This window comes from Dermacentor variabilis, chromosome 3, assembly GCF_050947875.1.
Source record: "Dermacentor variabilis isolate Ectoservices chromosome 3, ASM5094787v1, whole genome shotgun sequence".
Classification (NCBI taxonomy): domain Eukaryota; kingdom Metazoa; phylum Arthropoda; class Arachnida; order Ixodida; family Ixodidae; genus Dermacentor; species Dermacentor variabilis.
The window spans coordinates 163,424,473-163,496,118 of record NC_134570.1 but is presented as its reverse complement, the minus strand read 5'-3'; the positions used below and the strand labels follow the sequence as shown (position 1 = coordinate 163,496,118).

Here is a 71,646-nt window from a genome sequence, read left to right as displayed (position 1 = left end):
AACACGCTGCATTCGGGCAGGGGACTGTCAATGCGTTCGTTTCCTCGAATGGCAAACTGAAGCGTAACGTCCCACTTTTCTGCACGCACGGCAGGTAACATGCTCGGCTGGACAGCCTAGATTGGATGCGATGTCGTGAGGTGAACCACATCGATAGCATTGGACCGCTACATCTCGACTGGCTTCGCTGAGTTCGGGCCGGGCGCCATGTTGGCCGGCCTCACCAGGTCGCGACTTTCTGCCATGCCGTTGAGTGCCATCTTTAACCCGCCGGGTCGAGGAATCCGTATCTCAGAGGCATGAAACCGTTGCCTGTGCTGCAGAAGTGTTCGAAACTGACGAGCTAATCAGGTAATGCCGTCTCCGGCCCACGCAAATGTCCTACGGCTTCGCAGTATGCTTGGACGACAAGTCAAAGCGGCGGACTGCTTCAAGTATCAGACACTTGCACGTGTCGCAAGTCTTGCTCGAGGCACTAACCACAGCACATGGTAAGGCATTCCACCTCAGGTCAAATTTGATCAAACTGTTTGCTAGCGCAAGCAGTTCTGAAGAGCAAACAAATTTTAACAATCTCGCAGAATATCAGGAATGCCTTCGGATGGCTTAAACCCCGCTTCAGATTTGCAATGAAGTGGATGGAATGTGGCATTAGCAATGTGCCGATTACTATAAGGGCATGCTGTGTCCTTAATAATATTTGTCAGCACTTTGATCATGTTATATTTCAGCAATTGATCAGTGAGGCAAACCTGTACGACACAATATTTCATCAACAAGTTCATAACATGGATGCACACATTGCAACTGGAAAAACCATTTGAGCTTTCAGTTGCCATCTGCTTTCACCAACAGGTATACGACTAGTGAAGCCACAAAGTCAAAGAGTGCCATAGTTTGGCCTTTATTTATTGAGATACTGGGACACGATGACCACCATCTTGTGCATTAACCTGACGCACATGCAAAGCTTGATCAACTTTGGTGGCATCTTGCAGGGCAGCTAAATGTTTGCATTGTTGCTCTAGCAAGTTGTTCTGAAATGTTTGTGTGGCATTCACTCTCTTCCTTTACTGCTGCTGCTGAGGTCTGCTGGATCCTGGCTCTTCTTGGCTTTCATTTTGTGTTTCCACTGCATTTATCAGTTCATCCGCAGATGGGCTGCTACGTTACTACATGCTGGAAATTACCTGGTAAATAAAGAATGCATATTTGTTCTTCATACTATCTACGCATCAACAAGCTCTTTTTAGTCATAAATGATGTTCATATTTTTACACACATGAGAGCAAAGCCACAATGATAATCTGCCCAACAAACAGCCTTTATGTGAATATGACGAGCAGCTTCTAGAACAGTACGCTCTTAAAACGGTTGCACCCTTTGGGGTGCCCATTTGTCCCACAACAATAATCGTCATCTACCTTGTTTGCGTTTCCTTTCTTGAAAACTCGGCACTCGCTACTTTCCTGTTGAGATCTGTGTCATGCTGATACATAATGCACAAGCCATTGGTGGCTTCAAAGTACCAGGCTCACAGCTTTAAAGAAAGGAAATGCGGGCAAGACAGATGACAATTATTGTTGTGGGACAAGATAAGCCCCAAATGGTGTAAATTTTTTTAAGAGTAGTCCTCAAACATTGAGTCATTGTGGATCCTTTGACTAACTGTGCAGTTGTCGACTGCACTTTAGTGTGAGGATGTGAAAGGTTAGGGTACAAAATACCTTGACGGCTCCATTTCTCTGTCCTTCAGCAATAGTTTACTATTTTAACTAAATAAGGAAAGGATAAATTTTACGCAAAGTTCAAGGATACCAGAGTAAATGGCTTAGCTTTAACTGCTCTCTACTGGCTTTAACAAATGTGGGTCGTACTTTGTGGTCTTTGATACAGGAGTTCTCTATGCAGAAAAATGGATGATAAATTCAAAAGCAGCTACCAGTTCGAATACTGATAACAGCTTGAAAGACTATAGGCTCCTTTTATCAGAAGCAGTCATCTTTGTGTGCACCTCTTAAGAGAAAGTGCTTGCCTTTTGCTGCAGCTGGTTGGCTGTACACACATGCCTTATTATTTCATGTATTAAGTGACAGTTGTTCAGTTTTTTTAGTTTTTTGGCTAACTATTTTCTTTAGGGAGAGCAATTTCGGCACTCAGGAAAAAAGCATGGCAAATCTACATTTCAGGGCATATTTCCCATGAGCGGGTTAAAGCATCACGGACCTTTACACCATTTATCTCAACAGTTTCATTCAGAGAGCAAGGGCTTTTCTGAATGATGGACCAATCATTCGCTGGCAGTGCTTCCAAGATTCAATAGATTTCGGAAAACGACCGAGACAGTGAGGACTCTGTCATCCTTGCCTGCGACTCTTTTGTTGAAGCACACAATGCGTCGATTACAATTGGGAAAGGTGTAAAAAGCAGGCAAATGGTAGAAGCTAAACTACTTTGCAAGTGCTTGTTGTGTACCATGACGTCGATGACATCGACCCTATATGCGACACCTGCTTGCCCATTTGATACATTTGTTTGCATTTACTTTGCAATAATTTGTTTTTTTTTAATTGGGAGCTTAGGATTTGGGTACCCAAACAACATTGAGTTAGTTGCTCATTGAGTCGGCGACATCGGTTGCACAGCTTGTCGGAAGAGCCAGTGTGATGGCATATCGGGTGGCATAGACTGTTGCTACAGCAATCCACTTGTTTCCTGAAGCAGACGTAGGAAAAGGGCCTACAAGATCAACACTTACACGGAAGAATGGTTCTGATGGTCTGTCAAGTGGTTGAAGGCGACCAGCAGAGAGTGTGGTCGGCTTTTTGCGTCATTGACAGAGACAGAGCAACATAACAGCAGACGTCACGGTATAGACTAGGCCAAAAGAAGTGCCGACGAACGCGGTCTTAAGTCTGTGACACGCCAAGGTGACCTGCAGTCGGTACATCATGAAGCTGGGTGAGAACAGTCTGACGCAGATGCTCAGGCACAACGAAGAGTCGGGCAGGGCCGTCCGGGCACATGTTAGAGCGGTACAATACACCACCTTGAAGTTCAAACATGCGGAGGGAAGGATCGGGCGTCGTTGAAGTGAGCCGTTGAATAAGGTGTTGCAAGGAGGCGTCCCGATGTTCGGCTCCAATGTCGCGAAACGCAGCCAGGGAGAGAACGGTGACAGGTATGCCGGCCGCAGAAATGTCAGGAGGGTCGACAGGATGGCGCGACACGCAGTCCGCATCTTGATGTAACCGGCCGGTCTTGTATACAACTGAACAGTTGTATTCTTGAACGTGCAGCGCCCAGCGGCCAAGGCGGCCTGAAGGATCTTTGAGGGACGAAAGCCAACACACAGCGTGGTGATCAGTGATGACTGTGAATTGGTGGCCGTACAAATAGGGGCGGAATTTACCCACTGCCCAAACGAGAGCCAAACACTCGCGTTCGGTGATAGAATAATTGCTCTCCGCAGAGGAAAGAAGGTGGCTGCTGTAGGCAATAACACGTTCCCGCCCTTGTTGTTTCTGTGCCAAGGTAGCTCCAATACCGTGGCCACTGACATCGGTACGGACTTCTGTTGGAGCTGATGCATCAAAGTGAGCGAGAATGGGTGGGGACGTAAGCAGCCCAATCAGCTCGGTGAAACCACCAGCTTGCTCAGGGCCCCAAAGGAATGCAGCGTCTTTCTTGAGGAGCTGATTGAGAGGGTGCGCAACGTTCGCAAAATTTCGGACAAACCGACGGAAGTAGGAGCAAAGGCCCAAGAAGCTGCGAACATCCTTGGCACATGTTGGCACGGGAAAGTCTTTGACTGCCCGTATTTTGTCGTGATCAGGGCGTACACCAGAAGAATCGACGAGATGCCCGGCGCAGAAATTTCACAATGATCGAAGTGGCACTTGGATAAATTTAGTTGTAGCCTTGCCTGATGGAAAACAGATAGGATCGTCGACAGATGCTCGAGGTGTGTCGCAAAAGTCGGAGAAAAAACGATCACATAGTCCAGGTAACAAAGGCAGATGGACCACTTGAAACCGTGTAGGAGGGCTTCCATCATTTGTTCAAATGTGGCCGGGGCATTCCGAAAGGCATCACTTTGAACTGATACAGGCCATCGGGAGTAATAAAAGCTATCGTCTCGCGGTCCATGCCATTGACGGCAATTTGCCAGTAGCCGGAGCGAAGGTCAATGGAAAAAAAATATTGTGCTCCATGCAGGCAATCCAGGGCGTCGTCAATGCGTGGTAGCGGATAGATGTATTTCTTTGTTACCTTGTTGAGGTACCGATAATCGACGCAAAATCACCAACTGTTGTCCTTCTTTTTAACTAGTACAACAGGGGATGCCCATGGACTGCAAGAAGGTTCGATGATGTCTCGAGAAAGTATCTTGTCAACTTCTTCTTGGCTGATATGTCGCTCAGTAGGCGAGACGCCGTAGGGTCGCAATGGATCGGGCTCGCATCACCGGTGTTTATTCGACATTTTGCGACAGATGTTTGTCCTAGAGGGCGTTCTCCAAGGTCGAATATGTCCCAGTATGAGGCAAGGAGGCAATATAGTTCTTGAGCACGCTGGGGAGGAAGGTCGGGAGCAATCATTTTTGTTATGGCATTGAGGTCTGAAGGGATAGGGGGCGAAGCAGGAGTTGAACAAGAGGAGCTGTCACAAGTTAAAGCCGAAATGTGGTAGTCTCTGGCTGGCGTTATTTGCGCCAGGGATATTCCGTGTGGGAGTACTTGTGTACAGAGTCCAAAGTTCACAAGCGGAAGGCATGAAGTGTTGTCCGAAATGGTAACAACGATGTGAGGGAAAGCGACGTTATGCGAAAGCAGGACATCCGGATTAGGAGATACGATGTAGTCACCGTCTGGTACAGGTGGAACGGGGGAGACACCTATGTAGGTAACGGCACGGTGAGGGAGGCGAATATGCTCTGTGGAACATAGCCGTATCGGAGCACTATCTGGAGGGTCAATAGCAGCAGGTAGAGCGAGTTGCACAACACCAGCAGAACAGTCTATCAAAGCGGAATGTGTAGACAGAAAGTCAAGGCCCAAGATGAGGTTGTGAGGGCAGTGCTCTAATACATAAAACAAAACAGAAGTATGATGGCCGGCGACACTCACACGAGCCGGACACATGCCAATAACGGCTGGTGTTTCACCATCGGCGTCTTAAACCACAAGCGAAGCGGCAGGAGTGAGGACTTTCTTGAGACGATTCCGAAGCTGAGCATTCACCACAGATACGTGCGCACCACTGTCAATCAGAGCTGTAGCAGGTACACCATCTACGCACACTGAATTAATCCACATACAAGGTTCTAACACATGCAGTTTACAGAAGTGCAATATCTGCTTTCTGAAAAGAACCGGTCGTGGTTGCTCAGTGGCTATGGTGTTAGGCTGCTGAGCACGAGGTCGCGGGATCGAATCACGTCCACGGCGGCCGCATTTTGATAGGGGCGAAATGCGAAAACACCCGTGTACTTAGATTTAGGTGCATGTTAAAGAACCCCAGGTGGTCGAAATTTCCAGAGTCCCCCACTACGGATGCTCGCCGTAGTGGGGGACACCGGAAGCTTCCTCTTAAAAGGAAGCTTCAGCTCGGGTGCTCCTATCTCAATACATGTAAAATGAGACTTTGTTTTTCTTGGCAACCACTGCACCAAATTTCACAAGGCTTGTTCCATTTAAAATAAAAACTTAAAATCTAGTGACTGTTGGTTTCGAATTTTTGAGTTAAGTCGTCAATTTGTTATTTAAAATTGGCAAGGTTCGAAAATCTTCAAGAACCGAAACTATCAAGTTTACAACTCTCTAACTCAACAACAAAAAATGACAATACAATTCTGTGAATTGAATCTAACAGTACATCTAAAGCGGACAAAATTGATATGTTACACATGAAAATTTTTAAAAATTAGTAATACGGAAACAAAGCTCTTGCAGAACCCTTGTAACCAACGTAACAAATTCATGTAAAATGTAAAATGACATATCAAATTTGTCCGCTTTGAATGATCTAATGGATGCCATTTACAGAACCACAATATCTATTCTTGATGCAGAGCTATGAATTTGTAAACTTCATGCTTTTATTTTTTTCAAACGGTCAAATATTTGAAAATACTTTTAAGAAAAATCAGGACATAAATCGAAATTCCGCTTCGAACAGTCACTGGAATTTAACTTTCTCTCTGAAATGCAACAAATTTCATTAAAATCGGCCCAAGGGTTATCTCAGAAAAACGTTTTTGCATTTTACATGTATTTGAATAGGCCGCGTCAGAGTTGGGCCCCAGCTAAAGCTTCCTCTTAAGAAGGTGGTCCACCTGCTGGGGCTTGTGGTGGCATCCCCATGGCCTGCTGAATGCAAAGCAGCAGTGCTGGCGCCATCCGTGTCAGGCTCCGCAGCTCCTGCAGCAGCTGAGTGTTTTGCTGAACTTGTTGCCCAGCAGCAGAAGCAAGACGCTCGGTGACTACTGCTTGGCGCAACGTCGCCGCGCCTTGATTTTCGACTGCCGTTCTCAGCTGCTGCACCGACTGGAGGAGGTCCTGTATTTGCTGTATAGGCACAAGTTACAACCATACAATTATTAAGAACGTCTTAACCCTTTATTGTGCAGTGTACCTTCTATGCAATAGTGAGGTTCAATCTTCAACACACTCACTTATGATTTGAACTCAACCACAATGAACAAGATGGCACAAGTCCTTAAGAAATTTCCTCTGAAGAAGCACTTTATGTGGCATATGCATGCACTTTTAGACGCAGTGCACAAGAAGAATCCACACTTTGAACAGTGAAGACTGGCAAGCAAAACATTCTCTCTAGATTGCGCGAACTTTTACAGGGACCTTACAGTTGCCCTTTTTGTCTGCTTCAAGTACTGCACCGAAAAACTTCGTCAATGGTAATAACCCCCCCCATATACGGCATCTTACAAAGCCACAAGCAGATGGTGCGAGAGGCACCCCAATTTTTTTGCAATGTTGCGTAACGCCATTATACAATACAATGGCCAAATCGGCAGGTATGCAGAGGTTTATGCAGAGGTTCTACAATGTATGTCGTCTGCTAATATCACGTGAGCATAGGTAATCTAACGAGTAATATTTATGGAAAAGTACTATCAGAAGTAGTGCAGTAACATAAATCAGCTAAGTGCTGTAAGAAATACTAAGCATTTTCATTCACTCAGGAATGCCTTTTGTGTATAGAGTGAAATCATGAGAATGATAACCTAGTTGGAATGCTTACATTGTTCTGCTGTTGCGCGAGTGCAACAGACTCGGCATATTTCCCAACGACAGAGGACAGCAGGTCGTCCGCTCTCTGCTCTGGCCTTCTGCCCCTCCCTGCCTGTCGTGGCTCTAAATGTAGGGCAAAAGGGGCACCATTACTAATTTCCTCACATGCAATGCAAAACTTGTTTTTGTGCGTTATTGCGAGTTGTTTACCACCACTCAATGCAACTACTGTTTGTATCAGAGATCACATATACCAAGATGTTTTCTTTAAGGAAAATCAAGAAAATGCAGTGTTAATGAGTGAGGCATTTCACATGGGGCCACTATTCTTTAAAGCAATCCCAGGCATTATTGTGCCTTTTGGCACCAAACAATACTACACTGCTTGCGGTATTGCATAATTTCCTTTTTTAAATAGCACCACAAATGTAGTACCATTTGTTGCCTAGCCATTCTGTTCGTTCTCACAACCCTTCTTGCGTAATGATGAGAAATATTTTTTCCCTCTGTGCAACTTCTTTATTACCAAAGTTACTTGAAGTACGTAACATATGACGGTGAGCCCATTCACTAATCATACAGCAAATACATACACATACACATTCATCGTTCCCCTTGTACAATTACGTCCTCGTGTTGTCCATCAGCAAGCATGATCCAAATTAAGTCCTTGTAGTGAATGCGTAATACAGCTCATTTACATGTTCAACACGACTTGTGTTTGTGCTCCTAAATCTCTCCTTCTTTATTGTTCTGGGGAATTCTGACTGTGTTTGCGTGTTTGTTCTCTGGTTTTGTGAATTTAGTACGCTACTTATGGCTATGATTTTACAATGCACGTTCTGTAATGACAACGTTTCTGAAAAGTATGTGTTCACAATAAGTAAGTAAAAAATTGTGAAGACGTCTGTTGTACACTTACGTGTCTGACTGCTAGGGCCACCTGCATCATCCCGACGCCTCTCCGCTGCTGCGGGCTGGAGTGGTCTCGCTAAGAATGAATACGATGCATGAGGAAAATAAGTACATGTCATACGTTTGGAAAAAGACTGTAGAGATGTGTACAACAAATGAACGAAAGAAATGCCTTCCAACTTACCTCTTAAGCCGCTTGTCCCAGGCGCTGTGCCGACAGACACATGGGACTCGGCACTTGCCGCGTCACCAGCACCGCAGTCAGCAGTGCTTTCCTCCTGCATATAGGCGATTGGCATCATTAATGATAACAGTTTTGTTGTTGTGATACCTGTCATGTACAGGAAATATTGTAGTCATATTTCAATGGCATTCCAAACCGTTGCATTTCGAAATGGCTACACTAATAAAAGCCTGTGCTATGTCCTTTTATATGACCATCAATGACGAATGGTTGGTGCACGTCTGCTCAATAAATGAAGCTCTTTTGTTCCTGTTGCAAACCACTCTAAGTGTTTGCTTACCTATTGAGTAAAAAGGTGGCATGCTACTGGTGTTTCTACACTAAGAAGTTATCTATTATGTCACTTTTATAAATCTGCATCGGCTCAACCCCAATTATTTACAAAACAGAACAGCATATCACTGCATGCGGACATGCATAAGCTAACTATAGAATGATTAAACGGACTACACCAACTTGGCTTATATGCCTCATTAAAAAGGAGAGAACATTGCCTTTACATAAAAACACAGGCACTGAGCAAGCATTTGTGTGCATGTTTCAGAGAAAGACGCAAGCGATAGTAAATAGCTTGACGATTTCCGCTCAAGCTCGGGTCATCTTCTGAGCGGCAACACTAGCGCACGACCACACATCAGCCATAACGGCGGTGACTGAGCGAATCGCGACAGCGCATCAACTTGGCGCTGACCTTTTGAAACCCATGCGCCTGTTCACCTCTTCGTCGGGCTCGAAGAACGACGGGCAAACGCCGATGGCGCTCGCCCTTCCAACTAAAGAGAGGATGCGCCCTCGCGGTCCGGGCAGGCTGCCTCCACGGTTCCTCTGTGATTAACACGTTTGTTAGAATATGGTGCGCAAAAGCTCCGTCAACGAGTGTGCCTACCTGCTTTCGGCGTGCAAGGCGGCTGCATCGCGGCAGGCATTGTACATGTCCTTTTTCCATACGCCACGCCATTGTTCTGCAGTTTTCACTGACCGACCCTCAGCATTCAGCAAAGCAGTCACTTGCTCGTTGCCGTCAGCTGCTGGCCCAACACACACGACGCCTTTGCAAGGTAGGGGCGCTCCTCGACAAATGAAACGAGTATTTCGCGCTGCCTTGCTGAAACATGAGGACCCAGCAGCCTGTCCTTGTGCGATGACATCGTTTCGGTTTCTGCGTGTGAATAAGTCCAAAACGTAAACAAAGCGAGGCAAGTTGTTTGCATAACGCATGGCACACCACCTAGCGACTAAATAAGAAAACAACACAAATAAAATTACAACTCCCAGTACCCATCTGTGCCGCAAGCTCACATTTATTACTGAAAATTATATTTGCAAGTGTTCAATACAAACAAATGTTTTTTTGTCAAACCAGCAACATCCTTCAATTGCTATACCGTCCCCCAAGTGCAAACAAAAATGATGACGTGATCTTCCGGCAGACCGCCGCTCGTTGATTGGTTCTCCTCACGCCGCCCCGTTCCACTCTTTCTGTGAGTGATGTAATCCAGACATAACAGCCAGACCGAACTGGTTTCAAAGCGAACCGCTACAAAATACGGCCCCAGTACTCAATTGATGAATGAGTCGGAGCTGAGCTGGAATTAGATGATTTACTGATAGGCAGTGCAGAGTGAAAGCTCCAATAGGCGACTTATTTTTCGATTAACATATACTTGATGCGCAGCTCCATGGTAAAGTGACTTAGCTTGTTATCGCTCACAGCATGGACACTTGGAAATTGAGTACATCTGAACCATGTGGCTTTGAAATATAAAGCCACGTTGTCTTCATTCTATGAGGTTGAAGGGCACCCTTGCCTTGCATTGTCTTCTGCCAATGTTCTCCCAGTGATGAACCTCTTAAGCCACTTAAAACACTTGCAACCACAATAATGCCTCACATCCATGCGCATCAAGAAAAAGTTCCTATGTCTGTGTGGTTCTTCTGCCTAGTTTCATGCAGAATGGATGTTCAAGATAAACATCCACCTCTCCACAGTCACTCACAGTAGAATGCGCCAAAGACTAGTGACTTCCGCTACCAACAGAGTTTTGTGGGATCACTTCTAGAGAAGAAAGTAAGTTGGTCTTGTAACTTTAGGGACAAAGATTGTATTGAAAGCCTAAATTCTTTCACTGCTCTCTACTAGGGGTGTTACGTGACTTCAATACCAAACTTATCATTCAGTGTGCACAAATATGTGTTGTCATTACAAACTACAGCAATGAGTCTTTGTACAGTAGTCATTCGTATTGTAATGTGTTCGTCAGTGCATATGGCCAGAACTGACATTAACTGTTCCCCAAGAAAGTTCTCTACAGTTTGCCACACACCCTAAACATTTTAATGCAGAAAATGATGCGTCTCAGACACGTGCATTTCACATGCATCTCAGAACAAACTGCTATGATGTCACTGAGACGGCCAAAGTGCTCGTCCATGTAATTAAACCAATTCACTCCTCGATTTGTCAAGTTCAGCAGTGCAAAATGTCAAGGAGCTTATTGCCATCATTAGTGCCATCAGTCCTGTGACCTGCTTTGCCATAAAACATGACCGCACAATTTTGTACGTACTTCTTTCCCAGCTTATAGCCCCATTACAAACATTCAGAAAATGTAAACGTCAGTGCTTCTTTTCGTTACATGGCACCATAACAATGGCAGAGTCTGCATAAAGCAAAACTTTTCAACAATCTGCCTTTTAGTGCACCTAGTGCACTTAACCATTTTTATGAGCTTACTATTCAGATACAAATGGGAACATAGAGTAAACCCCTAGAGGTCCCCATTCCTTCACTTTGTCAGCCAGGCGCAGAAGCAAATGAAAATTAAAGTAGTGTTACTGAGACCAAGGAGCTCCTCATATTGTTATAGAAACATTTAACATGAGAACCTCTATAGCAAATAAATTCTCAAGTCAGATCTGGTGATTCGACTTGCAATGCATCATATCCAAAAAAGATAGCCAGTTCTTAAATTCCTTAAAGGGATATAGCCATAGAGCACAACAGTTGAATGTAACAATCACCAGTTCCACCAGTTAGCAGATTTTCAATATTTGATCTCTTTCAGTGACGTTGACATCCTGCACATATCCCAGACAAGACATATGCTGAACAAGTTTACATGCAGCTGTTCAGGGCGATCATGGGGATGAAAGTCCCTGGGTGGTTTTGAATTCAGCCACATTAGTGTTGTAGCTTTTAGAAAAGCAGAGCACACTGCATGCATTTAATTGACCACAAAGACAGAACAAGAAGTGAAGTCAGAAATGCAAGCACGCTTGTGCCTTTCACTCAACAACTTGATCTCATGCCTTGTGCTCTGGCATTGTGGGGTTGCTCTATGAACAAGTCATTTGTGCGCAGCTTGCGCACAGATGTTGGTGCAGGGTAAACACGGCAGTAGCCTCTGGCCTTGAACAATCACTTGTCCCAGGGCCTCATACCAACTGTAGCCATGCTTCCCATTAGATTGGGTCAGGCTTCACACACACAAACACTATCAACCGTGCACCCAATCAAGGCCAACAACATTATATTTTCGTTGGCCTATCACAGCCTTTAGAGTCTTGCCACTTTACATCACTAGAGGACAGTTCATTCGTCTTCAGCACAAAGGGCAAAAGAAATCTGTTCATGGGAGATTCCTGATTTCCTATCCGCAAACCAGCAAGAATAAGACTTTTAGCACTTTACATAAATTGCAACTCATTTACATGGGCAAGAAGTGGTCAAATCTCATAGCTACTGCTCTCAACAAGTGGGACACCATCTGTAATTAATGTTAAGATAACATTTGTAGAAGGGGAACTTCTTAGAAAGAACTCTGTCTGTAATGTAAGTGATGTCAAAAGAAGCTGAGTGGAATGATGTGTCGTTCATCGTCTAATACCGCCAAACCCTGCAATGAGGAAACTGCTGGAGAAGGAATTTTTGTTTTCATCTCTGGATAACGGAAAAATAAGCACAACCATTATTTTCCAGAATGAAAAGTTAATGGAAAAAAATTGCTTATTTTGCTTTGCTTCACCTTGCTATGCAGAAGTTTTATGACTCTGGCCTCAGCTTGATAAGCTATGCATAGCTTTGTCATCGTTGTAGACGCCGAGTGAAGCCCAGATAACATTGAAAACATCAAGCACATCATGCGAGCTTGCATGCCTTTCTTGTGCTTGGTTTTCGCCATCCTCGTCATCGCTTTCCTTATGTCCTTCGTGCACACTCTGGAAACACAGTGCACATGTCGTTGCTTAACTTTTTGTGCACAATCAAGTTGGCATCCGCACAAAAAGTCATCCAGCCCAACAGCGTCTGGCATGGTTGTTTTATTGCGAAAGCAATACTGCTCGCACTTTAGGCCCATCGGTGGTCGTGGCGCCTCCTTACACAGCTGCGCGTCACGTGACCGTGTGACGTCACGCCAGACCGAGAGACGGGGCCCCAGCTCGCTGCATCGATGGTGGAGGCGAAGCCTTGCGCTCCGCTGCTGCGGCGCTACCGAGAGAGGGGGCTCGCTGGTGTGACGTCACGCCAGACCAAGAGACGGGGCCCCAGCTCGTGGCATCGATGGTGGAGGCGAAGCCTTGTGCAGCGCTACCGAGAGAGGGCGCTCGCTGGTGTGATGTCACGTTATGAGGATAAATGGGGCTACAGCTCGGCTCCTCGCAGTGGTCGGTGCGCTGCCTTGCACTATGTTAGATGATGTATAGCCATAAGTTTAACAAAGGGCAACCATGTCCACACCATCAGCCGAACCAAGGGTATTGCTTTCGCAATCTTCCAGGCTTATTCAAGCTAACCCTTCAGCCAATTTTTTTCATCCACTTTCGTTTCCGTTAATTTATCGTTTCTTTATTTCATTTATTAAGCACAAGTAATTTCCCCTATGTAGTCCTTGGTGTCAGTGTTTGTTGGCTTCTTATGATATGACTAATAAAAATCGGGCCCCTAGTTTAACCCCCTTTCTTCTCGTTTGGTTCTAATAATGTTGCGCGAGGAAAAGAATGAGCTTGAAATTTGTACGTTACTGGTGTGCGAAGTAGCGACTATTCCCATCTTCAGCATCTTCTCAAGTCCAGAAACAGTGCTTCTGATGTTCAGCATGTCATTGCACTTAGCACTGCACCGAAGGGTCCCAAAGAGCGATTCTTTGGGGTCGCTCGAAAATTTACGTGTCAGTACAAACTTGAATCCTCTCTCCAATAAAAACCTAATGCACTGAACGTTAGACACAATTGTGAATACCAGGGCGTGGTACGTCAGAAAGTTCTGCTGTTTGCTTGCCAATTTCAAGTCTTCAACATATTTTAAGAAAACAAGCTCGCGCCAGTGAAGTCTCGAGCCCACCGGATCGGAGAACTGCTTGGAGTCCGGGTGATTTTGGCGATTATGTTGGCAATTGCTGACCTCCATAAGGACAAACCATTTGCATATGTTCTTGTAAGTTAAAGAAATTTCGCCATTATTTCTGAATTCTTTTGCCAGAAAATGTGATCGGATGTTTTTTATAATGTGGCTCTAATCGAATGCCAGGAACAAACTTCGGCTTGGATTGGCAGGATGAGATACTCAAGTTTGCAGTTGCCCACGCGATAATACTTAAATGGCTGCGACATTTATTTTATGGTCATTCGTAACCCGATTGTTTTAAAATTTCATCTCTTCAGTATTTCTGATGAAATGCTTTGTGGTTTCTGCAAGTAGCTCACCAGTTCAGGCTTTCGTGAAGAAGTATCCTACTGGGACCCTGAACCTCACATGCAAGCCACAGAGTAAAAGCACAAGAGCCAGTTCGCAGTTCCTTCCTTTCAGACGCCGACAAAACGTTGGTCAGAGCTCGGATGTCAACATCTCCCAGGAAAACATCTCTTTGCTTGTTGTACTTGAGGCTCTGCTTGATCCGCATTTCATCTATGACGCGGCTGCACATTCTGGCTTGTTCTGTCATGAAGCATTCCATCTCAGTGCTCAGTGTTTTTTTTTCAGGAGATCACTGAAATCTACTTCGCCTGCAGTACTTTTTAGGTGCTTTTGAAGCGTTGTTTGTTGACAAAGTGTCCTCGGGTATTCATATGACTTCGTAGAAAGGTTGCGCAAAATTACGCACTGCTGTTTAGTGGTTTCGGACCACATTGTTTTTTTTTTCCTTGTACTTCCAGCACCTGATCCATAATTAATCTGGCTTTCGTACTGCCCTTGTTTGAGTCTGCGGCGACTTGAAGAAACTGGTTGACATTGCACTCTTCCTTTGGGCGTTGTAGCTCCTTTTTGTAAGCGCCGACAGTTGCCTGCAGCCTCTGATTCCGTGTCTTCCAAGTCCTTTCTTTTTCACGCCACTTCTTTCATCCTAGGAAGGCTGATGCGGACCTTTTCCATTCAGCTTGAGCGCCAACTGATCTTAAGGCACGGGCGCCTGTCCCGTTTACTGACTGCGCATCGGTTGGAAAAATGAAGTTCGTGCATTTGCCACTTGTTTATGCTAGAGGAGCAGTATCAGGCAGGTCATCGTTGCAGACTGGAGATACTTTCTGATGTGATCTGATCACTGGGCTGTCTGGGCTCCGGCGCTTGAGCAGGCCCATTCACGCAAACTTCGAGTGTGTCTGATGACGATGCAGCACGCGAATGCACTTCCTCAGCAGGTGCAGGCAAGCCGGCATAGCCGTAGAGGAATCACGCTTTTTTTTCTGTGCAACACTAGAACTCCTCACCTTAGGCTGCTCCTTCTTCATGTTGGATGGATAGTAAGGAAAAATACTGGGCACTGCAGCTTGCTTGAGCATGCGTCTCTTTGTGTTGTGGCGGAAGTCACTTTCCAAAAAATGAAGGCTGCATACGGCCGAATAATTTAAATTCGAACTTGGCTCCCAGTTCTTTCTTGCAATAACTTGCAGCCATCATTCCTGTACCTCATTGTTTGCTGGTTTTTCGTGAAAGGACGCTCCAGGGTCTTTCTTTCACTGTCTAGACGTACAAAACGGTACACAACAGCCGCGCATACTGACGTGTTAAACGTCACAGGAACATCACCGTTGCAGCAAACAGGCGGGTCTTCATCTACCGCTGCCAGAAACCTACAGGTTAAAACTGTCGTCTGCAGCTTGGCAGAGGCGGTAATTGTGGCCCCGGTAAGACTCATAATAACAATTTATTTCAACATTACTTTTTATTTCTTGCAGAGATTACTTGTTTTATTGTCATTGCGAAAACTTCTAATAACCTTTGTAGTTCTTGCTCACAGTCGATGCAAGCGGGTGATATGGTGGAGCCGCCAAGTGGCATCTTGGGACAAAATCGAGAGGGTAACGGGAGAGGGCACAGCAGACGCCACAGCGTTCATGTGGTAGGCGGATAAAAAAAAATAAAGGAGGCACTGGTGGAAACATTTCTAACTTGAGTTCCCTTTTTTTTTTTTTGCTACCTATGTTTATTTGTGATGTTTTGAATGAAAAGCACTGAACCCAACAAAGGCTCTTGACTGAAAAACAAGAATGAAACAAGAAGGATATGTTGCCATTGCACTGAATTGAACCACTCACACGTTCAAGGCATAAAAAAAATAAATGCAATATAACACTGCAGTAGACAAAGCAAACTTGAGCCACCCATAGAATGCAGTAGGGGTAAAAGAGTGAAGCAAAAACTTAGTAATGCCGTATTTACTAGAATATAGGTCGACCCCCATGTATTGAACTCAGCAGCACATAAATATAACTTTAATTTGATCAACCCATGCCTTTCCAGAAAAACGCAAAACTTAGAAGACCCTTCTTTATTTACCATAAGCTCGGCTACTTGCTCTCGCTAGTAAGCACCATAAGCTGTATCCTCATCAGAACTGCCGGGAAACCAACCTCGAATGCTTCGCAGGCATCCTAACACCCTCATCATTTGTGCCGTGAAGTATGTCAGACATGGAGCACTTCTTCCTAAAGTCAGTCTGGATAATCTCCGGACTGACCTTATGTCATACACGACAAAGGGACTTCATTAGCTCAGTACTATTGCTAGCATTCTTTACGAATATAGGTTGAGGTTCTTTGGTTGAGAATATAGATTGATAGTTCATTTTACGTAACATTTCTGGGGAGAAGAAATGTCGACCTGTATTCAAATACGATAATCTGAATTGAAACTGTGGTAGGAAGAGAACTAGCCAGTGCACGCAATCCATGCAGGCAGGCTTAGGTATATGACATTAGGTCAGGCAGGTTTCAACTAAAACAGAATTAAAACTTGCTACTGTACATGCAAGTGTGGCAGTTGGTAAGAATTCTTCCTCCCTTGTGCGTCTGTGACGCTTGCTATTTGATAACTTTCTGGTTCTTTCTGTAGTCAAAGAAGGTAAATTGGGAAACAATTTAGCCAAATTTCCATTCAACTGTCTGTTGCACATGGCTCATTGCATAATTGAAAGCCTGCTGTGAAGTTGTGAGGTAGGCACTACTATAAGGTTTCATCAGAGTGGCCTCAAAGGGTATGCAGTGTCACCGTACACCACGAAAGCATCCCTGCCGACGAACCTCTCAAGCTCTCTGTATGCCTGACTGTCGTGAAATATGCCTGTAAGAAAGAGTAGCTATACTGTAAATATGAAACAACTGAACTTCAATGCATACTTGTAGTTTCATCTGTGCATCATCAATGGTAATGGAAAACAAAATGTGAAGAAAGCAGCTGTTAAGTTCTTTAGCCATGCCCAAGAGACTGCACAAAATCAACATAAATACCACTCAAGAACAAAGGCTTGTGTTGTCTTTTTCAATCCCCCTTGTATCTGTGCATGCACACCTGCCATTTAGTAAGGAGAAAGGACAACGCTAGCAGCAGCTGCTCTTGCCACTCTGCAGCTCGCCATTGTGGCTAAAGTGAAAGTCCCCTATACTCGTAAGAATATGCAAAATGCTTTCTAATTGATGCGTAATCATGTCAGTTTCTTTGCATTCCGTGTTGGATGCTGTTTTCTCTGGACAGTTGGCCACAATTCTCTATGAAGTGTATATCCACGGTGATGCTTTCAGGCACATCTAAGCAAGAGGAATTGTGAAGTGAAGGAGGAACAAAGTGTGTTCAATATGGCTGTGCAGAAGCACCATCTTGCACTGATGTCAATTTGCATTAACTTGAGCAGACCCTAAATTGTTTAGCATTTACTGAGCCAGAATAAGAATGCACAAACACATAGCAGCATCCAAGGAGGCAGCTTACCTGCATCATGTCACCTACCAGGGTATGGCCATCGAGGTGGCATATAATTCTATTAGTGCACAAAAACGACGGATCAATTAAGCAGGGCGCCCTTTTGTGCTCCCAAAAGTATGCTTGCTTGTTTCTTTTTGAGCGGCATATGGGCCGAGCAGTCCTGTCTACGAACACCCAACAATTAGGGAGTCGTGCCTCTTTACCTCCGTTGACTTGCAGCTAGGGAAAAAATATGAGCAAACTGCCCTACTGAATGTATGTATATATCATTCTTAAATTACGGCTGCTCCTGTTTCATCACAAACTACGAATGATCATCAATACAAAAATGCTATCCATACCACATGCCGTTATCTTTAGTTGACTCTTCGTTGGTATAATAGCATTATGTTTTCAGTTTCTTTGTTGGTGATTGAATAGAATAAAATTTGTTGCCTGGTCAGCTTGTGACATTTCTTTAGTGCTTCACAGGAGCATGTAAACATTCATGCGATCACTTTAAATCTGTTTTCAGAGTCCTTAAGGAGAAATGCTACTCTAAAAATACTTTTTTTTTTTATATCTTGACCTCGAACTTTAAAATTTTAGGTATTAGTAGAGTTTGCAATGCCGATTTCAAAACTGTAATTGGTTTTCTTGTAACAAGAGCTACAATAGTTCCAGAGTTCCAACAACTTTGATAACAGTATAGTTTTTTGTGCACACTTTCTAGCTTATTAAAAATTTAACACAGAATCCCGCTCGTTTTGCTGCACATGAGCAGTATATTGCTTAAAAGAACCCCAAATGTGGGAATAACATGCTAACTCTGTTTTAACAAATCGAGAGTACCAAATTTATATTTTAAATCTCCCCCATGAGTATTCCAAATTACGAAAAAAAAATCTGTAATGTATATTGCAACTTTATATAGATATCAGCACTCTAGAGTGTTTGAAGACGCTCTGTGCGAAATTTCGTTAAGATAGGACAACTTTAAGTGCATGAAAGTTTGTGCACATGTCAAAATCGCCTCAAAATGAAAATTGAGGAAAATGCATTTGACAGTTGTAAACATGTTTATTCTTCAATATACAGTGCGATTTGCATGAAACTTTGTGACAGAATAAAACAATGCACCCTTTCTACAGTCAGTGCCTTTAAAGCATCCAGCACCATAGGTTCGTACTTCTCGGCGCTGGAGAATGGAGTCATCAGGGCACGCTCTCTTTGCCACGTGGTGACAACGAGCCCTTGCCTCAGCTGTCTCGCATGCAGACATTCTTTGGATTCTTCTGTGTTAATGGGATTGGCCCAAGGTGATCGGTTCATCAGATGGCAGTACACCAAGCTCTTGAAGGACATGTTCAAAGCTTGAATGTCCCTTGTTAAACCATAACACAGCCATTGCGGCTGCAGTTTCCACTGCTGTCCGAGATGCAAACTTAGTCTTCGGACAGAGAAGCCAGATTTTGCTGTTCAATGATTCTGCAGCATTTTGTCTTTCCTTGTAGACAGCGAACCAACAGTTTTTCATCCGTGAGGCGCTTATATATAGGAAGCACAGCCAACCCCTGAGTCTTCGTGAGGATTGGGATGTGGTCTGGTGTAGGCTCCCCAAGAACTTCATCTCGCCTGTGTTTGCACCAGGCAGTCGCCCCTTCTGGACAGTATCTGTGGCTTCCTGCGGTGTTGCTGGATGATGAGTGAAAGTATGAGGCCCAGAGAGCACGATACATCTTCAGGAGATAACCCCTGTTTGTGTTTATAGCAATGCGATAATAGTTCTGCAGCTTCTGAATTATGCCATTTTTCAACTTCTCTCCACGTGGAAGCCATGTTGGAAGCTTCCTATGCCCAGTGCCTAGACGCTTGGCTGCGTGATTTGTGCATTCCTCCTTGTCCACAACTAGTTTACCATACACCTTGGCCTCAGCAACAGCGGTGTATGCTTTGCTATCCCCATCACTGGGGAACATGGTGAGGCGCAATGGTGTCTCATATGATGGCATCCTCCATATACGCAAAGCTGCCTCAGTCTCCATAGCATGAGAGGAGCACTCTGTGTTTCTTTCACAAATGGGACTGTGAAATGCCTGCCATATTTCCTCCTCAGTACTCAAGTCTTGGTGTCGGCTACAGGAAAGAAAAATGATTGCAGTATCAAGCACACAGCCCCGTTCATTCCTTGTGCCACGGGAGTTGTCTACAAGTTGCTGTTATCCTGTGGCGCATTATACATTGGCCAAACCAGACGATGCATAAATGGAAGATTAGGAGAACGCCGACAATTACTTGGTGGAGGTTCCCTTAATAACCTCCCTAAACATTGCCGCACCTGTAGCACAAATGATAAGAAAAAGATCCAATGCAAACCACTCTTTGACAAAACAAAAATTCCATGCAGACATAGAGATAAACTCGTGCGTGAGCTCATTGAAGCCTTTCATAAGCGTATCAGTGCCGATACTTAAGTGTGTCAGTCAGACTTTCGTCCGGTTCTCTAACAGGGAATTTTGCTTTTTGGCCAACTCACACGAGCTAACACATGATGCTCATGATGACAGCCTTGTTTTGTTTCGGTTTTCCTATTTGTTCATGCATGTGATTGAATAAACATCAGTTGTGAGTTAGCACTTGTCCCTGTTTTCCTTGGCTTGCCCTCGTGTCCCTGCACAATCTTTTGCATTTCAACCAACTAGACAAACTCACTGTTCCGGAGCACAAAAATTGTGTTTTGGAGCATGTTTCTAGAGTAAAGTACTTGTAATAATTGCAACTTCACACTGACATACAAAAAAACGCAAAGAAAACCATTTTATTCAGCATTCAATTTGCTTGTTAGAATTACTTGTTAGATTCCAGCATGGAATCTATCATTCTAATGCGCTCAAGCACCGCCGGCAATTTGGAATTCACATCAATGAGCAAAACGTTTCCAGTTTCCACTTTGTCCATGTCCTTCGATTTTACTCCTGTGCTGATGAGTTCCTCGGCACTGGTAAGTAATGCCTTCAGGGTGGATAGACGGCACTGCAGGGTGGCCTTTTCCTCTTTCAGCTTTTTTTCTTCGCTGCTTTCTGTCAGTGGCTCGTCACATTTCCGTTTGTGTGATTTTGATTCTTCTTCCATTTCAACGCGTTTGCGATAACCACTGTACGACTTTCCAACACACTTCAGGAGATCTCTAGTGATTGGCACCTTTGTGACGTCACCCCCATAACGCTTCAAGTATGCTTTCGTTTGACGAAGGCTTGACACACTTGTTATTGACAAAGAGGCTCGATGGTGAAGCGCCTGCTTGTTTTCGCTGAATCCTCTCTCGCAGTCTGCGTTGCCATGCGGCAAGGAAAGAACAGCCCTTACGAGCCTTCCCAGTCTTGGGTATTTGGGTTCGCCAGTGGGCATTTTTAGTGCAAACACATTAACCCAGTGTTCAACAACATTTGTTGAAACATCCCAGTCAGAAATTTCGCAGCAAAGGCACAACCACTCATCAGTTAGAGATGATACTTCGCTGGGTGGCATGACTTGTGGCAGGGCATTCGCGATGTAGTGCAGTGACGTTGTGTAGTGGTCTCCTACTACACCAGGCTTCAAAAATCTACTGTGGAACAGCACTTTGTTGTCCAAAGGTAACCTTGAGACGAGGTACTTTGTGCAGGATATATAGAAAGCTCTGGTCTTGACATAGAAAGCCTTTTTCTGAGTTGGTGTCCAAAGCTCCATTTCTTTCTCAGTATCTAGGCCAAGCTCAGGTTTCACTTTCCAGTTAGCTTGCGATTCAACTTGAACATTCTTCAAATGGAAACCAGTTACATCTACAAACGACTCCTGCCGCAAAAATCTGCCCATCAGCTGTTTGACCACAGCAACTATTTCATCATAAAATAAATGAAGAAGAGGCTCTTTGCTCTGAAACAAGGTTTGAAACTTGTCAAAGAGCTGGGCGGCATTCTGAACAAAAAGGAGTCATGCTCGGAGCGTGTTGTCAGAAAATGCAGATGCGAGGCGATTGTGCCTTATAGATGAGGATTTTCTTGGTTCTGCAGCCTTGGAAAAGAAAGACTTCAAAGCATCATACAGCTTAAGCACACGCTGTATACTTGGTAATAGTGTCAGCCACCTGCTGCTTACGTGCCGCAGGAACTCCAGCTGTGGCAATCCAAGTTTCTGTTGGAGATCCTTGATGTCCGCATGTCTTGTGGCATATCTGAAGTACTGATGGATATCAGTGACAATACATTCAATCTCAGAGCAGAAAGTGTTGAGACCAGTGGCAAATGCGTTATGCATTTTATGAAGACTGCACTCCCCAATGTCAATCATGTTGGGGCTAAGTTCTGCTTTTATTTTACCCTTCAAGCTCTTCATAACATTTGGCCCATCAGAGAAGAAGCAGAGCATGTTATTTTTTGGAAGTTCGTTAAGTGCATCTTCAACACAGGAGAAGAGCTCATCTGCAGTGGCATGCCCCATGTGAAATGACTGAAGGTGCTCTACAACGACATCTTGTGCATTAACAGAGAAATACCGGATGAGCACATCCAGCTGCTGCACCTTCATCTCGGGCACTGGGGTCTCGTCGATCATTACGGTATAGAATACCTCAGGCTTTGCAAGTTCTTCAAGCACTTTGGCTTTAAAGTATGGTCCTAAGCCATCAGATATGATGTAAGATACTTTCTTGCGGCCACATTGGAAGGCTTTTGCTATCTGTGAATCAGGGAACATATTGGGGTATGTTGCTGTTGCCACACCTCCCAAAGTGTATGGGAGTGAGTTGGATACCACAGAAAGAGCAAAAACTGTTTCAGCTCTTGTAACATTTCCTTGCAGGGACAGTGACACTGCATTCTTCGTGAAATCTAGGGTGCTTTGGATGGTTAGGACCCCGTCTTTGTTCTGATGTTTTTTTGCATTTTCGATGTGCTTAAGAGACGTTGCATGGCGCATTATTGCTGAGCTTCCATGTTGCGCGCAGTGCACTGTAACATTACAAAGCACACAAAAGCCATCACTGTCTTTTGCACTTGGCCGACACCAGAGGGATATGAGGTCCCCATTGCCATCCTTTTTGGTCAGGACGTCTGCGTTGAATTTGGTGCATCGTTCTGAAAAAGAGTAAAAAAAAGTTGCTCCTGGAACTGTGGTCTACGAAAGAATTTTCAGGCACTTGAGTTCCACAACTATACTAGGATCATGAATAAATATTTATGTCTAAAATGTGTTTGTAGAATACTTTGCAGCGGTTTTTTTTTTCTCGAAAGTTTAGACTGCACACGAGACAGCTAAATACTGCCCAGGGGCGTATTCTCAACATTCCATTTTCTATGTCGGATCCATTTGGTCCTCTGGCACAGGTTGGGTGACGAAGCCGCAGCTTACAAGCATTTGTGGATAGCAACTGGACCGCTGGCTCCTGTGGAGCGAGTGGTCAAATGCCACAAGATCAAATGGATCCAAAATGACCAGTGGAATGTTAAGAGAATACAGCTCCAGCTCACGTGCGGCCTTACACCACCCGGCATGTAAAAGTACAGTAAAATCTAGCCAATTCAGCCTTCAAGGAAATAGCAACCATGTTAAAATTATCTGAAAGTCCAAATTATCGAATGGCCCTAAAAAAACTGATGAAAACAGTTTGCATCACAGCAGTTTTATAAAATGAACACCTGGAATATTGTTGCAGTAAATTTGAGATGGAAACAAAGTGACCGCGACAATTTTTTGCAGTTTGGTCAAGTTTTTTTGCTTTTCGCACACTGTCGGGAACGTCGTACAACTGCTCCAGAATCATAAGCGCCTCCGCGGCTCTTTTCGCAGTGTGATAGCCGTGGTGCCTATTCACAAATGGCCCCATCACGATTTGAGGATGCTTCACCGCATGAACTCTGACGGCAGGTTCACATGGAAGCGACTGAGCGATTAAGCGGCGCGTCGCAGCGAAAATTTCGAACTTGTTGGAACCTCGTCGCTCATCGCAGCGGCTCAAAACAGGCTTTCCCGCTGCGGCGCCAGGATTCGCTAGCATTTTCGGTGGCATGTGAAACGTCCTCAAAACCCGGCGGTTTAACATACTCGAAGAGCGGAGAAAGCACGTGGACGCAAGAGAGAGATGCGTAGACGTTAGAACGCCGTGACCTGGCCATCCCAAAGTAAACATACAAAATAAAACTACACGACCCGTGACGCGCAATGTCCGAAACGGAGCGACTGGCCGATGCGCACGCCCGGTGGCAGCGGAGGGATGGCTTGAATGATGCAAAACTGAAAATATGCAGCTGATTTATACTTCGGCAGTGGTGGACTACCGATAGTAGGGTGCCTCGATGCGCGCGCCCCCGCTTAGGGTGAGGACATCTGCGTCGTCTGCTACGGCGGCCGCCATTCTCGTTCCCACTGCATGCTCGTTCTCGCGGAGAACGGACTCCTCCGCTTTCCGGCTCCCTATCTCACGCTCGGCAGCGACTGGGGCTAACCCCCTTTCTCCCGCGCTGTTATGCGGAGGGCGTTAAAAGGCTGAATGGGCATTTTTCTTCGTGAACGGAGGCGCGGTAAACAGGATTGCATGGGAAACCTCACTGATGTCCCAATGCAAGTGAGTGAATTTGATCGGTAAGAAAATTCAGCCGACGCGGTCAATGCAACAACGTCTTGGTTCTGCACGCTTTGAAGAAACAGCATCAGCAACGGTAATAAAATATAAAGTCCCCTTTTCGTCTGGTAACAGCCAGATGAATACAAAAGCTGTTACCCAAGCAAACATGAAATCATTTATTCAGTGCTTATGAAAACACACAAAGTTAGAGATTTGTGTTTAATGGGAACGTGAACACTGAACATTATTGCACTTTTTAAAAGTCGACATTTATGTTAAATAGACCGTAATTGATAAAATAGTTGTGATCACTATATATATAGATGCAGACTTCAGACTTTGAAGGAAAAGGCTCGCAGAACTGCAGATTCCAGCTTGCTTACGCAAGGCTGACCCCTGCACAAGTCTTGCTTCCGTGGCCACTAGGATGAGTGCTCGGAATTTGTCGGAGATGAATTCGGAGCCTCACTCTGGCATATGCAGCAGTCAGCATTTTGCTTATTCGTTCTTTGTGAGCCATGCATGTGTTCACTGAGGGTTTGTCTATGCCTTCGAGATAGGCTATCAGAGAACGAAGTGGCGACTTCATGGTGAAAAATTTGCCTGTGCACCATGAGTTGACAGCGGTGAAATGTTCCTCGTAGTTTTTTAAAGTTTTCATGACATCAGCGCTTGGATATACGAGGTTTTGCCCATCCCTGACGTATTCCTTGAGTGCAGTCAGGGAAGCATACTGATCGTCAGGCTTGCCAAGGAGAGCAGCCTTGCACTGCGGACAAGTTATAGATTTCAAAATTCCTTTCAAAATAAAACCGCCAAGGTAAAACAAGATGCGGCACTCGGTTGACGTGAGCTCTTCAATGAACAGAATTTCCGTGTCGTTGATTTCATCGACTTCGCTTTCTGCACATTCCTTCTTGCTATGTGCAAGCAGATCGACAAGGTATTCGCGGTCGTCAAGTTCGTAGCTTGTTGATCTCGGAGTGTGAAGAAAGTGGCTGACGCTGACGAGTCGGAGTGCACACTTCAAGTCATACGCAGTGGGCACTGGCTTCATGAGCCGCACCACAGAAAAAAGGTTTTCTAGGCAGTCTTGCAACAGCCTGCTCGTGAGGAGGAATTCATACCCTTCACTGCCAAGAAGCACTTCTTGAAGGCGAAGGACAGCCGTTGTCGCAATTAGGACCCCTGCTTGCGATGGCTTCCACTGAGATCCAGTGCCCATTTTCAGTTCTCTGATGGTGTCTGTTGCCGTGCGTAGTGTGTCCAAGGCGGCATGATATTTAGTAATGTTCCTGCGGCTTAGCGCCATGGTGGGATGACGCGATGACATGAGGGCATACCACCTAGAAACGAGGTCCATAAACCACGCTGTTGTTTCGGCCTCTGGCTCAATCACTCCTTCTTTTATTAGGAACCGAATAGCTGGTGGGGCTTCACGGAAGAGCTGGACAGCGACTCCTACTTTCATTTTGGTGAAGTGCCCACAACTAATGTGGGTTTCTGACAAATTTGGTGCTACCTTAAGTTCGTTGGCTGCGTCATAATCCAAGACGGCCTGTACATGCTCCAATTTCACCTTCGAGGCCGTCAGTCCGTTCCTGCTTACTGTAGTATCACTGAGTGTGAAAACTTTTGAGCTTAGAAGCTGTCCTTTCAGGTTCTTAAGGACATGTGCCGGGTCCGAGATGAAAAAAAGTTCCTTCCCTTTTAAGGTTGGGTGAGGTATTGAGCACGAAGTTGTCGAATGGCGGTGGCTCGAAAAGCCAAATTCTCTCCACATAGCGCGGTTTGCTGCACCCATGTCACATGTGATAACACGGACTCTTAGAGAAATCTGGCTGCATATCTGCACTATTTCCAGGACATATGCCTTGAGTACAGAGCCGTCCACGTGCCTACCAGTGAATTCATAGGCTATCACTTGCTTCCATCTCTGGTTTACCCCACCTAGCATAAACACCAAAGCATGATTGGCTGGCTCTTCAGGCTTTGAGGGCAACGTCGTTCCTCCCAGAAGCACGTCTTCGCCACGGTCGAGTTCAAATCCGGGTGCTATCTCCATTTCATCTAAAAAGAGAACGCGGTCTTTCTCCACGTCCTCCATTCCCTCTGCTTTCGACCTCATGACGTCGATCACTTCATGCAGGATACCTGGCAGAAACTTCAGGCCCTGAATTCTTCTTGCTAACGTTCTGCTGGATGGAAGAGGGTAGCCAATCTTTCTGAGTGTTTCATACCCGGTGGTTCCACAAGCAAATTTAATTTTTAGACCTTGCTTTACTGTTTGCGCTGACCACGAATTACCATGATTGTTGTTCCGAGAAAGAGCACGAATTTGGTCTTCATTTAAAAACTTCGTATTTCGTGAGAAATTAGTTGCCTCTTTCTGCAGCTTGCGTACCTGCATCTGTAGTTTTTTGACAGTGTTCTTAGATTCGTTATGATGTTGTCTAAGCTTATTATTGGCTGCTGTGAGATCTGCAATCTTCTTCCTAAGCTCAGCTGCCTCAGAATCGAGGGGTTGGGTCGCAGTAACTATTGCAGTTTCTTGAAGCCGTGCATCCCTGGGGGTCGAAGTAAGTTGCCCATTAGCATTGTTGGTTTCCGTAGCCGCCAATCTCTCATTTATCTCCCCGTCTGACGAAGAATCAGCGGGAGAAAATTCCTGCGTAGTTGAGGGAAGAACGTTTCTCACTTCTCGTGAAGAATTGTGTGCGGCTGCGTCGTCACTGAATAATGCAGGCACGTGTGCATTTCGTTCCCTTGGTGGCCTTCGCTCTTTAGGAAGTTCTGGAAACAGATAAATAAGAAAAAATGCCCATTACATATATTTAAGATTGTGTTAACTAAAAGCAGAATAGAAGGCGCGCCAGAAAATTTAATATGTATGCGCATGAATCGTTTCCTCACATAACTTTTTCAAATGTAGATAATGAGCCGATAAGCAACGTGGTAACAAATACCAGGGTCAGGAGGCATCTCACCTTTGAATGGGAACACCGTTGGTACAGCATTAGGCTTGAGCTTCTTCCACCCATCCGCGCGGTTCTGTTCGAAGCTGCTGGCTTCGAAATGAGCCTGCAGATGAATTTGATATTGAAATTAGCGGCGCATTTCCGGCTCGATAATGAAAACAATGAAGGCAGCACGCAAGAGAACACAGTAGTCCAAATATCAGTCGAATTACTCGAATGAGAGCCTCAATCTGCACATAACATATCCTGTCTATCTCATTCACTGACTTAATCCGCCATCGCAGAACGAAGCGTCGGGTTAACAGGCCAAAGAACAAATTAGTCGAAATATCAGGCGAATTACTCGAATGAGCGCCTCAATCTGCACATAACAACGATCTCTGTTAATCTCATTTACTGACATAATGCGGCGTCGTAGGACGAAGCGTCCGGTTAATAGGCAGCGGAAGCTACCCAACGCCGCACACATGTCAAAAACAACTTCAGAAATCGTGAGTGAATTAATCAAAATTGGTTCCTGGACCATCCATTTGCACAGTAATTGCCACAGCTTATGTGCCCTTGCTTGTCCTCATGCTCTGTGCCTTGATGCAATGTTTGGGCCCAGACCGCAATTCGCTGGCAAGCGCCTAGTAAAGGCAATTACCTTTGAATGAAAAGAAGCGGCGAAAGCACGCGTGGTACGTATTCCCCAGCGGACACGTGTCGTGCAATTTCGGATGCGAACAAGCAAGCGGCAGACAATGGCCTGTACCGCGCTGTAGTGAAACTCATTTACTTTGTTTTAGTGTTTCACGCAGCTTTTTTAAGCCGAGCAAGAAGAATATTGAACGACACTTAGCTGCCCAAACGCAACAAAATACAAATAAATCGCAACAAAAACAGCACTGAACCAACATGTGGCACTTACGCTGCAGACACACGAGGAGTTCGTCGGTTGCCACTTGTCACGCTTGACTCGCACCAGCCACAGAAGCCGCCTTTTTGGGTCCCTTGGAAAATGGAACATCCTCCAACCATTTCTCGAATGGTTGGAGCACTGAGGAACACAACATCCAGGCATTCTACGCCGATGAAAGCCGCGCGAACGCAGCAGCGTTTCGAGGACGCCCGCACAGCAGCGCGGCGAAGTCGACGCGGGCAACGCAATGGCGGAGGGAGCGCGCGAAAACAGGTTTAGGCGGCGCCGGCTGGTTCAAAGGGTGACCTCACCCTAAGCGGGGGCGCGCGCATCGAGGCACCCTAACCGATAGACGTCGCGCCTGCCATAGCACACGCGCCTGAGGTGTGCGGGCATCACTGTTCCCTACACAGGTTCGGTGAGGTCTATTAGGTCAATCACTGACGTCGCGGGTGGTACCTCGAAGCGGCCCCGCCATAATTAACCAGTGCGAACCTTCTCATGTGCGAACTAGCGAGCGTCCGACACCATAGGCTTTGGGACCGCGCTGCTATTTCGAATTATATGAGAAAACGGGGGTCAAATAATCGAGAATTTAGTATGCTCGACAACCTGACCTGATGACAAGCGAGGACCAACAAATACAAGTGGCACTAGCTTGTTTCCTACTGCATACCATATATCACGAAAAATCAAACAATGGCGCCACATTTTCGTCCACTGCAGCTACAAGGCATGACCACCCAGCTTCGCTTTTAGACAATCCTGTCTGCGCTGCCCTCAAGGCTGAGCATTTAAGTTACATAACTGCTATAATGTAGCATTTTCTAGATTCGGTAGCTTCAATATACTTACTTTTGCTCATGTCCAGGCTTGCAGGCGACCAGCATCCAACGGCAGCAGCTTACAAACACAACACTAGAGTGACCTAGAATTTGAGAGTGCCCGGAACGAGGTTCCAAAAGTGAAGCCAAACGACCGTAACGCCGCTGGGGGCGCTGCGATCGGTAGCACTCACGCGGCCTGGTGCAGAGGTAGAATGTCTGCTTCCCACGCAAAAGACCTGGGTTCGAATCTCAGCAAGGCGTAGTATTTTTCTCTTTTTTTTTAATACCTCATGCGTTGATGTTTATATTATCTATACGGCTGCTTAATTCTTGCTTCCGTTGCCATCTAATGCAACAAAGAGCCAACCATAACATGCAGGAATAATAACAAAATAATTTTTTTATTTTTTATTTTTTTTTTACATTCAGGTTGCTCAACATGTGCCTTTTGAACTGTAACGAGCAGGTGCACAAGCAAGTCGCGATTCGCTAGCCACCAAAATCCGAGGTAAACAGGGAAACAGCATGAAGATGCAAGACAAGAAACAGTAGAGGTAAATGCGACATTGCCGTAAAAAAATTGCAACAGCACTTACTCGGGCAATATATGCAACAGCAATCCTACGAAGGATGAAGAAGAAACTTTAATAGAGAATGGTCCGGCAGTTTTTGTCAGGTGGCGGCTCGAAGTCCTTGAACTCGAGCGGCACCTTCGGCTTGCCGGATGGCCCAGAGCTGCGGTCTGCCAACTCTGAACTTTTGAGAGTCGTCTCCCAGCGGCGGCAACGCCGATGGAGAAGGTCCCCGGCGGCCCTCGAAGCCGGGGCGGCGCCGGGAAGAAGCGAGCTCGAGGCTTCCCGCACTCTGGCTGCAGCGACAAGAGTTTAGAACACGTTTAAACGTTTTTACCATAAGAGAAAAAAGTTCTGCCATACTGAAAGCCAACATGTGCCCCATTCACAACAGCAAATTCAACAAACAAGAGCACTGAAAAACGTAACAGGAGCTACATAAGACCACACTACCAACCATAAACGCGCTGCAAGGCATAAGGAAACGAGCTGCTCCAGCGTTGCGTCCAAGTGTCGCTCGTGATCGCAAGTTCGAACACCATCCGATTCTTCCAGCGCAACTAGAACAACATTCTAGCACACAATACAGTAAGAAACCGTAAAATTGTGTCTTAGCTAAGCTGAAAAGCTGAAGCAGCTCCAGCAGCGCGCGCAAAACTATAAACCGGAACACGTCATACTTGTTTAAACAACGTCATCATAATTCTGACGTCACTTCCGTGCGTGGCAGCAGCGTTTTAGTATGGCATTTCGCTACTACCACGTGCGTGTCAGCAGCTTACGCCTAAAAATTTTTTAACGTTGAACGATAATTACTGCAGCGCCACCTCACGGGAATGGACAAAACTATCTCAAATAAAACATAGCCTCCGAGACCCGTACGCATACACAAGCCTGCCGACGCCGGCTCGACGGGCTCCGCTTGCTTCGCTGGCTGTGCTACCCGAAGCCATCGACGCAAAAGGGAGAAACGGGCTGTAGTAGCCGACGTTCGGTGACCGCGAAACGGCGCAGGTTCGAATACCACTAAAGAAGCGATATTGTGCCTGTGCTTTCATTCTTGCCAACTGTAAACAAAACTGTGGACATGGTAGTTTTCATGAGCAAAGTGCATGTAAATGAGATCTATACGTAGAGCTAGGTTTAATTAAATAACAAGAGAAGACTACATTTCTTGAACAACCTTCTTTATTGGCGTAATACTTTGTCTTTTCAAAATATTTACCGGAGTGCATGCTTCTTGCATACCATCAGCGATGGGAGACTTCTCTTGGGGTGCATTCAGTGTATGTACGTATGAGAACGCGCGTTGACGCAGCATATGAAGTGGCTGTTGAAAGCACTGCGGTGGATGCAAGAATGAGCGCTCTAAGCAGAGAGACCGGAAACTTCAGCATATCAAGAGACAGGCATGGATGAAGAAGATAAGCAAGCGGATAACAGGCTGGAAATGTTTCGCCGGTGCTTGATGTGTTGCCAAAGGTCAATATATAGTTGATTCGTGTCCCCGCGCACAGGCGCGCGTGTGGTTGAGAGCGTGTCCCAAAGAGAATGAATTAGCGCAGTCTGAATGGAAAGAAATCGCGATCAAATGAATGGAAAGCTGGCGCGCAACTAGAAACACTGCCGACGGAGCTCAAGGAAACAGACATTTGCTTTATCTGCATTTGCATCAGACTTGTACGTAACTAGTTACACTTGAGTAATTAATTGTAGTAATTAATTATAATCAATGAAATTTCTGGTAAATTTGTAATTTCATGATTACTTTGTATATACTTAGTAAATCTCACTGTAAATTAATAATCAATAGTAAAGAGTCATTTTACTGACAAGACAAGCTAGCTCTGACATGTGAAGCGACATTGAGAATTAGCCTGAGCAAATTTGCCGGGAAATGCAGTAGAATTCAGACCTAGAGCGTGCGCATCTGCCTCTCGGATGTGAATGTTCAGGTACGGAAACCCGGGAGCTCATGAAGTATTTGTTTCCTCATCTGAACACTCTACCAGATGACGGCCAACGAATTCAACCGATGTTGGTGAGCGACGATCGAACACTTGTATAGGATATGTCGCCTAATTAAATTATACCCGGAAATCACATAAGGGCGAGTTTTGTCAACGTTTCTTTGGGCTAACCAGGCGCGTCTTTTCTAAGGCACATCAGCAATGAAGCGCTACCATTCATTGATTGGAATCTAGATGCTGGATCCAGTATAACGATCAATCTTGTGCGTAAGTTATCCCTTCATTACAACTTTACCGCCCTGCCTTCCCGTGCGCACATCGAATGAGTTTTCAACGTCGCTGTACATGCCTTCACTACAAAAACAAGAAACGATGACCGGCGAAATTTTCGAAAATCAATATTGCTAGTGAAGTTACCCAATGTGTGTCAATGAGCCGCAGAGGACGCACTGAAACTGGCAAGCCAGCTGGTCGGTTTGTTTAGTATATAATAAAAGTTCGAAGGGAAGTAGTGTAGAGGCAATCAATTGTGACACGTGTGCTCATTTATCCTTATCTCGGAGACTGCATTTCACCCGCTAACAAATTAATGTCGCTCAGCGTTAGACGCGCCTGCGCGAAGTCGAACTTACACGAATGTTAGCGTGGATTCTATCTGCTGTGCGTGTTCTCGCCAAGCCTTGTATAAGCAGACTGCATGCGCGACACGAATTGTGTAGCAGTTTTTGGAAGGCACGTGGACACCAGCAATTACGGCCGTAATTTTCGACGCGTCATATGTAAAAGCCGACGCGCTTGACTCGCAGATTAGATTTCGATGATCGCCGAATGTGCTCACCGCTGTCTTTGTGCTTTGAGTGCCACTTGTTTTGCTGGGCACAGGTTCGCCCAATAAAGCATTAATGTTTTGATGTCAGGATTTTTGAGTATATGTTATTATACGTCGTCACGACAACGCGACATTATTTTGAGTAATTCCTCAATAACTTTTGTGGGGCCGTAATTGGTAACCGCGATCAATACCATTTTCGAATGAAGTAATTGTGATCGATGAATTTTCTTCTGGGATGTGTGCAAGTCTGATTTGCATACTGCATGAATTAATGATATAGAGCCAGGGCTGGCTCAATTATGAGCACCTGCTCTGCTTTCTCTCTTGCGCAGATCTACGCCTAGACGGTCGTGCACGGTTCAAGGCTTTGACGTAGAAGCGCAACCTCGTTAGCAGATAGAAACCCATGATCCGCTCAGTCAGCTGAACGCAGTGGTCTTCACACCCCACTAGCTTGACTTTGTTGCCTTTTAGAATTTCCACCAAATCAAGAATACTGTTGTAGTGCACGCGGCGTGTGCTAAAACAGTCTGTGAACGTGTCCTCCAAAAAGGCTATAAATTCAAACAAACTTGACGACGGGTACAAAAGGCCACCGTAATCGCACTGCAGGGTGAGCTCGGCGACGGTGCTGCCTGCGTCTTCTTGAGAAACGAGCAAGTGCCTTTCACAAGCGGTACACTTCACTGGCAAGACGCATTTTCGTGCCACATACCCGCCGATGTAGTGCACCAGCCTGCGGTCACTCCTGGCTGAGATATAAGCTGCATGGTCGTTCTCGTCTTCTAACAAATCGTTGAGCAGTTCTTCGTTGCCTACAAATGGAATGCTTGCAAGTTCATGTGCGATGCTCGGCTTCTGAGGCGAGGATCGAGGGCGCATTTTGGGAGACAAGAGAGCTTGAACCGTGTTGGGCCCTACATTGCCCTTGTCTGGCGAGCGCACAAGGTTGGAGAAGCTGATGCAGGACATTGTGTCTAGGAACTGCTGCGGTGCAGGGTGGTCATTATTGCCGCTGCACTGCCGCACTATACCAAAAGTGCTCTCCAGCGGGTCTTGGTTGAGCCTGGAAGTCATAAGGTATTTGTAACCTATTTTCAAAGTCAGGTACTCTAACAGCAGCAGTGCGCTTTTGATCGTGACCCGTAAACCTGCTGCTGTTGACTGACTCATGAAGCCCCGTGTTCCTTTCGTGTGTGTCTCCCACTCAGTCACGTACGCAAGGAAGGCAGATAGGCAGTCGACGGCGGTTGAGTTCATCCGTGACGCACTTCTGGGGTGCCGAGACGACATAATGGTAATGATACTGTGGACCATCCTGCATATATAAAAGAGAAAGAAAATATTAAAAAAAGATGCATCGCGTTATTGTCCTTCTTTTAATTTGTGCCGTTACTACGCGTGGTCTAATTTTCTAAAATAACGCACAATGCATAGATACTGCCTGCAATGCGCGGAACCACGTGTTTCATTCCATTATTTAGTTTCACGACCATCTCGTATAATTTCGTTCTAGAAAAATACATACACCGTAATTTGTACACAGATGATCAAAGGCGCGGAAAGTTGCAAAATTGCCACAAAATAAACCCAGCAACTATAAAATGAGACAGAATGTGTGTAAACAAAATTGCCCTTTCACTCGATGAACGCGATGCTTCTGGACACGCCGCTCTACTTTCGAAACTGCGTATATTCAGGCGTGCTAACAAGCGCAGCCAGCTCGTTCCCGGGCAATGCGGGAGGGGAACGAAAGGTCTTGGCGATGAGGTGTCCGCGGTGCCTACCATAACACTGCGCAGTTCTAATGGTTAGATTCAGCCGGCTGAAGTGTCCAAGTGGAAGCACTGCAGGGTGACGTACTGAATAAAATGCCTTAGCGACCGCCTGCACTTGCCTGTCGTCCCTTATGACAACAAGCAGGGCTCTGTAAAGTGATACACGTCGAGACCTTACAGACTTGTTAATTGCGATATGTGCGCTACACTCACACTACAGCATACGCTCGTCCGAGCGCCTTGTGTAAAAACCCAGCTCGGCGCCATCTACACGATTCCGTTGGTTTCCTATCTTAGCTATCACCTCGTTCGCTTTGCCCTTGTGGCCACCTCTAATACTGGGCAAACTCACTCAAAAAACCGCAGCGTTGGCTCTATGCAACTGCCCGTTCCTTGCTCCACATCTTGCTGGAAAAAACGCAGGCCACGGATTACTTGGGGACCGAACAGCTGGTAGGCGTACGTGACGCGCATTTTCTCGAAGTTGTTTGGGTTCAGGTGGGCCTCGCGTATCCCATGCATCACGCGAAGTGTCACGGCGCTTCCATCCATGGCGTAGACATTTTTGACGGTGTCTAAGGATACCTGAAACGAAAAAAAAAAGTATATTGCTTGATTAATGTTGCCCTGTATTGACGAAAAGTGCATAGCCAAGCGATAAAGTGACAAAAATAGCAAGATTCATTTGAGTACTTGTGCGCCATTTGTTTTGTCAGAGGCCATTTCATGACATATGTGAGTTATGTATGCTTTTAATTTTTTGAGTGGACTCTTCGGGACACTTGAAACACTAAATGAGGGGCACAAGCGGCAATTTTCAACTAAATTAAGTTTACTTCAAGACGCTGTTACGGTGTTACGTAGAAAACGTACCAGGCCATCAGGAGTCTCGAAGTCGTGACAGAGCAGGTTGTTGCGCAGACACTTCACCAAGTGTGGAAAGTCTGAAAGGAAATGGAGGTAGCGACTAGCGTCTTTCGGATGCCTCATTCTGCACTTAGTAGAGGCTGAAGTCGCTCCAATTCCCAGCACTTTCCACATCTTGCGGTTCCACGTGGCACCGTCGCACGTCACGAAGTCAACGAAAAGGCCTGCATCTTCTGCGAGTAATACGGCCTCGACCAGCAGCTTTGCAAGCAACTCGCCTTTCACGTTTCCCCCCGCAGGGGCGTCTGCGCAAGCAGGCGTTTGGTGTGTTGCGACACCACGGACCCGAGCACACGAGGGTTGGACCCTCCCGCGTGTAGCCGTGCGCGGCTTAGCCGTGTCCGGGGAAAGGGGGATCCTGGGGGTTGAGCCGATGCCGGGTGTTCGGACCTTTAAGGCCCCCCGGCGGCGGCAACACGCCTCTTTGGCCTCTGCTTCACGTAGACGGCACCCCCGGACTGACCCACCCGGGGGAAATCGGTAGTCGCCTTTTCCTGTCTCTCTCTTCTCAAACCTTCGTCTTTATCTCTCACTTTACATCTTTCCTGTCTTCTTCTCTCTTCCATTTACTTCCTTTCTCCACGGCGGCAAGGGTTAACCTTGTGTGGATATCCTACCTTGGGTACACCATATTGGGTTATAGTGATGGCGTACGGCTGGCGTCGTGCAGGCTTGTACACAAGCTCTGCCGCGTCCCCTCGTTGGGCTCCGTGGTGGGCGGTCGGCGCTGTTGCCGAATCTTATATATTCTCATGGAAACTCCCTTCCCCAAACTTCCTGATCGCCCTCCGAAACGAGGGCGCACCGAAGATGTTTTTCAGTTTTTCGGACACCAAATCCAGAATTTTCCCCGGTTCCACGTCATTCACTCTGAAAAGCCAAACAAAGCAGTGCGAAACATATCACCATTCCTTGTCTCAAAGTCCTTGACTGATGTTTTTGGACCAGGTTACAAGGTGTCCAGGATGGCAAGCGGTGACCTCCTCTTGGAGCTCCGCGACCAGAAGCAATATGAGCAACTACAGAAACTAGTGTCATTCGGGGAGACCCACATAACAGTAACGCCACACCGTACAATGAACACCACCCGCGGTGTTGTTTCCGATGATGATCTGCTTGAGCTGACTGAGGCGGAGCTCCTGGAGGGCTTCAGTGAGCAAAATGTTATCAATGTTAGAAGAATAAAGATAAGGCGAGATGGTAAAGAGATTCAAACGAAGCACTTAATAATCACCTTTGGTTCAAGTGTCCTGCCCGAGTCAATCGAGGCCGGGTACATCAAGCTTCGCGTTAGGCCGTACGTGCCCAACCCACTCCGCTGTTTCAAGTGCCAGCGCTTCGGCCACAGTTCGCAGAGTTGCCGAGGCCGCCAAACTTGTGCTAAATGTAGTGCCCAAGAACACACCACTGAAACGTGTGAGAACGCTCCCCACTGTGTAAACTGTGATGGGGAGCACGCCGCGTACTCGCGGTCCTGGCCCTCCTGGAAGAAGGAAAAAGAAATAGTAACGATCAATGTGAAAGAGAATATATCGTTCAAAGAGGCACGAAGGCGGGTAGCATACCTGCCAAAGAAAACCTTTGCCGAAGTGGCGCGTCAGGGGGCAGCGTCACAACGGCCTCCGGCGGCTGTCCGACCCTCAATCAGTGAGTCGGCAGCTAAGCCATCTGCCCCCGCGGCGGTTGCAGCTAGCGCTGCTCCGTCAACCGAGGAGAGGGGACCACCGACCCCGAAGGTGGGCGCCGCCGAGGCTGCCTCAACCTCCCCGGCCCCTTCCAGCGCTGGCAACAGCCGGCGCAGCCAAATCGCTCAGGGAGCCCCATCGACCTCCTGGCTGGTGGGCGCAGGGGTCTCGCCTTCCGAGGTGAGACTCTCTCGAAAAACTTCTCGCTCTCAAGAGCGCGTGTGCGGCGCCTCAAAAGAGGCAATGGACACAACACCTATCCCCACGGCGCTCCAAGCGCCTAAGGAGCGGCGAGGCTCCCTCGAACGCTCCAAAAAAGGCAGAACCCCGGTTACTGGGCCTCGCAAGAGCTCTCTAATCTAAGGCATCACTTCCGTTTCCGTAAACACAGCACCAATTCCCTTTAAACATGGATACACAAGTCATACAATGGAATGTCAGAGGTCTTCTGAGAAACCTTGATGATGTACAAGAACTCATCCACCAACACAATCCAAAAGTGCTGTGTTTACAGGAAACACACCTAAAATCAAAACACACAAACTTTCTCCGACAGTATTTAACTTTTCGCAAAGATCGCCATGATGGTGTCACATCATCAGGCGGCGTTGCCATTGTCATCCATAAAAGCATAGCGTGTCAACCTTTACAGCTACAAACGCCTCTTGAAGCAGTGGCGGTTCGAGCTGTTCTTCTAAACAAACTTATCACTATTAGCTCTCTTTACATCCCCCCACATCACAAATTAACGAAACATGAATTCCAATCCTTTATAGATCAATTGCCAGAACCTTATGTTGTTCTGGGTGATTTCAATGCACACAGCAGCTTGTGGGGAGACTCTCGTATCGATGCGCGAGGTCGTCTCGTTGAACAATTTCTTTTTTTGTCCGATGCGTGTCTGCTGAATAAGAAAGAACCCACTTATTACTGTCTTGCAAACCATACCTTTTCTTCGATTGATCTGAGCATAGTTTCTCCTTCTATTCTGCCTGAACTTGAATGGGAAGTTACAAAGAACCCTTACGGAAGCGATCACTTCCCCATACTACTACGAACACCTCAAGAAAACGAATATCCACCACAGGCACCTCGGTGGAAGATGGAGACAGCTGATTGGGACAAATTTCGAACTCTTACTGGTATCTCATGGCATGACATCTCCTCGTTAGAAATTGATGCTGCTGTGGAGTATTTTACAGCCTTTATAATAGATGCCGCATCTAAATGCATATTACAAGTAAATGGCCTGTCGTGCAAACGGCGTGTCCCGTGGTGGACCGACGATTGTAGGATCGCACGTAAAAAACAGAACAAAGCGTGGGGTTTGCTACGCGCTTCTCCCACTGCAGAAAATCTTATCAACTTTAAAAAAGTAAAATCCGAAGGCAGGCGAACCCGCCGACAGGCCAGAAGAGAAAGCTGGCAGAAGTTTTTATCGGGTATCAACTCGTACACAGATGAGGCCAAAGTCTGGAGCAGGGTTATTAGGATAACAGGGCGACAAGCACAATCACTCCCTCTGGTAAACACACAAGGTGATACCCTTCAAGATCAGGCAGACTCACTTGGGGAGCACTTTGAGAGCATCTCGAGCTCAACCCATTATTCTCAGTCCTTTCTCAAATATAAACAAACCGAAGAATGTAAGCCAATAATTAGAAAATCAAGACAGAATGAACCCTATAACCGGCCTTTCAGTATTGCCGAGTTGAGAGCTGCCTTGAATACATGCCAAAGCACTGCACCGGGACCTGACAGAGTCATGTATGACATGATCAGAAACTTACATACTGACACGCAATTTACACTACTTACACTTTTCAACACTCTGTGGGCTGCGGGATACCTCCCATCTACATTGAAAGAGGCGATTGTGGTTCCTGTCCTGAAGCAGGGAAAAGACCCCTCCTTGGCAGCAAGTTATCGTCCGATAGCTCTTACCAATTGTCTGTGTAAGCTCTTTGAAAAAATGATTAATCGCAGACTCGTACATTTCCTTGAACTCAACAATATACTCGATCTCTATCAGTGTGGCTTCAGACAAGGGCCCCCGCAGGGGCGTCTGCGTAAGCAGGCGTTTGGTGTGTTGCGACACCACGGACCCGAGCACACGAGGGTTGGACCCTCCCGCGTGTAGCCGTGCGCGGCTTAGCCGTGTCTGGGGAAAAGGGGATCCTGGGGGTTGAGCTGAAGCTGGGTGTTTGGACCTTTAAGGCCCCCCGGCGGAGGCAACACACCTCTTCGGCCTCGGCTTCACATAGACGGCACCCCCGGACTGACCCACCCGGGGGAAATCGGCAGTCGCCTTTTCCTGTCCTCCTCTCCAATCTTCGTCTTTCTCTCTCGCCTTTTTTATCTTTCCTGTCTTCTCATCACTTCTCCTCACTTCCTAGTTTCCTGGCGGCAAGGGTTAACCTTGTGTAGCTAGCCAGCCTTGGTTATGCTGTATTTGGTTATAGCAGCGATGTACGGCTGGCGTTGGCAGGGTTTCTCCAGCAGGAACTTCTGTCACGTCCCCCTGTTGGGCTCCATGGTGGGTGGTCGGCATCGCGGCCGAAAACCCAACTGTACCTATGGAAAACGCGTTTCCTAAGCTACCTGATCGCCCTCAGAAACGAGGGCGCACCGAAGAAGTATTTCAGTTTTTCGGACGCCAAGTCCACAATTTTCCTCGTTTTCATGTGATCCACACAGAAAAACCAGCTAAACAAGTCCGAACAATCTCCCCGTTCCTTGTATCTAAGACCCTTACCGAAGTTTTTGGCCCAGGTTATAAGGCGTCGAGGATGGCCAGCGGTGACCTCCTCTTGGAGCTCCGTGATCAGAAACAATTTGAGAAACTGCCTAAACTAGTATCATTTGGAGAGACCCAAGTAGTAGTAACCCCGCACCGCACGATGAATACCACCCGCGGCGTTGTCTCGGACGATGATTTGCTGGAGCTCACTGAGGCTGAACTCTTGGAGGGCTTCAGCGAACAAAATGTAATAAATGTCAAAAGAATCAAGATAAGGCGCGAGGGTAAAGAAATTGCGACCAAGCACCTAATCCTCACCTTCAATTCAAGTGTCCTGCCCGAATCAATCGAGGCCGGGTACATCAAGCTCCGTGTCAGGCCGTATGTACCGAATCCCCTAAGATGTTTCAAATGCCAGCGTTTCGGCCACAGCTCGCAGAGCTGCCGGGGCCGCCAAACATGTGCGAAATGCAGTGCCCTTGAACACGCCACTGAAGCTTGTAAGAACTCTCTCCACTGTGTGAACTGTGACGGGGATCACGCCGCGTACTCGCGGTCGTGCCCCTCCTGGAAGAAGGAAAAAGAAATTGTAACCATAAAAGTAAAAGAGAATATATCGTTCAAAGAGGCACGAAGGCGGGTAGCAAACCCGCCAAGGAAAAGCTTTGCCGATGTGGCGCGTCAGGGGGCAGCGCCACCCACAAGCAGTGAGTCGGCAGTTACGCCATCTGCCCCCATGGTGGTCGCAGCTAGCGCTGCCCCACCACCAGAGCAGAAGGGACCATCAACCCCGAAGGTGGGCGCAGCCGAGGCTGCCCCAACCTCCCCGGCCTCTTCCAGCGCTAGCAACAGCCGGCGCAGCCAAATCCCTCAGGGAGCCCCATCGACCTCCGGGCTGGTGGGCACAGGGGTCTTGCCCCCCAAGGCGGTACCTTCCCTGGTAACTTCTCGCTCACAAGAGCACGTGTCCGGCGCCTCACAAGAGGCAATGGACACTACACCTATCCCCACGGCGCGCCAAGCGCCTAAGGAGCGGCGAGGCTCCCTCGAACGCTCCAGAAAGGGCAGAACTCCCGTTACAGGGCCTCGAAAGAGCCCTGTAACCTAAAGCATCACCTCCATTTCCATACACACAGCACATATTTACTTTCAATATGGATACACAAATTATTCAATGGAACGTCAGAGGTCTGCTTAGGAACCTTGATGACGTGCAAGAGTTCATTCAAAAACACAATCCAAAAGTGCTGTGTCTACAGGAAACACACTTAAAACCAAAACACACAAATTTTCTTCGACAGCACATAACTTTCCGCAAAGATCGCGATGATGCTATGGCATCATCTGGCGGTGTTGCCATTGTAATTCAAAAAAGCATAGCGTGTCAATGTTTACAGCTACGAACGGCCCTCGAAGCAGTAGCGGTTCGAGTTGTCCTACTGAACAAACTCATCACTATTTGTTCGATTTACGTACCCCCGCATTACCAACTAAACAAACATGAATTTCAGTCCTTGATAGATCAATTGCCAGAACCTTATCTTGTTCTTGGCGATTTCAATGCACACAGCAGCTTGTGGGGAGACTCTCGTATTGATGCGCGAGGTCGTCTCGTTGAGCAGTTCCTTTTTTCTTCTGGAGCGTGCCTTCTCAATAAGAAAGAACCCACATATTACTCTCTTGCAAACAGAACCTTTTCGTCAATAGATCTTAGTATAGTCTCCGCGTCTATACTGCCCGAACTCGAATGGGAAGTTACGAGCAATCCTTACGGGAGCGATCACTTCCCCGTACTGCTAAGAACATCTAAAGAAAATGAATTTCCTCCACAAGCTCCTAGGTGGAAGATACATACAGCCGACTGGGAGAAATTTCGAACTCTTACTAACATCTCGCTGGCTGATATGTCTTCTTTAGAAATCGATGCAGCTGTGGCGTACTTTACAGCCTTCATCATAGATGCCGCAACTAAATGTATATCACAAGTAAATGGATTGGCAGGCAAACGGCGTGTCCCCTGGTGGAACGACGATTGTAGGATCGCTCGTAAGAAACAAAATAAAGCGTGGGGGTTGCTACGCGCCTCCCCCACTGCGGAGAATCTTATCAATTTTAAAAAAGCAAAATCCCAAGGCAGGCGAACCCGCCGACAGGCCAGAAGAGAGAGCTGGCAGAACTTTTTAACAGGTATCAACTCGTATACAGATGAGGCCAAGGTCTGGAACAGGGTTAGTAGAATAAGAGGGCGACAAACATACTCCCTCCCTTTAGTAAACACACAAGGCGAAACCCTGCAAGACCAGGCAGATTCACTTGGGGAGCACTTTGAGCGTGTGTCAAGCTCAATCAATTATTCCCAGTCCTTTCTTAAACGTAAAGAAATAATAGAACGTAAGCCAATCATACGAAAATCCAGGCAGAATGAACCGTATAACCGGCCTTTCGGTATTGCCGAGTTGAGAGCTGCCTTGAACACGTGTAAAAGCACTGCACCGGGACCAGACAGAGTCATGTATGACATGATCAGACACCTACATACTGACGCACAAGTTACACTTCTTACACTATACAATACTATTTGGGCTTCGGGATACCTCCCATCCACATGGAAAGAAGCGATTGTGGTTCCTGTCCTAAAGCAGGGAAAAGACCCTTCCTTGGCGGCTAGTTACCGTCCGATAGCTCTAACTAATTGTCTGTGTAAGCTTCTTGAAAAAATGATAAATCGCAGACTTATACATTTCCTTGAGCTCAACAATATACTCGATCCTTATCAGTGTGGATTCCGAGACGGCCGGTCCACAACCGATCACCTTGTGCGCATGGAAGGAAATATCCGCGATGCCTTTATACATAAACAGTTTTTTCTATCGATATTCCTCGATATGGAGAAGGCATATGACACGGCATGGCGTTACGGGATCTTGCGAGACCTGTCGGAAATTGGCATCCGTGGAAATATGCTGAACACAATTGAAAGCTATTTGTCAAATCGTACCTTCCGAGTAAAAGTCGGCAATGAACTCTCACGTCCCTTTACGCAGGAAACTGGTGTACCCCAGGGAGGCGTGCTCAGCTGCACTCTCTTTATCGTCAAGATGAACACGCTAAGTGCTTCACTACCACCTGCCATTTTTTATTCCGTATACGTAGATGATATACAAATAGGCTTCAAATCCTGCAACCTCACAGTATGCGAAAGACAGGTACAGCAGGGCTTGAACAAGGTTTCCAAGTGGGCAGACGAAAACGGATTTAAGGTCAACCCCCACAAAAGTTCTTGTGTTCTCTTCACAAGAAAGAGAGGCCTGGTCCCAGATCCTTGTGTAGAACTGGGCGGACACCAAATTCCTGTCAGCAAAGAACACAAATTCCTTGGTGTTATTCTTGACTCTAGGCTCACATTCATTCCTCACATAAAACATCTTAAAGAAAAATGTCTAAAAACAATGAACCTACTTAAAATCCTATCCCACACAACATGGGGTAGCGACAGGAAGTGCCTGTTAAATCTTTACAGGAGCCTAGTTCGGTCGCGAATAGACTATGGAGCCGCAGTTTATCACTCTGCCGCACCGAGCGCACTTAAGATGTTAGACCCCGTTCACCATCTGGGAATCCGTCTGGCCACTGGCGCATTTAGAACAAGCCCTGTTGAAAGTTTGTATGTTGAGTCCGATGAGTGGTCACTCCATTTTCGGAGAACTTACATCAGCTTCAACTATTTTCTCAAAGTGCGCTCTAATAAGGAACATCCGTGTTTCACAACCGTTAACGACTTGACATGTGAAACACTTTTTCATAACAGACCCTCTATGAGACTTCCTTTCTCACTGCGTGCAAGAGAACTTAGCACGGAAATGGATGTCCCAGTTCTCGACCAGCGCCTAATGCCTCCAGCTAAGATAGTACCACCCTGGGAGTGGCAGCTGATAGAGTGTGACACATCCTTTGTACAGGTCACTAAACATGCGTCAGAGACACATGTCAAAATGCACTTCTTGGAGCTCCAGTACAAGTACTCGTGCACAGAGTTTTATACAGACGCTTCTAAGTCGCATGCCGGGGTGTCCTACGCAGCCATTGGGCCATCCTTCTCGGAATCCGGTGTACTGCACCCTGAAACAAGCATATTTACGGCTGAGGCCCATGCACTATTGTCGGCTGTGAAACATATCAGAAAATCAAATATTCAAAAAACAATTTTATTTACAGACTCCTTAAGCGTCGTAAAAGCCTTGAAGTCACACTGTAAACACAGAAACCCCGTAATTACTGAGCTCTATTCCGTCCTCTGTAGAGCGTATATGTCTAACCAGCATGTCATTATATGCTGGGTGCCTGGACATAGGGGCATCGAGGGTAACGTTCTAGCAGACCAGATGGCCACATCAATTTCATTGCATACAGTCAGCCCTACTGCTTCGGTCCCTGTCACGGATCTGAAGCCTTTTTTAAGAAGGAAACTGCGAAACCACTGGCAACGTAAGTGGGACGCAGAAGTAAATAACAAACTGCACGTGATAAAGCCACAGTTAGGTTCTTGGCCCTCCGTAACAAAATCACGGCGAACAGATGTCCTATTCTGTCGCCTCAGAATAGGACACACATTTGGCACACACAACTTCTTACTCACTGAAAATGATCCTCCAACCTGCGGTAGATGCGGGGAGAGGCTGACCGTCCTCCACGTCCTCCTAGAGTGTCGGGCAGCCGAATCTGAAAGAAGAAAACATTTTTCCCTAGCATACCGGCAGCACATCCCCCTACATCCCGTAATGCTACTCGGCCCAGAACCTTTATTTGACACCAACACAGTACTAAATTTCCTGAAAGATGTCGTCCTGCATGTTTTTAGCCCTACATGTTCGTAGCGGGTCCTCTCTTCAGAGGATGCCGCTGCGATATCTCTTTAGTATAGCACATGCCTCTAGGCCCTTGTCTTTCAAGGGCTCTGGCGAGGCAGCAGTGCTCCAAGTAATTTTAACATCCTACATATTTTTGATTTTGCATCATTCTTGTACGATGGATTTTAATGTTCTTAGTAATCGTCATTAGTCATCGCCATAATTTTATAGCACGTAGATTTTACGCACTTTACAGCGACAATTTTTAGGCCACTTTACAGCCAAGTCACATCTCCATAATACATCGATAACACTACCATTTGTCATGGCGCTCTTTGGCCAAACCTGGCCCTTGCGCCATTAAACACTACATATCATCATCAGACAAGGGCGGTCAACAACCGATCACCTTGTGCGCATTGAAGGAAATATCCGCGATGCATTTATACATAAACAGTATTTCCTATCGATATTCCTTGACATGGAAAAAGCTTATGACACGGCATGGCGTTACGGGATTTTGCGAGACCTGTCGGAAATGGGCATCCGTGGAAATATGCTGAACATAATCGAAAGCTATCTGTCAAATCGTACCTTCCGTGTAAAAGTCGGTAATGCACTGTCACGTCCTTTTACGCAGGAAACTGGTGTACCCCAGGGAGGCGTACTTAGCTGCACTCTCTTTATCGTTAAGATGAATACACTTCGTTCTTCACTGCCCCCAGCCATTTTTTATTCCGTATACGTAGACGATATACAGATAGGCTTCAAATCCTGCAACCTTACAGTATGTGAAAGACAGGTACAGCAGGGCTTAAACAAGGTGTCCAAGTGGGCAGACCAAAATGGATTTAAAATTAACCCGCACAAAAGTTCTTGTGTTCTCTTCACAAGAAAGAGAGGCCTGGTACCTGATCCCTGTGTAGAACTGGGTGGACAACAAATTCCTGTTAACAAAGAACACAAATTTCTAGGTGTTATCCTTGACTCCAGGCTTACCTTCATTTCACACATAAGAAGTCTGAAAGCAAAATGTCTAAAAACCATGAACTTACTTAAAGTCCTATCCCACACTACATGGGGTAGCGACAGGAGGTGCCTGTTGAATCTTTACAGGAGCCTAGTTAGATCACGGCTAGATTATAGTGCTGTAGTATATCACTCTGCTGCACCGAGTGCGCTAAAAATGTTAGACCCCGTTCATCATCTGGGCATCCGCCTCGCCACTGGCGCATTTAGAACAAGCCCCGTCGAAAGTCTATATGCAGAGTCAGACGAGTGGTCACTACATATTCAGAGAACATACATTAGCTTCACCTACTTTCTTAAAGTGCGCTCTAATAAGGAACATCCGTGTTTCACGACAGTAAACGACTTAACGTGTGAAACACTCTTCCGTAACAGACCCTCCATGAGACTTCCTTTGTCGCTGCGTGTAAGAGAACTTAGTAAAGAAATGGATGTCCCAATACTCGAACATCGCCTAATGGCTCCTGCTAATCTATTACCGCCCTGGGAGTGGCAGATGATAGAATGTGACACATCCTTTGTAGAGGTCTCGAAGCACGCTCCTGAGCTTGAAATTGCTATGCATTTCCGAGAGCTTCAATCGAAGTACTCCTGCTACGAGTTTTACACAGACGCGTCCAAATCCCATGCTGGTGTATCCTACGCTGCTGTTGGCCACTCTCTTTCTGAATCTGACATGTTGAACCCCCTAACAAGTATCTTCACTGCAGAAGCCTATGCAGTACTGTCTGCAGTAAAACACATCAAGACACTGAAACTTGACAGAGCAATAATATTCACAGACTCGTTAAGTCTTGTAAAAGCACTAATTTCTTTACAAAAGCATACAAATCCTGTCTTCAATGAACTCTACACACACTTATGTAACATCTACTCATTACACAGACATGTTGTAATATGCTGGGTTCCTGGCCATAGAGGAATCGAGGGAAATGTGCTTGCTGACGAGATGGCCAAATCAGTGGCATCGCAGGGTAGCCGTTCTGCTGCAGTCCCTGTCACAGACATGAAGCCTTTCCTCAGAAACAAACTGCGAAGCCACTGGCAACGCTTGTGGGACGCAGAAACGAGCAATAAGCTTCACGTAATTAAGCCTAAGTTAGGTTTATGGCAGCCAACAACGAAAACACGAAGAACAGACGTCCTTTTCACTAGACTGAGAATAGGACACACATTTGGCACTCATAATTTTCTTTTGACTGGTAACGAGCCTGCAACCTGTGGTAGATGTGGCGACCGGCTGACCGTCCTCCATGTCTTCCTGGAGTGCCGGGAAGCCGAAAAAGACAGGAGAAAACATTTTCCTTTTGCATACAGCCATCACGTCCCTCTGCATCCGGCCATGTTCCTTGGGGTAGAACCGCTTTTTGGTACCAAAGCAGTCCTCGCTTTCTTGAAAGATGTTGTACTACATGTTACAAGCCCATTCATTTCTTAGCGCATTCTCTTTCCAGAGGATATCGCTAGGATAGATTCTCTGTATAGCACATGCCTCTAGGCCCTTGCGTTTCAAGGGTCCCGGTGAGGCACTAGTGCTCTAGACAATATTATACATCTAGACAATCACATATTTTATATATTGCATCATCCTTTCTCAATCCATTTTAATGTTCACAGTACTCGCCAATAGTCATTCCCATAACTTTATTACTCGTACATTTTATGGAATTTACATCAACACTTTTAGGCCCCTTTACAGCCACAGCGCATTAAGACCATAAACCCATCAGGCACTGCGAACTCATTAATCATTAGCATGGCGCTCTTTGGCCACATCTGGCCCTTGCGCCATTAAACATCAAATATTCATTCATTTCACGTTTACATGTGTTGCGAACACTGCAAGAACCTGCGTCCACTTGCCTGTGAATGGCGCAAACATAATTACCATGCCGTGGTCGCATGGCTCATATTTTTCTCTTGGCGGTGTAAACCGGCCCAGGTCTACCAAACCTTCAATTGTGGCTGCAGATGTGACTGACAAGTGCTCCGACAATTTCAGTTCGTCGACTAGAAGGCCTCCGTGCCTCTTAAAGGAGTCCATCCCTCTGGTTTGTTCTTTCAGGGCCCTGAGGACTCTTGTGCAAAAACCGAAGCCTGTCTTATACGAGCTTAAATATTTCCTTAAAGTATCTTCACTAGGTAAAACTAGAATTTTGTTCTTCCTCATGTAGTTGTACAGCTTTGGGCTCTTCATCTTCATGAGCAGACACTCTAGAATCCAATCCTGTGTGAATTCCATGCCCCGGGTGCTTTTTCGCTTGGAAGCACGGAAAAAATGGAGTGCTGCTTCTCTTTGCTTTTGAGGCATGCCTTCAATGCTTTCTTCAAACGTGGCTTGCTTCACCCCTTTACACTGTTTCGTCATCGCCTGCGGCTTTTCTTTCAGGTTCGATAGTCTAGTTTTTAGTCGCCGGTGCTGCTGTCTCAAGTTCTTCTGTTGGCGGTAGCGACTGCGTTTTGTAGCGCCGGAACGGCTCAGCTCATACTTCCTCCTCATGATGGACAGCCTTCCTTTGGCACACGGTCGGCATTTTCCACCTGCAAATAATTACCAGTAATGAACCTTAGTATACCTTATTGTCATTAACAGAATATTTTCAACCCGCCGTTGTTGCTCAGTAGCTATGGTACGTGTTGGGCTGCTGAGCACGAGGTCGCGGCATCGAATCCCAGCCACGGCGGCCGCATTTCAATGGGGGCGAAATGCGAAAGCGCCCGTGTACTTAGACGTAGGTGCAAGTTAAAGAACCCCAGGTGGTCGAAATTTACGGAGTCCTCCACTACGGCGTGCCTCGTAATCAGAAAGTGGTTTTGGCGCGTACAACCCCATAATTTTTTTAAAATAATATTTTCCTCCGCAATTCCTGCTTATTTGTGTGTTAAAACATTAACGTTAAGACAAAGTCGCACATTCCTCATGGCTGCTGATTGCACAACCTACTTGGACTAGACAACGCACGCGTAGTTTCTCGCTTTCTGGACAACGTACGCACGTACAAGTGTGTGCGTGACTGGCTATAATTTATCGCTTTAATGGAATATGTATATAGTGTATTATTTTGCTCAAGCATCCAATATTCATGCGTGTGGCCCGACACTTTCTACTCCTGTGGAAAACCATGCAGAACAAAGTAATGCAAATAAAAGCACACATTAATAATGCTGTAAGTTTCGCTATGTTTGCGCTTCCGGTTGCTCAACCACATATATTTTATCGAAGTATGCGCGCACTCCTTTATTTAGAGACCCTTGTCCATCTGACTCGTATGCAATCGGCTCACCTTTGTCAGGTACCGTGCACTGGCAGCTTGTACTGTAGAAGACTTCTCCATGGCACCTGAGATCGAGACCTGAGGCTGTAATCCTGACATGGCTTTCAGCAAGCTCATTCTTCCCTATGGCGCCTCGGCAAACTGACATTGCATCAACTTTCTTTATATGTTCTTCCGCATCTGCCAGGGAAAGACCTTTCCTTTCATCGTAAAGAATGCCGTTAATGTGTGTCCGGCAGAGCAGTGTGTCTTCCTCATACGTCAGGAATACAACTCGTTCATGATATATTTCTGCTGGTGGTGCCAGTCTAGAGGTCACGTAGAACACACCACCAACGTTCGGGAACTGAAGAACTGTCCATCTGGATGTTGAAGGCGTCATCAGAGACAGGAGGGTCGGCGTGTTTTTTTGGTCATTGCTGTCTACACAGTCTATCTCCAGATTACCGTCATTCATGGAGTGATCTGCTTTGTTATACTTCATTAGCAGATTTTCCGTAAGGCTCGCAGCGCTGGATGTCCTTTTTCTCTTTTCGCACTGGGCCGTTGATGGCTCACGGGTCTCTTGAGTGTCATCCAAGGTAGCTGTGCCGAACAGTTTGGTGTGATCAGGATGCGTCGGCTGCTTGGTATCTTCCCCTCCATCGCCCTGCAGTCGATGCCCTGCGCTGACTCCGACAGGCACCGCTCCAACGGCTAGCTTTGGCCGCTCACGGGGCAGCCTGACTTCTTTGCCGTGTATGGTGTGGACAAAGTCTCGGATAACATGACGTGGCTCGAAATGTGCCTCGCACACCGCACTCATGATTGTCAAGCTTCCTTTGCGCAGTTGCAAGTTGTCTTCCCATTTCTCTCTCAGGGTAGGGCTCTTAGGGACAACAAACAGGGAACGTTTCCGATCTTCGGATACTCTCCTGGAGTTTGCCGCGCACCCGGGAACAGAGCAGAAGTTCCGCCTCTTTGGTTTCATTGCCTGGAAATATGTATAAAACTTATCACTCTCGTGTACACTGCAAGCGAAGAGGCTTGAGTTAAATACCCAGTAAATAGTGGCAAACGCTCGATCGAAAACAATCTGTTCAATCTGCTCCAGATCATACAAAATTGGCAATTAGGGCTCACAAGGATATATAATATATATATATATATAGGCGAATGCACGCATGTTTTCATCTAGGTGAAATATTATGGCTATTAAAGAAACAACGAAGTAGCACATATTTCTCCACGTTTGTTACACCCTCACTGATCTGCTATCGTATCACTTTAACTGCCCTAACAATGTTTTTCTGACACTTCTTACAACATAATTGCATACAATATATAACCAGTACATTCGCAATACATACTACGCAACTCCGATGGTAGGTATTTATTAGTATTAAGTAAAAAAAGTAAATAAATTAGTAGGTAGCTAGGTAAATAAATAACTAAATAAATAAATAAGTAAATAAATATTTTCTACCAAATCTTAGCGGAAGGTGGTTACCGTCTGGGTTTAATTGAGGGATTACCACAGTCATGCAAGTGCTACCGAAATGTAAAGCTTCTTGGAGTTATACATATTGCTCCTAGGACACAAACCACACGAGACATTTACTGGGCTAGCTGTGCAACACAACGGGCAAAAGGCTACGGTAGAGCAATATATCTTAATACCAAACAGGAAAAAAATATATTAAATGTTTGCTTATGCTCATTTGGAACACTAAATGGTCCGAATTGCACTGATCTACTTAAGATAATGTAATCACTTGCACGGCTATTGCCATGTTCTGCCCACCTTCAAGTAAACGTACATTATAGCTCATATATAAAGCATCGTCAACGAGCACGCCTTTCCCTGTTCTTTCGAAACACTTCGTCACGTTCGCAAACACCTAATTTAACCTGCAAAGTTTTAGAAAGCTAACATACTCACGTTAAACAATTCCGTGTTTGAACTTTACCGACAACGGTGGAGCCGTGTGTTGCTATCTGTCATATTCGATGTCACATACTACAAAATATGCTACAACACTTTATTGTGGTTGGCGCTTTTCTAATTCAGCATGTTATAATTACGAGTTCCACTTACCTCTTTAGGGGGCAAGCTGGATCTGTGAACATTAAAAGCACAGCAAGCGGAGGAGCCTTGGACGCCTTTTTCTGTTTCGCTGCCGTTGAAATCGAAGCAGACGGCAAAAAGATGAAAAAAGTGCGCCTACAACGAGGCGGCCGTTGACGAATAATTAACACACATAAATGAATTTCCATAATTTATTTTACTTTGCTTCAGCTGTAACATAGAGTAAAGAAATAGTACATTTTTGTTTTCTTTATTTCTTTTTTCAAACGTCTGTTTCGCAGAGAATTTTACATGACGTCCGCTCCTAGCAGACGACAAGTCAAGAGCGCGCAATGATCGCACGGCGGAGCCCGTCGAGCCGGCGTCGGCAGGCTTGTGTATGCGTACGGGTCTCGGAGGCTATGTTTTATTTGAGATAGTTTTGTCCATTCCCGTGAGGTGGCGCTGCAGTAATTATAGTTCAACGTTAAAAAAAATTATTTTGTTATTATTCCTGCATGTTATGGTTGGCTCTTTGTTGCATTAGATGGCAACGGAAGCAAGAATTAAGCAGCCGTATAGATAATATAAACATCAACGCATGAAGTATTAAAAAAAAAGAGAAAAACACTACCCCTTGCTGAGATTCGAACCCAGGTCTTTTGCGTGGGAAGCACACATTCTACCTCGGCACCACGCCGCGTGAGTGCTACCGATCGCAGCGCCCCCAGCGGCGTTACGGTCGTTTGGCTTCACTTTGAATGCATTGAAAGAGCGGCCGTTCCGGACTCTCTCCATGTTCTAGTACACTCTAACAACACCAAACAGCTTCGCACGAAGTATCGGATCGGATCGGATCAGATCGGCTAGCCCACAGTGAGAGGAAAAATAACCCATAGGCTTCGCTAAATTTGACGGTAAAACATCGAAGTGGCCGGCGCGGCGGAGTTATGGCGCAAAATTGTGTTTTAGAGCAGGATGGCGCAGGGAAAGCAGTTTGGAGCAGGATGGCGCAAATGGCGCACGTACCACTTCCACTGTACTCAAAAGCTGCTTTTGAGTACAGCAAGGTATGATGCACAAAGCACTGGCTCAAGTGCACAGTTCGCAATAGAGTGTACGGCAAGTATGGTTTTCATAGTTTCATATTCATTGTTTATTGCAGCAACCAAACAAATACAGTCACAAAGCACACAAACAAAAAATACATGTCACAGGCAGCACAAGCAGTATTGTTTGAGTTGGCTAATCATCTCAATAGTCACAGTGCAGATAGGAAAAAGCCCTGAAGTGCCACGAACGTTGTCAGTTAGGAAATTGAAAAGTATAGAAAACAATACTACGACAGCTTCAATTGAAGCAAACATAACATGACATAAGTAGGCGCATCAACACAGACCATAGAGCACACTGGGATTGTTCTTCACATTTAATTTCTTCAGCTGAAAGAATATAGCAGGTGCGTTTACATCTGCAAGGCAATGTTAAAGCCAGCTTTAGCACCCTCAAACGTGCTCAACGTAGGAGCAAATACCATACATTGAGCCGGCGTACCATCTCCAGAGTACTTGTAGTCGTTAGCCGGATCAATTTGAAGTAATTTTACGTCAACAAAAGTACACATGAAGTGCAAGGACATTCGCGGGGCAGTAAAGCATGTAATCAGTGTACTGTACGCTACAATATAGCCAGATAAAAGTCCCGCGCTGTTCTGTTCGTTGCGCTGACAAAGATCCTACTAAAAACTCTGAGATGCAACTAGCCTGCTAAAAGGTGGCCTGGTAGCCAGTGGTGCGGAGTGGTAGTTATGATGACAATGGTTGATTTCATTATACCTGCCAGCACGGAACTGCAGGGGGGGGGGGGCGAGCAGGTGGAAAAATTAATCCCAGCGCCACGGAAACTAGGTTAATCCATTGCCTAGAAAGTCTCCTTTCAGAGGCATTCGCTTTATCGGTATGGCGTTTTATCTGATAATATTGCACAAGTACATAGGTGACACATGAACAGGCTGTACATGGCATAAAAGTACCCTAAAAGAGTGACATAGTGGAATGAACGATGAAAGATGCTACATTGTTAAACCATTGCCCCTGTGAGCAACCACGTCACATCCTAGCAAATCAAAATACACAAGTAAAAAATAAAAGAATAAAACCAGGCTGTGAACCAGAAAAAAACCCTTTGCAACCGTTAAACCAGACTAAGCTGATTTGTTGCACAGGCTGCATAATAGCCAGCAACTTCACAAAATATTCAGCCAACAGCTCGGGAATTGCATCCTTTTCATTCGCTTAGCCTCAGTGCTTGCTTCGTGGCTTTCCGTTGAGTAGTTTGACTGTGCAGTTTTTCTGCGTGCAAGCCAATGCAGCCTCACCCTGACGAGCAGGGCAAACAAACCATCATAAACGTCATCACCACACACAGTCAGCGATTTTTCTACCTTGGCATGAAGCAACATGCACAGATCATGCCCTACTTGTTCTTTTCCCACAATATTGGAACTAGATGCGACAAAAACCTGCTCGCAAGCATTGATGAAAGCTACAAACGAGGGTGTAGGAACTGACAGGCTCCCAAAGTCACCTTCTCCAGGATTTTTGACACTTAAGTACAAGAGAACTTCGCTCTGATCGGCAAAGGCGGCATTTTCTAGCCTCACCTCGCACGTATGTGGCCCTGTAACACACCTGTGATCATTCATAAACTTGTAGGCAAGCCAGCCAGCAAAATAGACAATGTTGTTCTCTAGTATTGGAGACTGATAATCATATGGCAAAACTTCTACTGCAACTGGCAAAGATGTGGCAGCTGTACAGAGAGAAGGAGCAGACTTAGATAAACAAACTGGGAGAGTGGCTAGAAGGCTAGACATGTCTTCAGCACAGTTGCTGCTTTCCGACAGTTTGAAAAGGTTGCTAACTAAAAGATGCCTAAATGCTGCTTGAAACTGCCGGCAAGACGAGTTGCTGTTCGATCCAGATTTCGACCTAACAATAGCAAAGGTGTTTTCAAGTGCATCCTGGTTCAGGTGCCTGGTAAGGAGGTATGTCAAACCATAGCGAGAGGCCAGGTGGTTCCATAACAGCAGCACAGCCCTCATAGTTTGGCAGAAGCCACGGATGCAAAGAGGCTGCCACGCACAGCCTAGAACTTCGATGTTTTCGAAAACTGCAATACACTCTTGCAAAAACTCTTCATGCACAGATCCTGCACAAATTGCAGATGCATACGGAGACTTTCCCCGCTTCTGTGAAGTATTTAGACTGTCAAAGGGTCTATCGATCCTCTCAACAAATCTGGCTGTGTGGATAGCCTCTGATGGCAACTGTTGGAATGTTACCAATGTGCACAATGCAGCAGCGCAATGATTGCTGAATACCTGTGCTGCGAGTTTCACAGACATCTTCGAAGCAAAAGTTAAATTAAAGTGCCGGGCACTCAACTTTGGGATGGACCGAATTTGCATTTCTCGATCCTTCTCATAAGCCTGTCGTATGTACGAGCTTTTAATTGTGTCACTGCCTACCCTGAAGTCATACTTGAAGAGCATATTGCGCAAGCACTCGAGCAAATGCGGTGGATCAAAAATAAAGAAAAGCGGTTCACCATTCACACTTAAGTACGGCTTTTCAGGGGTCACAAGTTTCGAAAACAGAGAAACATTTTGGTTCCCCTGATCACAAACCACAGCCACAGGCTGCAATCCAGCTCCAACCAACATTTTGTGTCATTTGAAGAGAAGGTCATGCAGAACAGTTGCAGGCGCTGCCTCATCTGCAAAGAAGTAGCCAAGAGGCTGCTTCCACGGCGTACATATTCCTTTGGCCATGAACACAAGCGCCTTGTTTGCAAGATTTGGACCTTGTGCTGCACTGTACTCTTCAAGGCCTTCAAATCTGTCCGACACTGGATTGTACGACAGCTCCTTTGAAACATGCATTTCATCAAAAATTATGGTGCAAGCCCTGTCTTGCCGTGGAAAAGACGCTGCCCGTTTCTCGATCAAATCAAAAACTTCAGGATAAAATCCAACCCTCAATGGTACGCGTGCAAGCCACAGCTGCAGTGACCTAACAGATGGAAGTTTCAGGAGTTTCCTGCAATATCTGTAACCTTTTGGGCTGTGGAAGTATAAACCTAAAGCAAAGATTTTGTTTTGGCTGCACCATCGACGGCCAAACCTGCTGACATTGTGCATCTTTAACTGAGCTTCAACAAAAGCAGCAACAGCTGGTGTTAAATGCTCACGCAGACTATCTACCAATTCGGCAGTGGTCTTCATGCGACGGCGCTGAAGCAGCAGTCCTTGCAGCCTCTTGTTGCGGTTACGCAGCTGCCTGAGCTTGGCTCGAAGTTTCTGCAGTGGCCGCCTTTCATTGATGGGGCTGGTGAAAGATCCTGCAACGTACAGAGTCGACGGAAGAGCAATAAGTTGCTACGTCGGGTTTAGTCATAGCTGCATGTAGTCCTGTAGCACCAAAAAGTGCGCAATATTGCGAAAGCGTTGTAAAATTGCTAACCTTCATAAGAAAGAGGCGAACTGCTGAACGGAGCTCCTGGTGACAGATCAGCACTCGCTGACAGTGTTGCGGCCACCCCTGCCGTGCCAGGTTCCAGAGATGAAGCGCTTGCTTCAGTGCTTAGTCCTGCATATGTGTGGTCAGCTGCGCCCACAGAATATAAAGAACAAAATATAGTGACAGCACAGTTCTGACAGGGAAGCCAGCAACCCAACAATGCACAAATAATAACTAAGCACCACAGGCGGAATGAACACTTACACTGAACCATTATGAAGCCACTGGCGTGGGAACAAGCTTGGTTCAGCGTAGAACCAGTAGGGCTGGCACCATCTGCATCTGCACAGCGCACAGACAAGGAATTGTAGCATATTTCTGAGCCATACCTCCTCAGGCTGTTCGAGCAGATACGAAATAACAATCACCTTCTTGGAAGAGTAGCAGCGACTGGGACGGCCGACTCTGGACGTACCCCTTGGAAACAGGTTCACCGGAGACAGCAGCTATCATAGGAAGCAGTCCAATGAGCTTTCAGTCGTCACCATTTTCAAAAGATTTATGTCAGTTATGCATACAACCCTGCTCACCTGGTTCTCCAGCCCGGCGCACTAATGCCGAAGTTTCGCTCAGAGATTGTGAACAGTCCATGTCGCTGCTGCATTCGCTTGAGGTGTCTGAAATGGCAACATTATTGCGGAGAGAAAAGAGAATTCAGTACCTTTATAGTAAATCATTTCCAAAGAACTATAGCTTCCACAGCATGCGGTTCACATTGTCACCACTCTAGAAAGAAAAATGCTTATCCAATGAAATAAAATTCTGTTTACCACCCTTAATCGTTAGGCACATTAGTTTGATGTCATCAGCAGCTGTGGAGCACCAGTAAATCATTTGCAATTTTCATATGCTATGTTTTACTTTGAAGAGTGCGAAATTCGCCTATCACACAAACAACGATAGCTCGCAAATCAAGTAATGTGCCCCATATTGTTTACAGATTTATGCAGGTCAGCCTATGGCCTACGCAATGAGATGCAACAAGAATGAATTCGTAAGCAATTATCGCAAAAAATAAAAACCTGTACAAACATTGGCTTTCGCTAGCATGAATATTGAGGTAAAAGGCAACAACACAAACAATTATTAGTGCATTTCTATAATCGTTCAGTGCGTGCTTTGATACATAACACATGAGCACACAATATCTCGAGAAGCTTTTCACCAAGCGTACCTTGCCCAAATCGGCATAAGATTGCATCCTGATAAGACTGAAGGTGAAAAAAGAAGCTCTGCATACAAGAAAGCAAAGTTCTGGAGTACTAAAATTCATCAAACATTTAGGAAGGCTCACCCTTTTTTCCCCCTCACTTCTTTTGAGCTATCAAAGGAAGGACGAGAATGCCCTCTGGACACGACAGGGACCGTTCATGAGACAAGGTTTCACGGTGAATATGAAAGATTCAACTCCCACTTGCTGCAAAACATGTAGAGTCGCCTGGTTTCCGTTGCTAAAGTGGCTAGCGGCATCAAACAGTCTGAACCGGAAGACTGACAGACTCACGTTAAGATCCTTTGGAGCTCTTTGCCATACCAGACTACCAAATATCCCACTTCCATTATCCTTTTTTTTTTACCGGAAATATCAGGCAAGAGTATTCACACCGTCAGTGTACTTTTTCCGCACCCGTGCCTAGAAATTCGCTTGAGCACCCTTCGCCTACTAAGCTTGTGCCATTAGCTTACCACAAGCACAAACCTAATTCTATGCTATGTTGGACATTTGTCACGAACCTCACATGCAGTGTACAGTGCATACCGGGAGAAAAGAAGTTTCGATCCCAACAGCGGAAAAATACGCCTTGTACAATGTCGCACGGCATACAGAAAGTACACAAATAAAAGGGCTGGAGCACCCCCTTGTGTGAGCGTCTAGTTGATTCAAATACTGACAACTGTTGAATCGCTAAACTTGCATGCAAGAGACGTAAAACGAATATATATATATATATATATATATATGTACATACATACATGATATACATACACACACACACGACATGTATATAATTATATGTGCTCACGTGAAAGAGATACTTCCATATTAGTTTTCGCTTAGCAGGGTGCAGGTAAAAATTTACTGTAATTTTTAAAGCCACAAGACAGATACATAATTCGTTTTGCAAAAGACGCTAGACTGTTTACGGTTACGACAAAAAGGAAAATTTTCATTTTTTCACAAAACCTGACATTTCAAGAGCGGCGAATGCCTTAAAAGTTTGATAACAAAAATTACCGGCAATGCTTGCTCGAGTAGGCAAAGCATCGTGTCGCAGCCTTCCTGACGGCAGATACACAGATGGTTCGAAGTGCCTCGAGCAAATCCTGAGTTCTCGTAGCTGCGACGGCGCCTTCTTCTCCAGGCTGACGTTGCGGCAGAACTGCGCCCACGCTCGGCACCTGGACGTGATGCAACATGCACGTTAGATACAACTGCGCCAAAAAGAATACGCATACTCGAAACGCCAATGCGTCATTATTCCTGTCACTGCTAACTACAGTAAATTATACTTGCATTACATCTGAACTATGGTAGTAAATGCTCGCGCCAAGCTCTCAGCGCCCCAGAGTGCGGTAATGCTCATCCTCATGCCACGCGGCTAGCTGCTTTTCTAAGCTCAACGAGTGACGAGAGTGAAGTGCGTTTAAAATTACCCTGACAGTCATGTATATGTAGGACAGCAATACCAAGGCAGGCAATAACTCCTGCTGAGCGAATCCAGTTAAAGCCTCCTCAAAGCCGCGCACATACACGAGGCTGAGTTTCGATACTCCCAGTTGCGAGGGGATCCTCAAATTGGCTTCATGGTTTTGCAAAACTAAACAATGTCGTACTCAGAGCTGTCAGGTAGCAAACTTTGTTCTAAATGGGCCTCCCGGTCACTAGCGTGCACGTGGTTGCTCCTGAGAGCCCGGTGTGAAGTTCACGTTGGTGATAGTCAGCTGCATGAAACTCACTATAAATTAGAAAAATGTGGGCCTCTTTCGCACACCTCAGCACTGAAAGTGTGTGCCCTGCAGTGTAGTACATAAATATCCCCGAAAACATGAAGCCAAGTACGCACGAACGGGTTACAGCTATGAAACACGAGCGAACAGCCCGGCGAAACCATATCGAAGCTATCACGCATACCTAGAGCAGACGACACTTTCAAGAGCTCACCTGTGAAAGTCCAGCGGGAATCGGTGTAGCGTGACACCAATGGTACTATCCACGCTGTCGCAGTGTACCACGGAGCATCGTTTCTTCACATGCCGCAAGCTCATCTTGAAATGAAGCGCTAAGCGCTTCAAAAGAAGAGCGCGAAGCGTGCAAAGACGGAAAAAGACTTCGCACTGGCCGCACACCGAAGGAAACGACAAAACCGAGAAAACTGCCGCAGCGGTGCAGCGGGCTGCAAATCTTACCGAACGGTGACAAAGAAGCGACGTGCAAGGACGACGAAAACTTCGCAAAAGGAGCATTTTGAGACCGGCGAGCTAAATTTATACGCTTTACCAGGCGCGCCATCGCAGACAGCTGGCGATAAAAAATCGCTTCGTAAACTCCCGCCACTGTGGCCGGGTTAGCCGGGTATCGAAACAAGGCCTGCAAAGACGCGCTGTAATGCACCGCACACTCATGAATAGGGGGCAGGTCAAGAGTGTTGCAAAAATACAAAATTTGCCAGGTTTTAAGAAAATGACTTACCTCTTTCATAAAACAAGGTGCTAATATATTTTTTCTTTTCTATTGGCAGATTACATTCCAATTTTGTAGCTTTATCATTTCTTTATATGAGTGTTTTGCCCCCCATCCTCTGGTTGTGCTGCAGTCGCGCTAAACCACTTTTCGGCCCAGCCTTCGCCACCACTTTAAATCCGCCTTGGAACACGGGCGATGCGGGCATCCCCTCGTTAAGGCTTACGATGGTTGCCGCATGGTGTCGCTACCATCTCTGAAAGTTGCGAATCAGCCTTGATGAGGCCTAGTGGCAGGCGAATCGTGTTCTTTCACAGTTGCTTTGCATTTCAGCCTACGTCGACACCCTTGGTACTTGTTTTTGCTTCGATATTTCCGAGCTCGGAAATCACGCATCTACGAGTGATCTATTGCGGACTAGAAGAAACATAGACATGCACAGCAAGCGCTGACCATCGCAACCGCTCCGCGCCGTTGTCAGATGGGAAGAGGACTTGGCACCCGAAGGTGCCGCGTTCATGAGCTTACATGTACACATCAACCCAACATCATCCAATACATTGACCCCGGCGGTCCCTCTCTACCTGGACGGGGGGCTTCTAGAAGTTCGGGCCAACGGTCCTTCCCGGATAAGGGGGCTGCTGTGGGGCAGAGCCACTAAGTTACTGGACAACACACAAACAGCCATGTCGGTCTTACAGGACACAAGCCTGACTGACCCTCGGACTGCCTTGACGCAAAAGAGGTCAAGGCATACAATTATGGAGAGCTTGCATGAGATCCAGCCCATGCCACGTTAGTAGTTCATGCAGCACGAAAGTACGAGTTTCCCTACTGAGCCAGCTCTGTCACGCTCCCCCGCAGGGGCGTCTGCGTCAGCAGGCGTTTGGTGTGTTGCGACACCACGTACCCGAGCACACGAGGGTTGGACCCTCCCGCGTGTAGCCGTGCGCGGCTTAGCCGTGTCCGGGGAAAAGGGGATCCTGGGGGTTGAGCCAATGCCGGGTGTTTGGACCTTTACGGCCCCTCGGCGGCGGCAACACACCCCTTCGGCCTCCGCTTCACGTAGACGGCACCCCCGGACTGACCCACCCGGGGGAAATCGGCAGTCGCCTTTTCCTGTCCTCCTCTCCAATCTTCGTCTTTCTCCGCCACTTTTGCATCTTTCCTGTCTTCTCTTCACTTCCTTTGCTTCCGTATTTCCTGGCGGCAAGGGTTAACCGTGTGTAATGTATCCAATCTTGGGTATATGCATTAGGTTATAGTGGCTGTGTACTGCTGGCGCTGGCAGGCTGCATTTATACAGAATCTTGTCACGTCCCCGTGTTGGGCTCCATGGTGGGTGGCTGGCACAGCTGCCGAAATTTCAGTAATTTCTATGGCTTTTAGCTCATTCCCCAAGCTACCTGATCGACCTCTTTTGAAAAGAGGCCGCACCGATGAACCCTTCAACTTTTTCACCAAGAGCAAAGATATTTTCCCACATTTTCACGTGATCCATACCGAAACGAACCAAAGGACCGTAAGAACGCTTTCTCCATTTGTTGTTGCGAAGTGCCTCACAGACACACTGGGCCCTGGATACAAAATTACTAAAATGGCCAGTGGCGACCTTCTCCCTGAAGTTCGTGACAAAATACAACACGACAAATTGACAAATCTTGTTTCATTTGGTGAAACCCCAATTTCAATAACCCCTCACCGTTCCCTCAACAGCACAAGAGGTGTAGTTTCAGAGCAGGACCTTCTAGATCTGACTGAGGCAGAGCTCCTAGAGGGCTGGAAGGAGCAGCATGTCACTAATGTGCAACGAATCAAAATCCGCCGAGATGACAAGGAAATACTCACAAAACACCTGATCCTTACCTTTTGTACCAGCACTCTCCCTGAAAGCATCGAAACAGGCTATATGAAAATTACTGTCAGACCGTACATACCAAATCCACGACGATGTTTCAAGTGCCAAAGATTCGGCCACGGCTCTCAGAGCTGCCGAGGCCGTACCACCTGTGCAAAGTGCGCGTCCCATGACCACCCTGCGGACAACTGCAACGACCCACTTCACTGTGCAAACTGTGACGGTGAACACGCCGCCTATTCTCGCTCCTGTCCTTCATGGAAGAAGGAAAAAGAAATCATAACACTTAAAGTAAAAGAAAATATCTCATTCAAAGAAGCGCGCAAGCGTCTTTCTATTGCACAGGGACCTACATTTTCCGAAGTGGCACGGCTGGGGGCACGGCCACAACGGTATTCGGCGGCGCTTAGGACCACCCAGAGTGGACCGGCGGCATCGCCACTTGCCCCCACTGCGGGACCAGCTAGTGCTGGCCTGCCGCCCAGCAAGATCCAGCAGCCCTCAGGGTCTGCTGTCTCTAGTTCTTTAAGGGCCTCTGCGCGCGTAGAGAAGCCCGAAACACCCGCGAGCGGACACCGCGAGCGGACATCCAACGCCTCGGCGGAGGCGATGGATACATCACAAAGTGCGTCGGCGTCCCAGACGCCGAAGGCTCGGCGCAGTTCTCAGGAGCGCGCCAAAAAGGACAAAACCCGCATCACAGGGCCTGGAAAGAGCCCTGTGGGCTAAAGTAGCTTCTCTCTCCTAAACACACAGCACATATCAATAACAACATGGATACACCAATATTACATTGGAACGTTAGAGGTCTCCTCCACAACCTCGACGACGTCAAAGAACTCGTACATAAATATAATCCCAAGGTGCTGTGTGTACAAGAAACACATCTAAAACCAACACAGTCAGGCTTTCTGACGCAATTCGCCATTTTTCGCAAGGACCGTGACGATGCCAACACCTCTTCCGGTGGTGTAGCAATAATAGCTGATAAGTCCGTTGCATGCCGTGCTCTGGAACTTCAAACACCTCTTGAGGCAGTTGCGGTTCGGGCCTTACTGTTTGGAAAATTAATTAGCATTTGTTCTATCTACATACCACCTAACTTTCGGCTCCATCGAACAGAACTCGAGGGAATTATAGATGCCCTGCCAGACCCATACATACTGGTTGGGGATTTCAATGCACACAACACTCTTTGGGGGGATTCCCAATGCGATGCCAGAGGTCGAATAATAGAACAAATCCTGTTTTCTTCAGGCGCCTGCGTGCTAAATAAGAAACAACCAACATTTTACAGTCTTGCACATAACACATACAGTTACATAGACTTAAGCATAGTATCCCCCACCTTAGTGCCCCGTTTAGATTGGAAAGTTATTCAGAACCCTTATGGCAGTGACCATTTTCCTGTGATCCTCCAATCTACAAAAGAACATGATCCTCTCCCATACGACCCTCGATGGAAGATTGCATCTGCAGACTGGGAAAAATTTAGAACTCTTACGTATATGCCTCAAAACACTCTTAACGATTTTAATATAAACGACGCTGTTGCTTATTTTACCGCTTTTATGATTGACGCCGCATTGGAGTGCATCCCACAAACAAACGGGACCCCGAAGAAAAGGCGAGTGCCCTGGTGGAACGAGGATTGCAGGAATGCACGGAAAAGACAGAATAAGGCCTGGCACATGCTGCGCCGCTCTCCAACAACTGAGAACCTTGTTAACTTCAAACACATAAAGTCCCAAGGAAGACGAACACGGCGCACGGCTAAAAGGGAAAGCTGGGAAAAATACATCTCCGGTATTAACTCCTACAAACAAGAAGGAAAAGTATGGAGTCGGCTGAAAAAATTAGTAGGCCACCAACCTTACCTCCTGCCTTTGGTCGATGTCCAAGGCAATAACCTCGAAGACCAGGCTAACGCCCTTGGACAGCATTTCGAACATGTATCCAGCGCCGAACATTATTCGGAGCTTTTCCACAAACTAAAAAAAATCTGCAGAAAGCAAGCCGCTCAATAGAAAGTGTCGAGAAAACGAACCTTACAACAGTCCCTTCAGTCTTATGGAATTCAGAGCATCATTAAACACTTGTCAAAGCTCTGCTCCCGGAGCCGACCGTATTATGTACGAGATGATAAAGCATCTGGACTCTAGCGCTCAAATGGCTCTGCTGTCCCTCTTTAACACTATTTGGGCAACTGGGTTCCTTCCACTGGCATGGAGAGAAGCCATCGTAGTACCCATTCTAAAACAAGGTAAAGATGCATCCTCAGTGGAAAGTTACCGTCCCATTGCTTTAACAAGTTGTCTTTGCAAATTTTATGAAAAAATGATAAACCGCAGGCTCTTACATTTCCTTGAAGAAAACAAACTGCTCGATCCTTATCAGTGCGGCTTTAGAGAAGGCCGTTCTACAACAGATAGCCTTGTTCGCATAGAAGCAAACATCCGCGAAGCTTTTATACACAAACAGTTTTTTCTGTCTGTCTTCCTCGACATGGAAAAAGCTTATGATAACCCCGCAGGGGCGTCTGCGCAAGCAGGCGTTTGGTGCCTTGCGACACCACGTACCCGAGCACACGAGGGTTGGACCCTCCCGCGTGTAGCCGTGCGCGGCTTAGCCGTGCCCGGTGAAAAGGGGATCCTGGGGGTTGAGCCAATGCCGGGTGTTTGGACCTTTACGGCCCCTCGGCGGCGGCAACACACCCCTTTGGCCTCGGCTTCACGTAGACGGCACCCCCGGACTGACCCACCCGGGGGAAATCGGTAGTTGCCTTTTCCTGTCTCTCTCTTCCTCTAATCTTCGTCTTTCTCTTACTTTTCATCTTTCCTGTCTTCTCCTAGCTTCCGCTTACTTCCAATTTTTCCAGGCAGCAAGGGTTAACCTTGTGTGAATAACCAACCTAGGTTATCTCATATTTGGTTATAGCGATAACGTAAAGCTGGCGCTTGCAGGACCTGTTTTTACAGTCCCTGTAACGTCCCCTTGTAGGGCTCCATGGTGGGTGGCTGGCGTTGTTGCCGAAAATTCAATTCCTTTATGGCTAGCTCCTTCCCTCCGCTTCCTGATCGCCCTCACAAAAGAGGGCGCACCGATGAAGTTTTTCAGTTCCTTGGACGACAAAGACCAAACTTCCCACAATACCATGTGATCCACTCAGAAAAATCCGACAAACAAGTACGAAACATTTCCCCTTTTCTAGTTTCAAAGTCCTTAACTGATGTCCTTGGTCCAGGCTACAAGGTATCAAGGCTGGCAAGTGGTGATCTCCTGCTAGAGCTCCATGATCAGAAACAGTACGATAAGTTGCCCAGTCTAGTATCATTCGGAGATGTTCCATTAACAGTGACTCCACACCGCACGCTCAACACCACCCGCGGCGTTGTCTCGGATGACGATTTGATCCAGCTGACAGAGGCTGAGCTCCTGGAGGGCTTCAGTGATCAGAATGTTGTCAATGTGAGAAGAATTAAGATAAGAAGGGATGGAAAAGAAATTCAAACAAAGCACCTGATACTCACATTCGGTTCAAGTATTCTGCCCGAGTCTGTAGAGGCCGGGTACATAAAGCTCCGTGTCAGACCATATGTGCCAAATCCCCTAAGATGCTTCAAATGCCAGCGTTTTGGCCACAGCTCGCAGAGCTGCCGAGGCCGCCAAACATGCGCCAAATGCAGTGCCCTTGAACACGCCACTGAAGCTTGTGCGAACACTCTCCACTGTGTAAACTGTGATGGGGAGCACGCCGCGTACTCGCGGTCGTGCCCATCGTGGAAAAAAGAAAAGGAAATTGTAACAATAAAAGTAAAGGAAAACATAAGTTTCAAGGAGGCACGTAGGCGGGTATCGTACCTGCCCAGGAAAACCTTTGCCGATGTGGCGCGTCAGGGGGCAGCGTCACAACGGCCTCCGGCGGCTGTCCGACCCACAGTCAGTGAGTCGACAGTTACGCCATCTGCCCCCACGGTGGTTGCAGCTAGGGCTGCTCCGCCAACCGAGCAGACGGAGCCATCGACCCCGAAGGTGGGCGCAGCCGAGGCTGCCCCAACTTCCGAGGCCCCCTCCAGCGCTGGCAACGGCCAGCGCAGCCAAATCCCTCAGGGAGCCCCATCGACCTCCGGGCTGGTGGGCGCAGGGGTCTTGACCTCGAAGGCGGGACTCCCTCTGAAAACCTCTCGCTCGCAAGAGCGCCTGTCCGGCGTCTCACAGGAGGCAATGGACACTACACCTGTCCCCAAGGCGCACCAAACGCCTAAGGAGCGTCGAGACTCGCTCGAACGCTTCAAAAAGAACAAAACACCTATTACAGGGCCTCGAAAGGGCTCTGTAATGTAAGACATCTCTTCCGTTTCCGTAAACACAGCACCTATATTTCTTTAAATATGGATACACAAATCATTCAATGGAATGTCAGAGGTCTTCTTAGGAATCTTGATGATGTGCAAGAACTCATCCATACACACAATCCAAAAGTGCTGTGTTTACAGGAAACACATTTAAAATCAAGAAACACAAACTTTCTTCGACAATATGTTACGTTTCGGAAAGATCGCGATGATGCTGTCGCATCATCGGGCGGTGTTGCAATTATAATTCAAAAAAGTGTAGCCTGTCAACGTTTACAGCTACGAACGCCCCTTGAAGCAGTGGCGGTTCGAGCTGTTCTTTTAAATAAACTCGTCACCATTTGCTCGCTTTATGTACCCCCACACTTCAAATTAAACAAGCATGAATTTCAGTCATTTATAGACGAATTGCCAGAACCTTATGTTGTTCTTGGCGATTTCAATGCGCACAGCTCCCTGTGGGGCGACTCTCGTACAGACGCGCGAGGTCGTCTCGTTGAACAGTTCCTTTTCTCTTCTGGAGCGTGCCTTCTAAATAAGAAAGAACCCACATATTACTCTCTAGCAAACAGAACATTTTCTTCAATAGATCTTAGTATAGTTTCCCCGTCTATACTGCTCGAACTTGAATGTGAAGTTACGAAGAATCCTTACGGGAGCGACCACTTTCCCATACTGATAAGAACATCTAAAGAAAACGAATATCCTCCGCAAGCTCCTAGGTGGAAGGTAGACACAGCAGACTGGGAGAAATTTCGAACTCTCACTAACATCTCATGGGCCGACATGTCTTCTCTAGAAATTGATGCTGCTGTAGAGTATCTAACATCATTCATAATAGATGCCGCATCAAAATGCATATCCGAAGTGAGTGGTCTGGCATGCAAACGACGTGTACCGTGGTGGAACAGCGAATGTAGGATCGCCCGTAAGAATCAGAACAAGGCGTGGGCGTTGCTACGCGCTTCTCCCACTGCAGAGAATCTTATAAACTTTAAAAAAATAAAGTCCCAAGGCAGGCGAACCCGCCGACAGGCCAGAAGAGAAAGCTGGCACAAGTTTTTATCGAGTATTAACTCGTTTAGGGATGAGGCCAAAGCCTGGAACAGAGTTAATAGGATTAAAGGGCGGCAAACACATTCACTCCCCCTGGTAAACACACAGGGCGATACACTACAAGACCAGGCAGACTCACTTGGGGAGTATTTTGAGAACGTGTCAAGTTCATCAAATTATTCACAATCCTTCCTCAAATACAAGCAAATAGAAGAACGTAAGCCTTTCAACAGAAAATGTCGTCAAAATCAACCATACAACCGTCCTTTTAGTATTGCAGAGTTCAGAGCTGCCTTGAGCGCATGCAAGAGCTCTGCACCGGGATCTGACAGAATCATGTATGAAATGCTGAAAAACTTACACAATGACACGCAAGTTACACTACTTACACTTTTCAACACTATCTGGGACGCAGGGTACCTTCCGACTGCATGGAAAGAAGCCATTGTGGTCCCTGTTTTAAAACAAGGCAAAGATCCTTCCTCAGTGGCAAGCTACCGCCCGATAGCCCTCACAAGTTGCATGTGTAAGGTATTTGAAAAAATGATAAATCGGCGCCTCATCCATTTCCTTGAACAGAACAAAATACTTGATCCTTATCAGTGTGGCTTCAGGGAAGGGCGCTCCACAACTGATCACCTTGTACGTATAGAAGCAAACATCCGTGACGCATTTGTACACAAACAGTTTTTCCTATCCGTATTCCTCGATATGGAGAAGGCATACGACACAACGTGGCGATACGGAATCTTAAGAGACCTGTCAGAAATGGGCATTCATGGTAATATCCTAAACCTCATAGAAAGCTATTTGTCCAATCGCACATTCCGTGTAAAAGTCGGCAATGTACTGTCACGTCCTTTTACACAAGAAACTGGTGTACCCCAGGGAGGCGTCCTTAGCTGCACGCTCTTTATAGTGAAGATGAACACGCTCCGTGCTTCATTAGCTCCGGCCATTTTTTACTCTATCTATGTGGACGACATTCAAATAGCTTTTAAATCCTGTAACCTCGCAGTGTGCGAGAGACAGGTACAGCATGGTTTAAACAAAGTATCAAAATGGGCAGAGAAAAACGGATTTAAAATCAATCCTCACAAAAGTTCTTGTGTACTTTTTAAACGAAAGAGAGGCCTGGTCCCGGATCCTTGCTTAGAACTGTGTGGACAACAAATTCCTATCAACAAAGAGCACAAATTCCTAGGTATTATACTTGACGATAGACTCACTTTTATTCCACACATCAAATATCTCAAAGAAAAATGTCTAAAAACAATGAACTTAATAAAACTTCTATCCAAGACTACGTGGGGAAGTGACAGAAAGTGTCTAATGAATCTCTACAAGAGCCTAATACGGTCACGATTGGATTATGGGGCCGTAGTGTATAACTCTGCCGCCCCGAGCGCGCTAAGGATGCTGGATCCTGTCCATCATCTAGGTATCCGCCTAGCCACTGGTGCTTTCAGAACAAGCCCGATCGAAAGCCTATATGCCGAATCGAATGAGTGGCCGCTCCGCTTACAGAGATCATACGTCAGCTTTACTTATTTCCTTAAAGTGCATTCCATTCCTGAACACCCATGTCTTAATACCATTACCGATATGACGTATGCTACACTTTTCCGCAACCGTCCGTGTATAAGACAGCCTTTCTCGCTGCGTGTGAAGGAGCTTAGCGATGAAATGCATGTCCCACTCCTGGAGCACCGCTTAATGCGCCCAACGAAGCTATTACCTCCTTGGGACTGGCAGGTCACAGAATGTGACGTATCCTTTCTAAAAGTTTCAAAGCATGCTCCAGATGTAGAAATTCGAATGCATTTCCTAGAACTTCAGTACAAACACTCGTGCACAGAGTTCTACACAGACGCTTCCAAGTCACATGCCGGAGTATCTTATGCAGCCGTCGGTCCTTCTTTTTCGGAATGCGATGTACTACATCCAGAAACAAGTATCTTTACGGCAGAGGCCTACGCTATATGGTCGGCTGTAAAGTATATAAAGAAAACAAAACTCCAAAAAGCCGTAATATATACAGACTCCCTAAGTGTGGTGAAGGCCTTAATGTCACCCTACAAACATAAAAATCCTGTACTTACTGAGGTCTATTCCGACATATGCAAAACTTATCTATCTAACCAGCAAATCATCATATGCTGGGTACCCGGCCACAGGGGGATCGAAGGTAACGTCTTGGCAGACCAGATGGCTACGTCAATTGCACTCCCTGCTGTTAATAATACTGATTTGGTACCTCTCACAGATCTGAAACCTTACATACGAAAGAAACTGCGAAACCACTGGCAACGCATGTGGGACGCAGAGATAAATAATAAACTGCACGTTATAAAGCCGCAGTTAGGTTTTTGGCCCTCCCCAACAAAATCTCGGCGAACAGATGTCCTATTCTGTCGCCTCAGAATAGGACACACATTTGGCACCCATAATTATCTGCTTACTGGAAGTGAACCTCCAATCTGTGGTAGATGCGGTGAGGTGCTTACTGTCCTCCACGTGCTCCTGGAGTGTCGGGAAGCCGAAACGGAGAGAAAGAAACATTTTCCGCTTGCTTACAAACATCACATCCCTCTACACCCGGTTATGTTTCTTGGTAAGGAACCGCTTTTTGACAACAAGACAGTCCTGAGCTTCTTAAATGATGTCGTACTACACGTTATATGCCCAAGAAATTCGTAGAGCATCCTCGCTCCAGAGGATGCCGCTGCGATAACAGTTTTGCCTAGCACATGCCTCCAGGCCCTTGTTTTTTCAAGGGCTCTAAGGAGGCAGTAGTGCTCGAGCATATCTTATAACCTTAGATATTTTTACGCATCGTATCATTCTATTTAAATGTATCTTAATGTTCATAGTACACGTCATAAGTCATCGCCATAATCTTATTATACAGATTTTGCGCCCTTTAGCGCGATCGTTTTTAAGGCCCCTCTACAGCCACGTCACACCAACTTCATCGAACTCATAATTTCACTGCAAGCCCATTAACACGGACATGGCGCTCTTTGGCCATACTTGGCCCTTGCGCCACAAAACATCAAACATTCATTCATTCATTCAAAAGCTTATGATACAACGTGGCGGTTTGGAATATTACGAGATCTTTCAGAAATTGGTATCCGCGGGAATATGCTCAACATAATAGAAAGCTGCTTAACAAATCGCACGTTCCGCGTTAGAGTTGGGAATGCTCTGTCCAGACCATATACACAGGAAACTGGGGTGCCGCAGGGAGGCGTACTCAGCTGTACGCTTTTCATCATAAAAATGAACTCCTTACGTTCAGCAATACCACCCGGCGTGTTCTACTCCCTATATGTAGATGATATACAGATCGGTTTCAAGTCGTGTAACCTCGCAATCTGTGAACGACACATCCAGATTGGACTGAACAAAGTGTCTAAATGGGCCAGAGAAAATGGCTTTAAAATAAATGCCAATAAAAGCTCATGTGTGTTATTTACACGAAAGAGAGGACTGACCGCAGATCCCAATATAGACTTAAATGGACAGCGCATACCTGTAAACACAGAACACAAATTTCTGGGCATTATTCTGGATAAAAAATTAACTCTCATTCCGCATCTCAGATATCTTAAGCACAAATGTCTAAAAACAATGAACATTCTAAAAATCTTGTCGCATGCAACATGGGGCAGTGACAGGAAATGCCTCATGAATGTCTACAAAAGCCTTATACGTACACGCCTAGACTATGGGGCCGTGGTTTACCAGTCTGCCACGCCAAGCGCCTTAAAGATTCTTGACCCTATTCATCACTTAGGCATCCGCCTGGCTACCGGTGCCTTCAGGACGAGTCCTGTGGAGAGTCTCTACGTTGAAGCCAACGAGTGGTCGCTTCATCTTCAGAGGTCGTACTGCAGTTTCCTTTACTTTCTGAAAGTTAACGCGAACCGCGACCATCCGTGTTACGAAACCATAAACGACCTTACATCTGCAACGCTGTTTGATAATCGACCTGCAGCTAGAGAACCATTTTCTCTGCGCGTTAGAAAACTTTCTGAGGAAATGGAAGTTCCGGCTCTTGAGCAAAACCTTATGGCCCCAGCAAAGCCACTGCCGCCGTGGCAGTGGCAGCACATAGAATGCGATACATCCTTCATAGAGGTTACAAAACACGCTCCAGAGGCACACATAAGAATGCATTTCTTAGAACTCCAGCACAAGTACCCGTACACAGAATTTTACACTGACGCTTCGAAGTCGCACGCTGGCGTTTCCTATGCAGCTGTCGGCCCATCGTTCTCCGAATCCAACGTTATGCACCCGGAAACGAGCATCTTCACCGCAGAGGCTTACGCAATACTGTCTGCTGTCCAACAAATCAAGAAAACAAAGCTACAGAAAGCCATTGTATTTACAGACTCCCTATCTGTCGTAAAATCTCTGATATCACTCAAGAACCTCAAGAATCCCATACTCATTAATCTATATTCACTCCTGTGCAAATTATATTCGTGTAATAAACAGGTCATAGTATGTTGGGTGCCTGGGCACAGGGGCATCGAGGGCAACACGCTCGCTGATGAAATTGCCAAATCCATTACAAAAAAAGCTGGCAACCCTTCCATAGGTATCGCACCTTCAGACCTAAAGCTATTTTTGCGCAAAACACTTAGAAGGCATTGGCAACAGATGTGGGATAGCGAAACTTCCAATAAACTCCATTTAATTAAGCCACACTTAGGAAATTACGCACCACTAACGAAAACAAGGCGAACTGAAGTCATTTTCTGTCGCCTTAGGATAGGCCATACCTATGGCACACACTCTTATCTATTGACCGGTAGCGAAGTTCCAACCTGTTGTAAATGTGGCGAAACACTGACCGTCCTCCATGTCCTGCTGGAGTGTCGGGAAGCGGAATCTCAAAGAAAAAAGCACTTCCCTCTAGCGTACCGACAGCAGATCCCTTTACACCCATGTATGTTCCTTGGTGCTGACCCGCTTTTTAACCCAAAAACAGTTTTTAACTTTTTACAGGATGTTGACGCATTACAAATACTAGGCCCACAAGTTTCGTAGCACGGCCTCTAATCAGAGGCTACCGCTGCGAAAGCAGCGCTTTGTATAGCACTTGCCTCTGGGCCCTTTCAGTTAAGGACCTTGTTGAGGCAGTAGTGCTACTGACATATATGCATTTTAGTACCTCACACCTTCACGGTATAACTTTTAGGTTAACAGCACACCTCACGAACCATTGTCATTATGTTAACATGTTTATACCCTGCTTCTTGTCTTATGCCTCTATACAGCCACACTATCTCGTCATAGACAGCCACCATACCCTTTGTTGTTACTTTTATCACCGAGTACATAACACCATTGCTTGGCGCTCTTTGGCCATGACTGGCCCTTGCGCCACAAAACCCTATACATCATCATCATCATCTGTCACGCTCGAGGCTTCAAGGGGAGGGGAGGGAGTGGGGCACGTCCTCCTCTGGGCAGCATGTGTGCCTGCCTGGGCCACTGTA

General features: G+C 46.3%; 4 protein-coding genes and 2 pseudogenes across 4 annotated transcripts; all 6 read right to left on the bottom strand.

Moving 5' to 3' along the window:
- Nucleotides 1-18,659: 18,659 nt before the first annotated feature.
- On the bottom strand, nt 18,660-20,164 carry LOC142576487 (uncharacterized; annotated as a pseudogene).
- A 989-nt stretch (nt 20,165-21,153) lies between these two features.
- On the bottom strand, nt 21,154-28,994 carry LOC142576486 (uncharacterized). The gene is made up of 2 exons (XM_075686629.1): nt 28,926-28,994; nt 21,154-22,704 (listed from the first exon to the last, which is right to left on the bottom strand). The coding sequence occupies exons 1-2, from the start codon at nt 28,933-28,935 to the stop codon at nt 21,563-21,565; spliced, it is 1,152 nt and encodes a 383-aa protein (XP_075542744.1). The 5' UTR covers nt 28,936-28,994; the 3' UTR covers nt 21,154-21,562.
- On the bottom strand, nt 23,917-28,405 carry LOC142576485 (uncharacterized). Its single transcript, XM_075686627.1, has 3 exons — nt 28,080-28,405; nt 27,179-27,272; nt 23,917-26,984 (listed from the first exon to the last, which is right to left on the bottom strand). The coding sequence occupies exons 1-3, from the start codon at nt 28,230-28,232 to the stop codon at nt 24,571-24,573; spliced, it is 2,661 nt and encodes an 886-aa protein (XP_075542742.1). The 5' UTR covers nt 28,233-28,405; the 3' UTR covers nt 23,917-24,570.
- A 529-nt stretch (nt 28,995-29,523) lies between the features above and the next one.
- LOC142574300 (uncharacterized) lies at nt 29,524-30,142 on the bottom strand. The gene is made up of 2 exons (XM_075683418.1): nt 29,927-30,142; nt 29,524-29,765 (listed from the first exon to the last, which is right to left on the bottom strand). The coding sequence occupies exons 1-2, from the start codon at nt 30,009-30,011 to the stop codon at nt 29,542-29,544; spliced, it is 309 nt and encodes a 102-aa protein (XP_075539533.1). The 5' UTR covers nt 30,012-30,142; the 3' UTR covers nt 29,524-29,541.
- A 16,945-nt stretch (nt 30,143-47,087) lies between these two features.
- On the bottom strand, nt 47,088-47,777 carry LOC142574881 (uncharacterized). The gene has a single exon (XM_075683879.1). It carries the CDS (start codon nt 47,775-47,777, stop codon nt 47,088-47,090), a length of 690 nt encoding a protein of 229 aa, XP_075539994.1.
- A 4,623-nt stretch (nt 47,778-52,400) lies between these two features.
- On the bottom strand, nt 52,401-58,510 carry LOC142576484 (uncharacterized; annotated as a pseudogene).
- Between the last annotated feature and the right edge of the window lie 13,136 nt (nt 58,511-71,646).

What these genes read in the sequence shown, in the direction of transcription:
- LOC142576485 (XM_075686627.1), bottom strand. Translation starts at nt 28,232, where the DNA reads ATGCCTGGATGTTGTGTTCCTCAGTGCTCCAACCATTCGAGAAATGGT. An exon ending in ACTCCTCGTGTGTCTGCAGC is followed by an intron (nt 27,273 to 28,079) that starts GTAAGTGCCACA and finishes ATTCATCTGCAG; the next exon opens with GCTCATTTCGAAGCCAGCAG. An exon ending in AACGGTGTTCCCATTCAAAG is followed by an intron (nt 26,985 to 27,178) that starts GTGAGATGCCTC and finishes ATCTGTTTCCAG; the next exon opens with AACTTCCTAAAGAGCGAAGG.
- LOC142574300 (XM_075683418.1), bottom strand. Translation starts at nt 30,011, where the DNA reads ATGGTGTTCGAACTTGCGATCACGAGCGACACTTGGACGCAACGCTGG. An exon ending in TGCCTTGCAGCGCGTTTATG is followed by an intron (nt 29,766 to 29,926) that starts GTTGGTAGTGTG and finishes TTGTCGCTGCAG; the next exon opens with CCAGAGTGCGGGAAGCCTCG.
- LOC142574881 (XM_075683879.1), bottom strand. Translation starts at nt 47,777, where the DNA reads ATGAGGAGGAAGTATGAGCTGAGCCGTTCCGGCGCTACAAAACGCAGT.